The sequence below is a fragment of the Oryza sativa genome, chromosome 5 (assembly GCF_034140825.1).
Source record: "Oryza sativa Japonica Group chromosome 5, ASM3414082v1".
NCBI classification, from domain to species: domain Eukaryota; kingdom Viridiplantae; phylum Streptophyta; class Magnoliopsida; order Poales; family Poaceae; genus Oryza; species Oryza sativa.
Genome location: NC_089039.1, coordinates 20,787,309 through 20,841,547, shown reverse-complemented (window position 1 = coordinate 20,841,547; position 54,239 = coordinate 20,787,309). Strand labels below are relative to the sequence as shown.

The 54,239-nt window shown below is 42.6% G+C and overlaps 3 protein-coding genes and 1 pseudogene across 6 annotated transcripts; 3 read left to right on the top strand and 1 right to left on the bottom strand.

The window, feature by feature from the left end:
* Positions 1–1,724: 1,724 nt before the first annotated feature.
* Positions 1,725–9,355, top strand: LOC4338838 (ubinuclein-1). Its single transcript, XM_015785202.3, has 13 exons — positions 1,725–2,386; positions 3,535–3,612; positions 3,716–3,808; positions 4,392–4,468; positions 4,708–5,092; positions 5,366–5,465; positions 5,567–5,679; positions 6,057–6,143; positions 6,872–6,994; positions 7,123–7,263; positions 7,604–7,651; positions 8,410–8,511; positions 8,681–9,355. The coding sequence occupies exons 1-13, from the start codon at positions 2,063–2,065 to the stop codon at positions 9,095–9,097; spliced, it is 2,088 nt and encodes a 695-aa protein (XP_015640688.1). The 5' UTR covers positions 1,725–2,062; the 3' UTR covers positions 9,098–9,355.
* A 2,233-nt stretch (positions 9,356–11,588) lies between these two features.
* On the top strand, positions 11,589–22,432 carry LOC9267502 (uncharacterized). 4 transcript variants are annotated; one of them, XR_001546278.3, is made up of 7 exons: positions 11,589–13,303; positions 13,879–13,934; positions 14,051–14,326; positions 14,568–14,718; positions 14,938–15,057; positions 15,180–15,308; positions 15,757–16,091. XR_001546278.3 is itself a non-coding variant. In XM_015785079.3 (7 exons), the coding sequence occupies exons 1-7, from the start codon at positions 11,677–11,679 to the stop codon at positions 21,361–21,363; spliced, it is 2,661 nt and encodes an 886-aa protein (XP_015640565.1). In that variant the 5' UTR covers positions 11,589–11,676; the 3' UTR covers positions 21,364–22,432. The 4 variants fall into 4 exon arrangements, 2 of the variants coding, with proteins under 2 accessions (XP_015640565.1, XP_015640567.1); XR_010741430.1 differs by having other exon boundaries at positions 14,568–14,842; XM_015785079.3 differs by lacking the exon at positions 15,757–16,091 and adding an exon at positions 21,148–22,432 and having other exon boundaries at positions 14,568–14,804.
* A 1,901-nt stretch (positions 22,433–24,333) lies between these two features.
* LOC4338835 (uncharacterized) lies at positions 24,334–42,282 on the bottom strand (annotated as a pseudogene).
* Positions 42,283–45,476: 3,194 nt separating this feature from the next.
* On the top strand, positions 45,477–52,405 carry LOC9269090 (gibberellin 20 oxidase 2). The gene is made up of 3 exons (XM_015781921.2): positions 45,477–46,286; positions 46,751–47,075; positions 51,946–52,405. The coding sequence occupies exons 1-3, from the start codon at positions 45,592–45,594 to the stop codon at positions 52,261–52,263; spliced, it is 1,338 nt and encodes a 445-aa protein (XP_015637407.1). The 5' UTR covers positions 45,477–45,591; the 3' UTR covers positions 52,264–52,405.
* Positions 52,406–54,239: the final 1,834 nt, after the last annotated feature.

The following is a 54,239-nucleotide window of genomic DNA, read 5'->3' as shown; positions in this document are numbered from 1 at the left end:
CGATTTTGATCGACTTAGCAGCTGACTCAGCGTGGGACCCACGTAGACCCCACATGTCAGTATGTCCACGTCATCACCCATCTCTTTTCCTTCTTCTCTTCGTTCCTTCTCTCTCTTCTCTCCCTGCGACAATGACGGGCGCAGCCTTGCGGCGGCGGCATGACCCTGTGGTGGGCCGGCGAGGGATAGGCGGCGGCGGCGGTGCTGCTCTGCGATGGCCGGCGGGCTGCAGCGCCATCGACGCTGTCTCTCCCTGTTCCCCTTTTTTTTCTTTTATTTTTTGCTTGTTTCTCTCCCCCGATGCCGCCGCTTTCCATGGCAGCTTGCGTGGAGGTTCGTGCAGGCGCGGCCTGGCTTATGGCGCGGCGGCTGGATGTGGCCGGATGCGACCGGAGGCCAGGACGACACCGCCCGCAGCCATCAAGCCCCTACCCGCCGCACATCTCTCCCACCGGTCGAGCTCGCCGCCGCCGTCTGCGCCCTGCATGTCGAGCTGCTCATCGTCACTGTCTCAATGCCGCGCGAACGACGACTACCAGGGGCTCCGCGGCCGCGCGCACGATGATGATGTGGGTCTCCTGCTCTAGGACCGCCGCGGCCGTGTGGCGGGTGGTCCTGACGAGTAAGAACATCCGCGCCGGCGAGCGGCCGCTGTTCCCATTCCAGTCGCCCAAGTACCTGACCAGCCTGACCAGGCGGTGGTGGCACGGCGCAGCGGTCGGCGTTCCACACTATCTGCCGCGTGCTTCACTACTTGAAGCGCTTCCTGGTAATGAACCCGGAGCAGCCGGACTCGGCTAGACCGGCGGTGGACTACCTCGACATGGATGCGCAGCTGCTGGGGAGGTTCCCAGAGTGGGAGGGGAACGGTGTCGCCGACGTGCCATTCGAGATGTACGCGTACAGGGTGATGGAGAGGGACAAGAGCAACGCGTGTAGGGACAGGAGCTCTGACTCCGGCAGCGACGACAACTCATTGTGTGGAGATGACAGCGTCAGCGGCGGGTCCAGCACGACGACGACGGTGACGAACGCGTCGGCGTCGGCGTCGAGCCGGCCAATACTTGACCGGAGAGGTAGCACGAGGTCGTCAGCGCCGCGGCGCAAGGTGGCCATCGCCGCCACCAAGGCAGGCAAGTGTCGCAGCGGTATTGTTACTCGTCTAAAGCCTTCCAAGATTACAGCTAGCGCTCCATGTCCATGACGTGTGCATGGCCACCGCAGAAGTCGAGATCGATAGGCACTGTGAGGCCGCCGTCGCCACGCACTCGACCGCCTTTGCTCCGCTTCGCCGGCCGCCCCGCACTCGACGTCTTGCTCCGTTCCGCTGGCCGCAGCCGCCGCCTTGCTTCCCTGCCCAGAGAGCCCTAGAGAGAAGAGTAAGAGAGAGATGAGGAAGGGAGAGAGAGGAGGATGACGTGGATACGCTGACATGTGGGGTCCACGTGGGTCCCATGCTGACTCAGTCGCCATGTAGGCTAAAACCGGGGTCAAAACCGCCGAGGGATATTTTATGACCGGTTTTGATTAGTTAAGGGATGCGGGATATATGGTTTTACGGTTTGAGGACGATTCTGTATCTCGATGACAAGTTGAGAGACCTTGGGTGTACTTTTTCCAACACTAAATTATGGTGTCACACTGGGCTGTCGTGTGGGCTAGATTTGGGAAAGCATATCGTATCCACCAAGAAGAGGAAACAAACGGCGGCGACGGCGAGATCCGAGCTGGAGTAACAGAAAGGAAAAAGAAAAAAAAATCCACGGCCGTCACGGCGCGTATCCCGAAGCGGCGTATCCCCTCACCTCACCCGTCGCCTCGTCGTCCTCCTCCTACCTCACCTGCCTTCCTTGCCACTACCCACTACTATCCCCACCCGTGTCCCGCGCGCCACGCCACGCCACGCGCCCACGCCTCGCCTCGCCTCCTCCCCCCACCCCCCGACCAACCACCACCGCCTGAGCCGCCGCCGCCGCCGCCCGAGGCGCGACGGAATTCCCCCCCGTTCAATTGGACGCGTCGCGGTCGCGATCCGCCGATCGATCCTGCAGCCACTGCTGCCATGGGCGAGCCCGTGGTCCCCCCGCGCGCCCCCGCGGCCCACGCCGCGGTCGCGGCGCCGAAGCCGCCGGGAGATGCGGTGGCGGCGGAGGGCGAGGCTAGGGCGCCGCCGCGGCCGCCGCCTGCAGTGGCGGCGGGTGCGGGGGCGGGGGCGAGCGGGGGAGGGAGGCGGGTGTTCTCCGTGGAGCTACGGCCCGGGGAGACCACCATTGTGTCGTGGAGGAAGATGCTCAAGGAGGCTGACCTCGGAGCTGCCTTGCCGCCCCCGCCGCCGGCGGCGGCGGCACAGCCGGCGGTCGCCCCCCTCCCTGGACCATCTGGTGCGGTAGGGTTTCGTGCTCTCGTTACATGTTTTTTTGCCGATTTCTGTCTTCCGTGCCTATTCTGCGTGCAATTTTTCACCTGATCAAGCCTGAAAACCGCGGGGGATTTTGTGTGGGAGTTGGGAGGTCTGATTATGATTCTTCAATTAGCTAAATACGATTTTCAATTATCTATCATGGTGAGGCCAAATGCAGAGCCGAGCATAAGTTCGCAACAGAGAAACCGAGAAGTGACAGCAAAAGTTATTGAGATTTAACTTAAAGGAAAGCATCCATTAGCTGTTGCCGCCGCGAGCACCTTTGCAAATTGGAGGGTGAAAAGAATATGCTCCTCTGCTTCTTTTCTATAGCATCAAAATATATCATTTCTCAATGCCAGATTGCCCCTCACCATGTCTGCGGTCACCAGCTTTACCTTGATGTTGGGATTTCCCACTAGGTAACTAGGCTGCACCGATTTTGCATCCGCATTTCTTCTAACATCTTAAACTGGTAGTCTGGTACATTGGACACTTTAATAGTGGGAATTGAACCCTCAATCCCACAGTTATGAGCCTTGTTGGCTACTGCTGCTGTATTGATTACTGATCAATGGGAAATAATCTATCAGTGGGGGAAGAAGGTCAAGTTATGAAGACTTGTTTCTCAAAAACGATAAGATCTCAAGACTTGCTACTTATGTGACCATATGTAAGAACTACAAATGCCATGCAAACTTTGTTAAGCTTTTATTCTGTTGGTAGAATCAATATAGCAGGTCCGTTTTGATGACAAACCAGAATTATGGAAGGGGTTTACGCATACACTAGAAGTATGTGCATTGTCTTGCAATGATGCAACAATGATATATTAATTCCTCGAAATTGTCTGGTAAGATGATTAATGTAAACTGGAATACTATACAAGCAAGATGTGTCATTTGTAGGCAATAATTCCTATATTTTGTTGGAACTTGTATCAGACATTCTGATAGGTGGTGGTTGTGCTTACTCATTTGCAGGTGGTCATTACCCTTACCCATTTGTTGAATTAAATCAGCCTAACTTGTGGTTGTCTTCACATATGATTGCACAGATCAACTAGTTTTTTTTATTGAAATTGAAATAATGTACTGTATTTGAAATAATGGCCATTCCATCTTTTGAATCAGACACATCCTACAGAAAATGACTGCGCACAATCAAATCGGTTCAATTCAGTTATTGAGAAAATTGAGCGCCTTTACATGGTAAGAAACATATGGTGTTACTATCAGAGAGGAAATTCATTTTTACTTTCCATTATGCACACGAAAAGTGCTTACCTCTGTCTACATCCTTTTACTATGCCAGGGCAAAAATAGTAGTGATGAGGAAGACTTGGATGATGCGCCTGATGATGATCAGTATGACACAGAAGATTCGTTTATTGATGATGATGAATTGGTTAGCTTTTCAATTTAATTGATATAATAATGCTCTAATGTATTGTTAATAAAATGTTCTTTTTCATTGGCTCATCTGACCTAAACAGTGTTAATACTGACATTGTAGTGCTTTGAGTTAAGCTTGTTACTATTTGTTTTGCCATGCATTCTGCATATGTGCTACTATCCTGTTATATGTATCATAAATAACAGCCTTGACTTCTTGGCTACCATTCCATATGCCAAATTTGAAGAACAGCTGAGAATGGCATGCTCTTATAATCTTTCTTTTTTCATTGAGCTATTTTTCTAGTGTTAGGAAGAATGAGGGTTTATTATCTTGAATTCAATATGGTACTTCACTCAAGTTGCAACAAGAAAAACTGCTACTTTGTGCAAAACCAGAATGATCTATATGGCTGGAAGAACTTAACTACCGACACTAATTTATATGCAAACCAAATGTGAGCTTACATGCTTCTTGCTGCATATATCTAGCCTTGTTTAGAACATCTCAATGATTCTTTTTCTGTATCATTACCATTTGACATGCTGAGAATGATAGCCAGTGTTCTGATCACTCTGTTGTTTTTTATCCACAGGATGAATATTTTGAAGTTGACAATTTTGCAACCAAGCACAATGGTTATTTTGTGAACAAAGGAAAATTGGAACAAATGTAATTTTCCTAAAAACTCTTTAATTTGCAGCTATGGTGTTGGGCAAGTTATGCATAAAATAATCCCACCAAATGATTCTAGAAGGCATTGTGCGGTGTCATGACTAGCTATTCAGAATGATATCATGTGGGATGTTATAACATAATAACAGTAATCTTTGCATCAGTGCCAACATGCATTACATATCTGCTGTTATAGGATGACATAAATCTTGACATGCTTCCACCCACTTTTGCAGTGACTTTGATTCAGTACAGACTGTTGAACCAAAGAAACGAAGACGAAAAGACTCATCAAGTTCTTATATTGAGAATAACAAGGAATTTTCTCCAGGCTCTTCCTCATACATGGGCACGCCTTTAAGAGACTCTAAAAGAAGCACTCTCCAAACGGGGAAGAGTACTAGTAATGGTCACAAATCTGGAGCTAATGGAACATTTGAGTACCCTTATTCAGCATACCGAGACAAGGATGCTCCAGGACATCTTGGCCTCCAACAGAAAATAACTTCTAATGGGGCGAACCAAGATTTGTCAAAGAACATGCACCACAAAGAGAAATATAATGCTGGTCAATTTTCTGGTTTGCATGCTTCCAGTAACATCTATTCAACAGAAACAATGGTAAGAATCAAGGAAACTGGTATTGTGACTTGTGAGCATGGTGCAAACCATAGTTATCTTTTCATCCCCAAAGTACATAGCACTAATTTATTCAGCACAAAAGCATTACAACATAAGACATGGAAGTAAACAGAGAAAAACTGCCACACGCATATGCAGCATGTTTAGTAAGTGTCATGAAATGTGTTGTCTGTCAACTGCTATAATTCTGTCGAGACAATTATGCCCTAATTTATGGGACAATTGCTCAATATTCTATATTTGCATTTTCAGCACTTGGCCACAAAAATCCATACAGAAGGTTCAGGTACCAAGACCAAGGGTACCAGACTTGAGCGAGCTATCCGTGACCTCCAAAACATTGTCACTGAATGTGTGTATCTTATTATTAAACCTTATATATCATGGTGGATATATTTCTAAGCCCCTTTTGGAATTAACTTTGGCTTTTGTTGCGTGGAATCATCCTCACAGACAAACCACAGATTCTTGATGTACATGAGGCTGAGGCAAATTGCCAGGTAGCAGTTAAAAGAAGATTGCCACAAGAAGTAAAACAAAAACTTGCTAAGGTCGCAAGGTTATCGGTATGTTGTAGCACACCCTATTTTACCTTGTAGTGAAGTGCCTTTGTTTACTTACGGCCCACTTAGCAATGTTTCTAAGGCTAGAGTGTAACTGTGTCCGTTCAATATTTGTTAGATTTGAAACTTGATATAGAATGCATGTGTCGAGTCATGGTAATCGCTATGTTTATTAGGAGGGATTACAGAGATGCATTCATGCATTAACTTCCTATGCTGCTGCAGTAGATTATGTGAATAGAGAAGCTTGAAGAAGTACAACCTTTTGTTTTCTGTATTCCAATGCAAATGTTTTGTTCTAACTTTTTAATACAAGTACTGGCAAGTGGCAACTTGAACTTCTTAGGCAACATATGACAGCAGAATATTGACAAATGCAGGCAAATCAAGGAAAAATACCAGAACATGAGCTGATCAATCGCCTCATGGGCATAGTTGGCCACCTTGTGCACCGTAGGACACTGAAGGTGAGTAGAGGTAGTGATTAAATTCATGTCCAGTGTGGTAGGGGCTTATTACAATTATTGGTTTGATGTATACCTTTTATGCATGCATTATGATTATTTTCTTGTCCAATTACTTCCATGCATTTCATTTTTTTTAAAAGGATAGTATCTTTTGTTGCTTTTCCAATTCTGGGTCGTCTATTATCTCTGTCTGGAAATGATCTTTATTTCTTGAACATTGAAAAAAAAATCATAGGATGTTGTGATCTAATCATCCATTGATAAAGGTAGCCTGTAGATTCATTGAGATATTTAAACGAGTGCTAGTTAGGTAACAAGAGATAGACACTCTTTTTGTCCAGTTCTTTATGCATCGTTTTCGTAGGCCTTGGGCACCAGTACAAATATTCCACTCTTTTTATGTGGTTTCTTGAACTATTCTTATATTCTACAACTAAGTGGATTCTAGATTCCTGTTGGCATGCTGAAATCTTTTTTTTTTTTTTTTTTGGAGGGGGGGGGGTGTTGCATCTAAGGATTTGTTCTTGCCTTTGTTTGTGTTGACAGGCATGGGCTTTGTTACTCTTTAGTAAGCGTGGTAGAATAAATATATGTTGCATAGTGATCCTGTCAAATGAACATATATTCAAAAGACATACCAAGAGGCACCGGCAAAAAGAATCTCCTTGTGTTGTATGGTGACTTGGTGAGTTTTAAAGATTTTACTTACCAAATGTTTTTTGGCACAGAGAAACATGAAAGAAATGGTGCAATCAGGTTTATGTGCTAAACAAGAGAAGGCTGGGAAATTGCAACAAGTGAAAATGGAAATCTATGAAATGGTCAAAGCACGTCTAGCCACCAAACCTAAGGTGAAATAATTACCTTGTCAGTAAAGTGGTGTAATCTGCTTTATTTTCAGACACATTGCGTTTTGTTCCAGTCTTCATTCTTATGAAAAGCTTTGGTAGTAGGAACTCTTATATCTGTATGCTTTCAGGGTGCTGAACATAAGGTTGAATCTATAGATGGCTTTCAGGATCCTGTTACTCATGATGACAGAATGGCCTTGAGAGGAAAATCTGTCATGGATGCTGTATTGGAGGACAGGATCTGCGACCTGTATGATCTGTATGTTGAGGTATAGTCGTATTATCATGTTTACTTCAATGATAATTGCAATGCATAGCCAATTGCCCAATTGCTGTGCTGAAAGAACGACATCAGCAATAGAGACATTTTCTCTATTTTATTTTACCTTTTGTCTATTTTTAAGTGTATGTTGGTGAAAGGATATTTTTTTATTTCCCCCTTCAATAAGGAGGCCGCTAGAGTTGGTTTAGAACAGGAGTGTCTTGGATAAAGTCTTATCGTTTTGCTTTTTTACTTATTTTATATGTAGTATCGCTTGGAAGTTCAAAACCATGTATTTTTACAAATTGTGATTATGCTTACTAGCATGAGTAATGCATGCTTTTCAGGGTATGGATGAAGATAAGGGCCCTCAGAGTCGTAAGTTGTATCTAGAGGTACCATCCTGCCTCTTTTACCACACCTTTTTATTTCTGTGATTGCTAAAAAACTCCTCTACATTTATATGTGCCTTTAGTCTGATTGAGTGTTTCAACTTGAATCAATGGATTAGAAAATTCCAGCCTTCCCTTTCTGATTCACTACGCAGTCACACTCCTTAGACAGACTGTTGATCATGAACTTTATTTTCCTTAACTCACTTTTATATTTGTAAATTTGTAATGCCGACTTGCTTATGTATGTTGGGATAAGGGGCTAATTTTTGACCAGCAAACGAATTGCACTGGTATATTGTGTCAAGGATAGCACTTTGTTACTTAGTTTAAAGTGCCTGTAAGCAAAGCAACATAATTTGAGTTTGTATGATCCCTTAGCTTGTTTATATATCCAACTATCCAAGTTTGCTAAACAGCCTTAAGTTCCTTAAATATTTATTTAGCTATTCATAATTATCAAAGTAAATGTATACCCTGTTAATTTCTATAATGGATTTGTTTTCTTTCAGAAACTTTAAATTTTATCACCCGAGCATATGAATTTGGTATTTTGGTTGTGATCGTTCTCTTTGTGTACCGTACTGTGCTTTCAGTAAAAGCTGGGTGAAAGCCTTTCCTCTAAAATTTTTTTTGGGTATTTTGGTGATGTTCTGTTTCAAAGTGCATTTTTTGTACAACTTCTCCAGTTTTCCTAGCGAATGTGATTATACTTGTCCATAACGCTCATACAAATTACAATATCTTTGTTTCTGCACCAGCTTGCTAACTTATGGCCACATGGCGACATGGATAAAGTTGGAATTCGAGATGCCATTTCTAGATCTAAGGAGCGAAGGAATTTATTATATAGGCAGAGGAAGGTGAAAGATCTTCTCTTAAGGCGTGAATGCCATTTTAGCTTAACCATGTCTTTATTTTTAACCGTCATAATCATATGGAGTGAAGGAAAACAAGTGTACAATTCAGTAATGTAAATTTCCAAATTATCCTATTTTATAGTACCTCATTCAAACCAATCATGCCATTCAGGTCCGCAATGACCAGAGGATGAAGAGGAGAAGGCTGGCTGCTGCTGCCAAGTTGCGTGACAGCGACCCTGCCGCCCCACAATCTGCACAGTCCCTGCAAAATATGACAAGCACCCATACCATGTATCCTGTGGTTAACAATGGAAATAGTCAGAGTAGCAGAAGTGTCGACAAAGTTAATGAAATGAGCGTCGGTGCAGGATCGGATGGCAACAGGAGTTCTACCAGCATGAAGAAACGAAAAATAGACTCTGAAGATAGGCAAGTTAACCCACCGAAGGCTACTGCTGAACTTCATCATCATGGTATTGAAATACAGAAGCCGGCAAAGCGTGCAGATGAGGCAACAAAGGTCAGTAACCTTCCCCAGACGCTGCTTGCCATTCCAAGCAGCGACAGTCGCCCCAGCAGCAGCTAACGTCCTGATCGTGCTGGCATAGCTTTGGAGAACAAAATAAATCATCGGCAAAGGTCGTTGATAACCAATATAGTAGAACACACTAGCTAGGTGATTGCTACTGGGATGCTCTCGGAGCCTATTTGTTGGCTTCTGAGCAACCACTAATTCTTGAAGATCTTGTTTGATACTAAAAATAAGGTGTATTTATAAGAACCCTCTGTAACACAATGTCTAGCCGGTTTCGTTTTTACTGTTGCTGTTATATTCTGCACTTCACTCTGATAGCCTGCAACGTAGATAATTTCATCTTTAGATTGCCATTTTTCTTCCCCTCTTAGACTATAAATTGAGAAAAACCTAGCTCTGTACAATCTAGATCGTCAATATATCTCGGAAGCACTTTTTAGGTATGGATATATTCACAGAATAAAGTGTTGTGTGAATCATTCTGCTGTCAAATCTGGTCTCTTGATTTTTCTAGAGGCAAGTTATGCAATTTATGTACTACTTCCGTTTTTTAATAGACACCGTTGACTTTTTATCACATATTTAGACAATTTATGTAATTATATTTTCTTTTTTTAGTTGTTTTAAATAAGACGAATGATCAAACATGTGTTTAGAAAATCAACGGCGTCGTCTATTAAAAAACGAAGCGAGTAGTAACTTTTTTGTTAGTGATATAGCAATTTTTTTCCGTTTTATACCCCGTCCTTTCTATAAAAAACAACTAAGTACGAAGTACCAATTCGTAGTTGGAATGTCCTCCATCCGTCTCATTTTTTTATCCAATTTTGGTCGTTTGTGTTATTTGAAATTCTTTTATGATTAATATTTTTATTGTTATTAGATGATAAAACATAAATAATACTTTATGCGTGGCTTATGTTTTTATTTTTTAAAAAAAAATTAAATAAAACGGACGATTAAAGTTGGAAACAGAAACTCATGGCTGCGCTTAAAATGAGATAGATTGAGTACGTAATTCGCACGGGGCCTTTTTCTTGGAATAAGTTCATCTGCGGTCCCTTAACTTTACGTCGAGTTTTGTTGACGTCCCTTATCTCCAATATTAGAAATCTCCACCCTAAACTATACAAAACCGTACAATTTCGATCCCATGGCAGTATGGATCCTTGATTTCGCTGATGTGGCATCATAGTCAGAAAAAAAGAAAGTGCGTGGGGCCCACATGTCGAAGCCCTCTCCTCTTTTCTTCCCAAGCCGGCGTTGGCACAGCCTCTGGCGCTCCCTCGGTGTAGAGCGCCGCGGCCACTGGCGACTTGCAATGGAGCATCAGCTTTCGGGGAAATTGGGGAGGAGGACAGCCATCGCCGAAGCGTTCGTGGCCATACTTCTTCTGGGGCCATTCCCAACCCAACCACAACGCGGCAAAGAGGCAGCCTGTGGGGGAGGCGAAGGCATGAGAGGGAGGGAGAGGAGGCCAGCAAGTTCGGGAGGGAGGGGGAGGCAATTGTTGAGCCCGTCCGAGCTCACCCAGCCTGCGTGCGCCGGAGGTAGACGGCGACCAAGAAACCATCTCCTCCTTTGCCAATTCCCCTTCTCTCGCTGGTGATGCCATTCCTAGCATCGTCGACCACCTGCGGGGCACAGCGGTGGTGGCGGCCGAGAACGGGGGAGCTCCCTGTCCATCCACTGTCTTCCACTTTGCCTAGCTCGCGTCCCGCCTCGAGCCTTCATAGAGGCTGAGACGGACCTCGACTTCAGGAGGCTCGTTGATGAAGGGGAGGACCACGATGAGGACGTGCTCCAGAAGCTCGTCCCGGACATCCGCTGTGATAGCTCCCCACGCCCGTCATGGCGGTGCAAGTGACAGAGTTCTTCGGTCATCGGTGGAAGCTCCGGTGGTGGGGACGTTGCGGTTGGGGTGGCCGTGCACCACGCCGCACCTACAGCAGACAGCCGCGGCTTGTGGCGATTCTTGGAGATGTGGTCTGCCGCCATGCTCGCCCCCGCTACTAGGCCCGCCGCTGCGCTCGCTTGCCGCTGCTCCACCAGCTGTTCGCTCTGCCCGCAGCCCACCGCCGCTCCGCCCGCCACCCACTGACCGCTGGCGTGCTCGCCTGCCACTGGCCTCCCAGTCCCGCCGACTGCCCGCCGGCTTCCCTCTTTGAACTCTGAAGAAGAGAAGAGATGAAAGAGAAGAAAAGAGAAGAAAAAGAGATGCGTGGATCCCACTCTTTTCTTATCACTTATATGGGTCTCATATATATTTTTTATTTTTTATTTTGCTGACTTGGATGCCACGTCAGCGAAACCAGAGATCTATACTGCTATGGACCTAAATTACACGATTTTGTATAATTTAGGGGTGAAGATTTATGGACCTAGTTAGAGATTAGGGACCTCAAAGAGACTCGACGTAGAGTCGAGGGACAGCTTGTGAACTTATTTTTTTTTTTGCTGCGCTTGGTGTTCTCTCCTCTCGCTACCATGTTGGCCCACACATCACAAGTCAACCTCCCTTCCTCGGCCCACTTGGCGAGTTGCTCCTTCCCGTGCTCCGCCGGCCGTATAGTCAAAACCAACGAGTCCCCGACGCCGGCGAGCTCCCCGGCCGAGCATAAGAGGCGGCCATGGCGGCGGGCACCGCATCGCCACCGCCGGACGCGGAGCCTCCCGAGTGCCCGGTGTGCCTCTCCCCCTTCGACGCCGCCTCCGCCGCGCCGCGGGTCCTCCCGTGCGGCCACTCCCTCTGCGGCCCCTGCATCGCCTCCCTCCCGCCGGCCTCCGCCTCCGCCTCCGCCTCCGCCGCCTCGCTCCGCTGCCCTCTCTGCTCCCAGTGCGTCCCTTTCTCCCGCGCTCTCGGGCCCTCCTCCCTCCCCAAAAACCTCGCCCTCATCTCCCTCCTCCCCTCGCCCCCAAACCCCTCTCGTTCTCGCACCGCCGCCGCGGCGCCGCCGCCTCCTCATGTCCCGCTCCACGCGGACCACTCGCGTCTCCTCTCCCGCTTCCGCCACGCCGTCCTCCCGGAGTCCGCTTCGCCGCTCCACTCGCCCGCTCCCGCCGCGGGCCTCGCCATCGGGTCCTTCGCTTCCGACCTCGGCGCCCCGTGGTTCTGCCCGCGTGGCCACCCCGTAAGCCTCCTCCCGATCGAAACCCCCGCCGCCGCCGCCAAGCAGGAGTCCCCGTTGTACTACCGGCCCAGCCACGCGGCGCGGGTGGCCGCCGCGATCGATGCGCTGAGCGCCGCGGCGAGGGATGAAGTGATCGATTTGGTGGCCGTCTCGTCGCGGTTGGCGCGGCGGGTTTGCAGGGTTTACGGCTTCTGGATGGGCCCCGAGGCGGCTCCGCTGTGGCTGCTCTCCGAGCGGCATTCCCGCGGAGTCTCCTGCTTGTTGGAGGAGAGGAGCCGACGAGAGGAGACGGTGGCTCTGATCAGAAATGTCGGAATGGAGGTCTGTGAAGCGTTCATGGGATTGCACGGAGAGGGGCTGGTACTGGGGTGCATAGGGCTAGGATGCTTCTGCCTCGATCGCTTTGGACACTGCCTGCTCGACCTGAATCAGGTTTTGGCCTTGTGCCACGGGGTTCGGGTAGGGGTTTGCTCATCCAAGTCTAAGGCCTTCATGGCTCCTGAGGTGGCAGAGGTGGTGCATGACAAGTTGCAGATAAAGGATCATGATTTCAGTGGCTTGTTAGGGCCTAGTTCAGATGCTTGGTTGCTTGGTTGTTTATTGGTGGCACTTGTAACTGGGGATGAGCAGCTTGCAGCAGGATGGAGTACTGAGGGGTCATACGATGATTGGAAGAATGAAGTGCTTACGAAGGTTGATGCTTCATTGGTTGGCACACATATGGAACCATGGTCTGCAACCATAGTGTCATGTTTGAACTATGATCCAGAAGGCCGTCCAGAAATTGCTGATGTCTGGAAATGTATTAACGGCTCATTGATGAATTCCGACATTGAAGCTTTGATTCCTAATGTTGATCTTGCAGCTCGAAAGAGTTTTATGTGTTTGCTCCTTGGGGAGTTGTCCTCAATGTGCTCTAACCTTGGTGCTGTTGAGTCAGATGATACAATGCATCTTTCTCAGGATTTGGATGACAAACATTCAACTCCAGATGATGCAAGCAGTGGTGGTATTATAAACAACGAAGAAGTTGGTGCAGCTGGAATGGATGGGCCAAAATGTGGACTGTACAATTCTTCAACTCTGCTTGCTCACCGTGACTGTATTACGGGATTAGCCATTGGAGGTATAACATATTGGAGTATTTACAACTTTAATTATTTAAGGCATATATAGTGCAAACCAGCAACTAAGTTCTACATTGAAACTATTGATTTGGACACCATTGCTATCTGGATAGTTTTAAAACGAAATATTAATGTCATCTACCTAGTGTTTAGATCCTTTGACAATTTCATGTTCAACATTAATGTGTGTTATGAGATACATATGAACATGCAAAAAGGAGAAGATTTTGAATAACTCTGTTTTCGTTTTGTTTCATTTCATTCTAGTTTATCATTTATCATAGGTTTCTCATGTCAAACTTGTCAATGAAGGTAACATAAATTATAACTTGGAGGTTTTTATGTTAATTTGATGTTAAGTAAATGTTTTGAAATCTTGCAGGTAACCGTTAGTTTGCACTAGATTTTTGATTTCATTGTTGGCGTCCTTGCTAGAGTATCCGATTCTTTCATCTGTGGTGTTATTCTATGGTCATGACACATCTTATTATGCTAGTGGATATTTTTAATGTTATGCACTTAACAAGAACTGCCACTCAAGGACTTCCCAATAATAGATCTTCATTGACTGCAGGAGGCTTTTTGTTTAGCTCTTCTTACGACAAGACAATCAATGTATGGTCACTGCAGGTATCTTCTCTCCTCTTCTCTTTCTTGTCAGTTCTGTTAGTATCATTTCTATCTCCTCTTTAGTTTTCCGTGGCTCATTTTTCTGACTTCTATTGGTCCTTGGGTTCTTTCTACAGGACTTCTCTCATAAACAAAGTTTGAAGGGCCATGAACACAAAATCACAGCAATTGTTGTTGTTGACAATGATAATCAGTCACTTTGTATAAGTGGAGACAGTGGTAGTGGAATATTTGTCTGGTGTGTTGATCCTTCACTCAGTAATGAACCATTGAATAAGTGGTATGAAAGTAATGATTGGATTTATCGAGGTGTTCACTGTTTGGCTGTTTCTGGAACTGGTTATCTTTACACTGGTAGTAGAGACAAATCTATTAAGGCTTGGTCTCTAGAGGTAAAGATGCTAATCCAATTTGCTTTATTAATTAGCATACAGGGATTATAATAATGTTGGTGTTTGGACTAAAATTTAACATTAGAGTACAGTTTGCCCTGGAAGTTGATTCCAGAATGTTTCCCTCCTATTATCTTGATAACAAGTCTGATTTGGTCATTCATATGGTTAAGGGGTTCATATCCATTTATCTTAATTTTAGCATGTTATGTGAAGTTAATTCTCTATCCCCCTTTTTCAGGATTATTCACTACGCTGCACAATGACAGGTCACAAATCAACTGTTTCTTGCCTTGCGGTTGCCTGTGGTATTCTTTACAGTGGAAGTTGGGATGGTTCTATTAGATCATGGTGGCTCACTGATCACAGCCCGCTGTCTGTACTGGAAGATGGTACACCAGGAAGCATTACTCCTGTGCTGTCAATTTCAACAGAACTCGATTTTGTTGTTGCATCATATGAAAATGGCTGTTTGAAGGTTTCCCTATACCTCAATCATGACTTATAATGTGAAATGTGTATATTCTGGTCACGTTGTGTTATAATTTTAATTGCAGTCAATGTGGTTTGTGCGTAAGCTAAATCATGGCATTTTTATTTTTGTCAATCAGATCTGGAAGGATGATGTCCTAGTAAAGTCAGAGAAACTTCAAAACGGTGCTATATATGCTGCTAAATTGAATGACAAGTGGCTCTATGCTGGTGGATGGGATAAAGTTGTAAATATTCAGGTCTGTTTAGTTGCTTTGTTCATATGAACTATAAAACATAAGCATGCATTTTCTAAAACATAAGTGCTCTATATCTAACATGTATTGATTACCTTGCATTTTTCTTGGGTTAATTATGTTAGGAGTTATTGGAAGATGATTCAGAGGTGGAAATCAGAGATGTTGCTACCTTTACTTGTGATTCAATTATAACTTCAATACTGTACTGGGATGGAAGGCTGATAGTTGGACTTTCTAACAGGGAGATTAAGGTATGTATACCTCTTTTTGTTTGTTGTCTACTTTATTAGTAAGCTTGTAGACAACTTCTGAGTTCCGTTTATGTGATGATGTTTGGGATTATAGTTCTACCTTAATTTATCTTTGGTTAAATAACTTATTGTCTTGCAATACCTTTTGTTGCTAGAATCGCCACCCGCCAATTACCCACAATTATTACCCCTGTACCATGCTAGCTAGTATAATTTGTCCTCTGGGGAAACAGCTCTTTTTATTTCTCATCCAACCTGTCAAAATAACCCAAGGGGTTGGTTCCTAGAAAAGAAATGCTCAGTGATAATATTGACACATCTCCCCCTCACAATTCATGTTTCTACGTGGAAGACTTCATCCTTTATCTGATTCTATTACACAAGAATTAAATAAACATAGTACTGTACTTAAACCACTAAAAGCTAATGCAGGTTCATATTTTACCAGGTTTTCTACAAGGCATCTTAACTCTAAATCAGGATTATTAATCATTTGTCACTCCATCTTGTATATATTGTGAATAGCACACTGTATAGTCGAATTGATAACGAAAGACTGATAGGACCATGTAATTAGAATTTGAATGCTGCTTTTGGTGAATGATGATAAACCTGTATGGTAAAGTTTGAGTGCAACTGCACAATAGGGTAAGGTTTTTTGTAACAGTAGTATCATATAGAAACCATCGAAGTCGTAGCTCATATCAATTTGTTTCTTCTACTAGAAAAATCATGGAATTTGTTCTTCAATCCCATTTTACTTCAAGAAAATTGATAACCTCATAGTGATTCTTGATCACTTGCCACTCTAGTAAATTGAACATTTCTCGCTTTTGCCTATGTTATTTTTTTATTTATTTTTGCTGAATATGACACTTCTAGGGCCCCTTTAAATCAAAGGATTTATATAGGAATTTCATAGGATTCAAATATTATAGAAAATTTTCCTATTTGGCCATTTGATTAAAAAGGATTGAAGCTTTTCAAATCCTATGAAATTTCTATGGAATGATACATTGTATGTAGATTTTGAAGGAAACTTATCAAGAGCTCCAACCTCGTGGAAAATTTCCTTTAAGTCTATCTCTCTCATTCGATTCATGCGTTTTTCCTGCTGTACAATCAAACGATCCTTCTTGTGTTTTTACTGTGTTTTGCAATCCTCTGTTTTACACTCCAATTTCTATCAGAATCATGTGTTTTTCTAATTTCTCTGTTTTTTCAACCCTGCGAATCAAAGGGGCCCTTATTCCCATATTGCCCTACTATTCTTCTCCCCTGGGGGTGGAAAGAAAAGCTTCAAGCTTATGGCTTGGATAAGCTCAAACTTGTAGTACAATGAGCCGAGCCGAGCTAGGTTTTTAGCTTGTTAGCTCATGAGCTATTCATTTAGCTTGATAGTATAGAAGGTCATGATATCTTTTTATACTTGGTGCTTATTGACTAGTATTTAGTCATTTAATTACATCCAAACTAGTATTTAGTGAGTTCTTTACGATTTAGTGTTTTTTTTTATGTTAACGTATGATAATTTGGTAGACTTTTTAAAAGAAGAGATAATAGCTCATTAATGAGCCGAGTTAGGCTTTTAGCTTGGTAAAGTTAACAAGCCGAGGCGAACCGAGCTGGTCGACCCTCTTTCTCCCCTCCCTTCCATATCCCTTCCCCACAGCTGCGGCAAGGCCAGGCGAGTTCGTCGGTGAGCCGCCGACGCTGCAGGCTGCAGCCACTGTCCTTTCCTAGCCAACCTCCACGGTGAGGACCCCGCCGGCCGCCGGCATCCACCTGAGCTAACCTCCAACATCTGATACCATCACTCCCCAGCCCCCACCATCGCCAACTCCATATGCTTCTGGCACTAGCCTGCATGGATGGGTAGATGGTAACGTCACCGTTGTCTCTGTCCTCTATTGCCTCGGGTGATGCAACCTACGACATGTACAGCTCGAAAAATCCTCATTAGAAGTTCATCACTAGAGTCCACGCCTTTCTGCATCAACGTAGCCTGCTGCTACTTCATCTTTGCCACGATGATGGCCCCCGTCGGCGGTACCAGTGGCCGACGCTGATCGATGCTGAGAGGGATTTGCGGGAGACATGGACGGTCGGTCATGCCAAAGCATCTATCCTTCGTCTCAGTCGCGCGCCCATTGGTAGTTAGTAAGTTGCAGGATAGAATTTAATGGTCAATAATTCAGAGTAAAAGTGCCAATTAGCTTGCGGGAGTAGCACTGGCGAAAGCTTCTTGGCAAGTGGGAAATGATCGAGAGCCACTGTGAATTTTCCATATATTCCCTTAAGCAGTGCTGCTTTGTGATAACCGTAGTAAGCGGTGCGCTGCTTTCTGATCTGTGTTGTATTGTTGGAGCTCGATTATTATACTTCAGCATAATGCCTTTTTGTAGGACGTAATGATGCTCGGATCACTTAGAGCATCACCAACTCATGCCCAAAAACAATATCTCCAAAATTCTGCCTTTATGATTCTTAAAAAAAGTTTTAGGTGTAAATAAATTTCTCTCTAAGAAATATCTAAAAATTAAACTACTAACATAAATAAAAGGGTAATTTTGGCTACATGACACTCAAAATTTGTGTAATTTATCAGTAGACATCGCAAAAACATATTACGACTGAAAGGTGCTAAAAAAATGTAATTTGCTTTGATGACACTTTTGGCTCAATTTTTTTAGAGATGAATTCTTAAGAAACATGAAAACACCTTAGGACCACGTGCTTCAAACATGACGTTAGGTGAAAATTTATGTAGCTCTAAATTTGTAATTGCCCTAAGTACATCGTTAGCATGCATCATATTTCATATTCACTCTAACCTCAGTTCAGAAGCTTTTGGCTCCAGGGGCATTCTCGTCTTTTTAAGAATTTCTCTCTTCAATTGAGTCGAAAGTGTTATCCAACAAATTATCAGTTTTTTATGGTGTCTTTCAGCCGTAACACGTTTTTGCGATGTCTACTAGCAAATTACACAAAATTTGGATGTCCAGTAGCAGAATTTGTCAAATAGAAATCGCTCCCCACCTCTCATGTGCGATCCCTCCCTCTCCTGTAGAGTGATCCTCAACGCGTTGGGAAACTAACTAGGGGATTGTTGGAGGCAATTTTATTTTCTAAAAAAAACTAAAATTTCAAGATTGGAAGGCACTTAAAGAATCACCAACATATGCCCAACATGACTTCTAATCCCAAAACTTAGGGTTTTTTTTTTTACTATTTAGCTTCCTAAATATTGGAACCTCATTCCCTGTTCTTGTCACTCTCCACTAGTAAGGGGGCGTGTCGGCAGACATGCAGAGAGAGCTACTTGTGGAGAGGGATCGCCCTGGCAGGTGAGCGATTAGCAGGAGGAGGTGGAGAGGCGAGGGATTGCCCTGGCAGGTGAGTGATCAGCAGGAGGAGGTGGAGAGGCGATATCCGTTTATTTTTCTGTTGGTAGGTAGACCCACTTTTTACTATAGGGAGTTAAATTTTAGATCTTTTTCGAGGGAGGAATCTATTCACACCCAAAAATTTTATTAGGAATCATAAAAGCAAAATTTTAAGGATATATTTTAGCTATTTGTTGGTCATGCTCTTATATCCAAAAACTCACTCCCTATGTCCTTATTCCAAAGATTCTCTCCGTGTAGCTTCACTATCTGATGGGCTCCCTATATCTCACTCTCTATCCTATTTCACTGATAGATGAACCCTAATCATCGTCTCTTTTTTGAACCAAGGGCACTCCCTATAATTAGGGAAGATGGATGCTTTTGGTGTTTGATAAATATAGGGAGTAGTTTTGGCATCCTGTTGGAGGTGGTTTGGCACCTTAGGCCCTTTTTGTTTTGGCTTATATGCCAGCTTATGAGCCGAAAAGTCTAAGCCTAAACAAAGATAACTTTTTTGTTTGACTTTTTTAAAGTCATAAGCCACTCTTACACTATTAAGCCAAAAGCTAGGTTGGAGAAAATTTTTTTTGGCTTATGTGTGGTAGAGGTATGACTCCACCATTAAACTTAAAACTTTAAATCCATTGACTTATAAATCAAGCCAAAAAGCTGACTTAAAAGCACAAGACAAAAAGCCTAAGCCTAAACAAAGAGGCCCTTAAAATCCTTAAGCTGACTTAAAAGCACAAGACAAAAAGCCTAAGCCTAAACAAAGAGGCCCTTAAAATCCTTAAGGTTGACTGTTAGGAGTTATATATAGGGCTTCTTCGGGAGATGCTCTACTAAATGACACTCCAGGTGCTGTTGTGGGATATTTGTGTGTATAGTGCAGTGTAAAATTGCAATATATTGATCTAATAAGACTAATCCCATAGAAAAGAATGCTTATGCTAGCTAGAAAGATCATGTGCTAATTTGAATTGTTTAAGCATCATCAAATTGTTTCAACCGTAAGTGGTGATGTGGTCTTTTTTGGTGGCTTCTTTATAGCAATAACTACACTAAGTGAGTTCTAATAATATAGATATACATATTATATAACCTTCATGCTTCTTAAAGCATTGCCTTTGTCATCGCTTTAGCATCTAAGTACCGCGATGGGCTAGAGCGTCACAACCGTCTAGACTTTTACGTCCCATGTGTGTGTCTTTTGTTCAAAACCATATAAAATCGAGGGGTGGGCCACGAATGTTGAGGTTGCCCAAATGGGTCACCTTGCTTCGCTTTTTCGTCTTAAGAACTAGTTGATATCCCGCGCTTTACTGTGGGATATGTGAATGAATATATGTTATACACTATAGAAATGGTAGATGTATATGTTTAAATAATGTGAAATGATGCGGAGATAATGATTTTACATTGCTTGCATATTGAGTTCTAAAAATATAACAAAATTGTAAATGATATGTTATGTTTGCATGATATTTAAAATATTTTAAATAATAATTATTAGTGGGTGATGATGATGTGGCACACTTGTATGTTGAAGTTTAGGAGGTAATGTTCATCAACTTTATAGTAAAATAAGATACTGGTAATGGTAGAGATGAACAAGGTAGCAAATCATCTTAACTGATATTTTGGATACAAGAGTGATCGCTACTGTGTCTTCACATTGCAATGATAGAGCAAACGAATCCGGTTCATCATCATTACACAAAAGAAAGCAACCGGTTCATATATGTTTCTGTGAAGATCTGAAATAGCTTTACAGGATATCTATGCTTAGGCAAATAAGGTAAGCCGCGGGCCACGATCCTTAGAGTGGTTTCAACTGGACCAGTATAAATAGCAACATTTGCAACTTGCAAGCGAGACAAGTCTGCTCGGCCTAACCTGGGCCATCCGTAGCCGGAATCAGATCCTGGTGTCTACTCGTCTTTTTCTGCGTTCTCAATTAGAGATAGGGGTAAAAATGGTCACGGAAATTTCAGACTGATCGACGCTTGTTTCTGATATTTTTACCAGCTGAGCAATGTGAAAATGGTTATTTGTTTCCGAATTTTATCGTATTCTTACGGTAATTGTCATTTTTATACTACAGTAATTATCTTATTTTTGAATACAGTAATATTTATGATCTATTTCTTTATTTGACCCATAGTTTACAGACCCATCAACTCATCAACCAAAGCCTAACTTGAGGACAAGGTTAAAATGGAAAAAAAACTTGTAATTTACATGGTGTAACCTTGAATTTATTTCATCATATTATTTATGCAAAGTTAAATGTGAGATTCTGTAGTTCAATGTTTCCGACATTTATTACTAGTTTTTGATCGATACACATGTATAAGTCTAGTTTCCGGTTTTTCGATACCGTTTTCATTTCTAGCTTTATTGTTTTCAATTTCGTTTCCTAGAAAAAATGATTATGAAAATGGTTGAAGGTCCCTATATATGGTTGCAACATCTGCGAGCAAAGGCTAGAGGGGTTGCTGCAGAGATGGCAAGCACTAAGGGGGAGATGGTGGCAACCAATGTTCAAGCAATGTAGATGGAGAATGGCCTTGGCAGCAATGACACGCTTGTCGACAATAAGGGTTGTCTTCATCGGTCATCTGCTACACTTTCTGCTCCACCTCCATATCGTACACATCTTCTGATTGTTATCACTGGTCTTGATGAAGAAATGAGGGGACCTCGGCGGAAGAAAAGAAGGGTCATGATGATTGATTTCCTTCCTTGTTTTTCGTATTGGTTAACTATCACGACCATCTAGGGTTGGTAGTCATTGCTCGCCACCGGGAGAGAGAGAGAGAGCCACCACGCACCACTAGAGAAAAATTTGGACGTGAGAGAGAGAGAGAGATGGGCTATATATGTGTTGCTCTTGTTGGACCCAACCAATCTAATTCCACAAGGGATTGGGGAGGGGTAGGTTGATCATTTCACGTATCCTAGTTGTGGAAAAGGTGAAAATATATTAAAATGGACTTAAAAACCTCAACAAATAATATGAAGTCAATGTTGAGAGTGACATTTTAAAGTGCATAATATTGGGAGAGTGGCATTATATCGAAGCCTATCGAATGAGTTGGCATCTATTAGTTTTCTGTTCGCTCCCCTCCCCTTTTGAGCCCAATAGTTTATGCAACGGTTTTTAGTGCTGCTACGTTCCCTCCAATGGCCCTCGACAATGTGCTACTCCAAATTGTTTGATGTAGCTTGCCCCTTCAAGGACCTTACCGCCTCCTTCGGTCGTAGTACAAAGAGGCTTAGGTGCATAAGTGAACCACTTTATCTAGGCCATCAGCATAAGTGCTAGACTTGGATCAACAGCACACAAGAAATTGAGATGGAGTCAAATGGAGGTATGCGTGGTTGGGGTCAAGAAGAAAGAAAAATGACCTCACTATCATGTTTGTATCCTTTTTTTTTTCTTTTGGGGTCCAAACTTTTGTATCCTTGTGAGCATCTTTGGATGTCTATCATCATGTTAAGGGTAGGGGTAGAGCTTCCATGCTACCGAACTCCTCAAAAGTCCTTAGATAATCGTAGAGATTAGACTACAACTGCTTCTAAAGGAAAATTGGCACCTGATCCAACCCTTCTAGTTCTGTGGTCAAGCTCGCTACTAATTGAGATTGGTGATCATTATGTAAAAAAAATTGTTATCACAGTTTGTACGTGACCATAAGCTTTTACGTCAGAATATCTTTGTTTATTTTCAAATGAGACAGGAGGGATATCTCTTTTCATTAGAGTAAAGAGACAAATTATAAAGGCCGCTGCCACAAGCACTAGCAGGGTTTGCGTTAGTAAGAAATCTCTAAGCTTTCCTTGCCTCAAGCAGAAACCATGGTCTGGCCTTCTCCTTTATTTTCGCTACTGAGACAAGGGGTGTGGTGGCGATGTGCTGGAAGACGTGAGCATTCCTCTCCTTCCATATTTCCAAGCGACCAAGATGATTAGCGAGTTTATCAGCTTCTTCGGGCCAGAGTTCCCGGGGTTTATGCAACCATCGTCCACATTAATTTCTCCGGTCAGAATATTTTCCTGGCCGCGACAAAAATATGGTCTTTCAAAAACACTGATTCTAGTCCCAGTTTATAATATATTAGCCGCTAAACATCATTTTCAGTCTTTCGAGTACAGCAAAAACATCCAGCGTGCTCCAAAACACAAATTATGCGCAATTGGTTTCTAACCCGATGACAAATGTACCTGCGCAACATGGAGGCCCAGGGGATTCGAATCCCCACAGCTAGCCGCCCCAAAGATAATCATAGCTCCCCCCTTGTCTCGTTTGTGTTGGCTCCCGTCCAAAAAGAATTCCTAAACGCTGTTCATCGTAGGACGGGAACTGGATCGGAGAAGAGGGTTTAACAACGGGCGGCGCGCGACCAACGTACGACATCGTAGGATGGCGGCACAGTGTCCTCAACAGTTAACCGGTGCCGCACCGGCCGGGGCCCTTCCAAAAGGGCAGCAGCAGGGTGCAGTAGCAGTAGCCTCGATGGCTGGGAGCGCGACGCGCGTGCGTCTACTGCTCGAGAGAACTGTGGCCGTATCGCCATGTCCCGGGCTGGGTTCGTGCACCCACCAGACAGATTTTGCGTCCATGTGACGCTGCCATAATTAATTAGTACATATCCACAGTAAATACTAGTACTCACATTTTATAAAAATGTGCATATAAAATTATATAAGTAAAGTATTTTTTGTATTTTAGGACGAGGACAATATATATATATATATATATATATATATATATATATATATATATATATATATATATATATATATATATATAGTATCCGATTATCCAGCTACCAAGGCTGTTCATTCCTGGTTTGGCCATTGAAAATCGTTGAGGTAAAGCGTCAGGGTTCAATCTTTTGTTTTTGGCGTTTGTATCAGAAGAGTGCTAATATACCAAAATTTCCAAAATTTTAAATAAAATATTGCCAAAATAATATCATGGGGTCCGATAAGACCGAAATTTCGTTTCAGAATTTTGAACCTGGTAAGCGCTGCCTAAACTTGATGATGCTTGGTTTTGAATCCGTGATGATCCAGTAGTTTTACCTAATGGAATCACTTTGTACTCCCTAAGTTTGTAGTAATTTGGCACTATTATATTTCAAAATATAAGGCACAACCACCCTTAATTTAAAGACTAAGAAATAATTATTATCACGTCATAGTTTGGATTAATCTAATAAATTATCACCCAATAAAATTAGAGATCTTAATGGTGGAGAATTTAAATAATAATATTTTAGTGGAGAAGATGTGTTAGTTAATGGCATATATGTATGTATGCCTTATATTATGGAACAACCCTGAAAAGTAGTTGTGTCTTATATTATGGCAAAATTTACTGTGGGACATCCAAAAAACGTGTAATTAGCTGGGAGACACCGCAAAAACGCTTATTTGCTACAGGACACCAAAAAAAACTGGTAATTAGCTGTTGGACACCTGCTGGATTATTTTATTATATCCGAAGAAATTGGAGAGAGAAACAGCTTTGTAAGTACGATTCTACCCTTTGAATTTTTTTCTTTTTATTTTTTCTCCATCCTTCTCTACTCCTACTTCCTTATTATTCTCTCTCTCATTCTTTCTCTCTTTAGCCCGAGGGAGCGCCGGTGACCGGCGCAGCGAGGCGCGCGCCAGTGCGGGCACCTCGGTTGGGGCGGCGTTGCGCAGGCACCTTGGTCCACCGGAACGTCGCCGAGTTGTAGATGAAGACGGTGGAGCACTTCGTGTACGACAGCCCGAAACGCGACCGCGTGCTGCGGAGGTCGCCGACGCCGGTGCTGGAGTCGGGCCCCGTGAACACCCCCATCACGGCGATCAGCGGCGGCCCGATGAGCAGCCCGTCGACGCCGAACTGCGGCCCGCGCGTAGTCGAACAGCGCCGCCCCGCTCCCGCCCACCTTTGGCAGCACCACCGCCGCCGTCGCTGCGGCGTCCGTGTCCGTGTCCGGCCAGTAGAAGAGGAAGGCGTCGAGCGTGTCGTAGTAGTCGTCCGTGCTTCGGTACCCCTGTGGGCTGAACCTGCCGAACATGACGGCATGACCCCGCCGGCGGCAGCGGCGGTGGTCGTGCAACCAATGATGGTGGAAGTCCGTTGCGCTGAAGCCGTCCACGTTGGCCTTGTAACAGCATCTCAGCTCGCGACCTGCACACGGAAATTAATAATTAACCAAGAATTACTTACTGATCAGTAATTGAGCAGGAATTAAATCATCATCAAGAACAAGATGATTTTGGTTTTGCCTCTGAGGTGGGTGTTGGCGACGAGGGACATGGGGAACGGCGGTGCGACGTCGTGGAACTAGAACTCCGGTGGCGGCGGCGCGCTTCTGCCGCAGTTGAAGAGGCTGCGCAGGGTGACGAATCTCGCCGCCGGCCAGTAGCTGCAGGTTGGACTCGAACTCAGAGAAGCCACCAGCGATGTGGGGCCCACGTTTGGATTCCTTTGAGCCAAGGGCAAACTTGTCTTTAATAATTTTTTCTCTCTCCAATTTCTCCGGATATAGTAAAATAATCTCGCGGGTGTCCAGCAGCTAATTACCAGTTTTTTGTGGTGTCCTATAGCAAATAAGCATTTTTGCGGTGTCTCCCAGCTAATTACACGTTTTTTTGGATGTCCCGTAGTAAATTTTGCCTTATATTATAGAATGGAGGGAGTATCCCAGTACAACTCTTTAGAAACAACTTACCATAAAGGCTTGGCCACCTCAAAAAGCTTACCCAAAGGGAGCGCACACGCCAATCCTTCTCACTGTATATATGGAAAATCTGAAATGAAAGAAATCAATGAGTTTTTCAGCACAAGGAACTATCAGCGATAGCTTTGATTGCAAGGATCAAAGAAGAGGCAAAAATCTGGACCCTAGCAGGAGCAAAAATATCTTGTTGAGCTTTTACGTTAATTTTCTTGTGTAAATTTTAGTTTTACTTGTACATTGTTTTTGTTCTTTTCTATTCAATCAAATTAGCATTCTCTCAGTGCCGGTTCGTTAAGAAAAACTATTTACATTACAAACGAAAGAAACTGGGCCGTGTTTAGTTGTAAAATTTTTCTTTAAACTTCCAATTTTTTCATCACATCAAGACTTTTCTACACATAACTTTCAACTTTTCTGTCATATCGTTCCAATTTCAACCAAATTTCTAATTTTAATGTGAACTAAACGCATCCCATGTTCTTATAAATCCCTGTGTGGAAACTAGCATCACTAGGGTCTTGGGGGTTGTTTGATTCCTAGCTAGCCTCAACATGCATGCATTACTTTATTTGATTGGTCATATTGCATTAATGATGACTCACCATACTTTTCAGCTATATGATCCTGCTTGTCAGTAGCCCAACGTACTTTTTAATCAAAGCTAAGATGCGCTGACGTTTAATTTGTTAGGCAATCCACAACTTTGTCTGTGGATTGATAAGGTAATTAAGTCACTTGCCAAACAACACCTGCTGTTAAAGTCATGTGTGGCATGAGTGTAAATGGTTTATGTACGTCTCTCATGTAATAAGAAGTTGAATCTGAACACTTAAAGTTGGAAGTTCCAAATTTCAAATTTAGTCCAGAATAGAGAACGGCGGTTGTGTATCAGCCAAAAATCAAGTGGGCAGTCGTTTGCATCGATCTTGTAGCAAAATATATCGGTGATTGTAATTGTACGAGTAATTTTACAGAAGAGCTACATCTAAATCAATCCACACATCTACAACATTCATCCAATAAAAAGCAACTTAATTACGTGTTGATTTGACATAACCTATAACCTATAACAATAAATCTGGACATAAGGTTGTCCAGATTTATTACACTAGGTGATGTCACTTAAGTCAGAGGGAGTACATTTTAGCGGCTATTGTTGTAGCAGTATTAAAGAGAATCTTTACAAGTATGGCTATATATTGATCCATAAACCCACATGTTTGTGGCTATTGTTATAGCAGTATTAAAGAGAATCTTCACTAGTATTAGGGAAAATAAGCTAGCTAGCTAGGGCTGTTTACGTTAATTAGTTGTAATCAATTTAGCCCTGTTAGTCGGTCTTAATTAATATTCACCTCAATTGACCTAATAAATGGCCCGCACGAGAAAAGCATAAAATGTGTGGTAGTGGATTTATAGGGCCCGTTAGGTAGAGCTTTAACTTCTAAATTTAACTTTAGGAGTTGAGTTTGGAGTGGAGTTATGGAGATGCCTAAATGGGGGGTGGATCCAGCATAGGGACGACGATGTGAAAGACCATGAGAGCCCCCACGAAGTTTCAGCTAATTTTTTTTTACCATACATAGATGGGAGGGAGGATTGTAGCTTTATCTAGTTTATTTAGACCCCTCTGCTATTTTTTTCTGGATCCGCTAAACCTAGCTCTACCTATCTAGTTCATTTTAGGAGTGCGCTCGACACAGCTCCGCTCCTATTTTAGGTGGAGCTGAAACTGTTTGGCTAGGCTCCAGCTCTAAGAGAGTTGAATCTGGAGCTGGAGCAGTGCCAAACATATCCATAGCACCTCTATGATTCAATAAATCACATCTAAATTATGTAGTGTTTATAATATATATTACATACATGTGGACATTTCTAATAGAAATTTAATGACTTCAGGGATTTTCATTAGCTTTTATCTGTTTGAGTAGTGTTAAGAGGATCTCCTGTGAATGTGTTTTGTGATGTGCGTGCACAATGACGTGTGCACGCTTGCGTCTTCTATGTAATGAAAATAAGTGGCCGCCCTGGTTTTAAAACGGACTCATGCGCACCACATAAATCCAACGGTTGACAGTAGTAATAGCATTGGACATATTTTTATGACAGAAGAAAATGATAGATTAGGACTAGGGAAGTCTGAAAAAGAAAATTCAGAAACCACAGATACGGCTCAAAATCAACAAACAAAAAACGACAAAGCCTTAGCCACTTGCTATATTATTGATATGCTACACCATATACTCCAAATTTTAGATGTATGAGCACGACAAACCTTACATGTACTCCCCATTGTTCGTAAAAGCCTCACCTAATACATTAATTTGTTCAGATTCGTCGTAGTAAAATATATCATATTTATATTTGTTATATTGTAATATGTCACATCTAATTTATTTTTTATGGAGAAGTATACGCGTATGTAGGAAGAAACAATTTTTTTTTCCTTTTCTTTTTGCAGTGGGCGCCCGCTGTATGTGTGTGTGTTCGAGCTCAGAAATCAGAATGTGATCCATCTTTCAGTACCTGTCCATTTCACGAGGTTCGCATGACATGTGACACTATGATTTTATCTGGGCTGCTACTGGAAACCACGTCGTACCATGAAAGAGCCCAGGCCAGGCCATGTTGTGTACCATGGAGTGCTCTACGTACATTGTACGCTGGGTTGTCGTCTTGCTCAGTCTGCGTCCAAATTAAATGAGTTGAAAAGCTAGTCGCAGATTGCTATTGGCCAGCTCAATGTTCACCTATTTGCCGGTAACCTAATACTCGCCCCGTATAAAATTATAAAGTGTTATAGTATGTTGTAAAGTCAGCATTGATAATATTTGACTTGTTATTAAACTAGCAACATATGGTATCGATCATTAGATTTATGTTGGAAAATATTTTCATACATGCCAGTGTTAACGATAAGACATACATCCTATACATAGGCTCACTATATATATACAAAATAACTGCATACTCCCTCTCCATCACAGAATATAGTAACCTAGAATTGGATGATACTTATCCTAACTAGTAGGATATTCGTAGTACTAGCATATATATATATATACACACACATAAACTAGAATTGGATGAGACTTATTCTAATTAGTAGGATAATTTATATATATAGGAGTTGGATTTTTTGCACGTGAGTTCACGTGTGCCCACAATCTACACCCTATATGTGGCTTGAACGAATATTAGGACAAGTATATTAGGTGCTAATAAAATGTACCATGCATGATGTTTACGTTATACTATATTTTTTACAAGTGTAAAATACCTTGTTTATGTAATTTTTGTATTTCCTGTATGCAAAACTTGTTTATATAGTTTACCTTGTTTAGCTTGTTTATATAAATTATCTTGTTTATGTAGTTTTTGATGGTAGGATATATATCATTTTTGCAAGATGACAATTTGGTGATATAGTAGATATATTGTTTTGTCATTTTGACTAAATATCATGTTATAAACAAAATAAGGGTTAGAGAAATACAATGCACTAGATATATAAATGCCATATATGATTGTTATTGAAAAAATTTATTTGGTAAAATATGCAACATACATGTTAGACATATTGTGAACCAACCTAATCCTAATCTTTTCTCCCTATAGTAAGTATTCATTTGGTTAAGGTTAGGTACATTTTGCAGCACGAATCTTGGAACACATCAACAGTGTAGATTGTAGGTACATGTGAACCCGAGTGCAAATATGCATTTTCATATATATATATATATATATATATATATATATATATATATATATATATATATATATATATATATATATATATATATATATATATATATATATATATATATATATATATATATATATATATATATATATATATATATATATATATATATATATATATATATATATATATCAGGGTTATGGATACCACATACCTAATAGTAGTTGACTAAATCTCGGCAGGACCCACCACATACCATGTCCTATACGGAAACAACCTGCGGATATAGGAGGAGTTCCGGATAAGGAAAGACAACCAGAGTTCTACATGGAAACGACAAGGACTACTCGGATTGTATCCATATTGGTTTCTCTAGTTCTACTTGGATAAGGGGACACCTATGGGTATAAATACAAGGCCCCCTAGGAGGAGATGGGACACACCCACCACTATCAACATACATGGACAACATACATGGAACAACAGAAGCCACAACATACAAGCCAACATACGCCAAAACAAGACGCCGGATATCGACTTCAGGGATAAGCACGACTAGTCCCCTACGGTGTCTCCGGATACTGTCAGGAGAGACGAAAGCGCTATCTCTGATCTCGCCGGGCACGGATTCGAGGAGGAAGACTACCCTGTTGTCGACTACGAGTCAGACCTTCAGACTGCCATGTCGACAAAAGTTAGATAGGCTACCCCAAATATTGTACTGGTGTGATTATAGTGAATAAGAGCAATACCAGCTTCGGCCAACAGGATGTAGGGTTATTACCTGACAATTCAGAGGCCCGAACCTGTATAAAAATCCTCGCCTCCGTCTCTTTTACCTCAATTTCGCGTATATGCTAGTACTAACGATCCTCATACTATGCAAATACCGGAATCGCGACATCAAACATCGACAATGGCGCGCCAGGTAGGGGTATTTTTGGTGCTTTAGGATTTCGACGAGATGGGTTTAAGAGATGGATTCTCCAAAGCTACTCGACGACTTTGGCTTTAGGGAGATCCAACCCAACCGAGGTGTGTTTTCCGGCGGAGCGGGATCCTCAATCTCCGTCAAAGACATCGTCGCCGCGGAGGACGTCTAGCCGATATTGCCGGCCACACGACTTCAGCACTGACCGACCACTTCAATCCGACAACTGCCGCCAAAGAGCGTACGCCCTCCAGATTGGATACGTGGGGCTCTTTACCGAGAACAAGATTGTATCGGTCAGATGCTCTCTCGTCAATGGCTGCCATACCTTCTATCTTTGAGTCAGAAAGGTGACCGCCCACCGAGTTGGAGTACAGGTGCCCTAACAGAGGGTCCCACTCTGCATATGCAATGGAGATAGCCACGTATCCATGGCAAACAGATACGTGCAGCTTTAATAAAGGTATTCAGTCATTTAATTATTTGTTTAATCGACTGATTCCATAGATATATCTGGTATATATCTATACAGTAACAATTAAGCATTTGAGTAGGCTGTGGTCGAGTACACCCCATTATCGAGAACATTCTCGACATATGCGGAGTTATCACACCTAACCTGCCAACGAAGACCGACGACCTATCTCATAGCACCGGTCATGGCTGGACTATTCGAGAAAAGGTTGTTAACGGATAATTTCTCGTGAACGTTGTCGGCTTGATCACCCGACATGATTGCGAACGGACATCCGGATATGCTATAAGTTGTGTATATGAGTCATGCTGGCCACATGAGATGCACATGTAATAAACCAACTTTAGCACCCCTATAGTTGATTAAGAGACTCCTACTCCTGGTTCTTGAACCAGTAGAATGTAGTGATCTCTCTCGCCTTACTTCAAGTGGTCGAGTTACGACTACTACCTGGTCCTCGACCAGTGGTGTAGTGATTCTCCCACTACTTCCACTTCTAGTGGTCGAGTTAAGACTACTACCTGGTCCTCGACCAGCGGTGTAGCATTTCTCCCACTACTTCCACTTTAAGTGGTCGAGTTATGATTACTACCTGGTCCTCGACCAGAGGTGTAGCGATTTCTCCCACTACCTCTACCTCAACAAAGTTGATATCATGTACACAATAATGCCAAGTGTTTTACCCAGAGATCCCTTACCACAATGACACCTAGCGTTGAAACCTATCCTACTGTCCCTTTACGCCGTCTTGACAAGGCCTCCGAGGAACCTAAGGGAACTTCGGCTGAGGACGCCCAAAGCCGATAAGGCCTTGTCCGATCCTGTAGAGACAAAAGACCATGTAAGATTTGGTCGTGTAAGAGTTCTCGCCGTACGTATTAACCAAGCCGTATAATCGGAAATTGGGTTTTCCAATTTCATGGCTGAGGGCTAGGATCAGTGCTTGTTCAACCGAGGCAGGTCAAAGGTCCAAGAACCTTATCTCCCGAGAACGATTCTCCGATGATAAGGTTGGGGGCTAGAGAGAGTGTATGACTCAACAAACTGACTGATCGAAGTCAGTAAGAGAGAAGACGCTCATATACAAAACATTGGTCTGTAAATTTAATTCATTTTCAGTTTTCCATACATATTATAACATGTCACCCTTTGAGCATTCGCTCGGGGGCTATTTCTATTTAATATTCTTTTCTGAGTGTTGATTTCAGGAAAATTCTATTCGACATTGACGAAGACTCCATGTCTCTATGGTTCTACACCAAGATCGACTAAGGCGAGTACGACAAATGTTGACAAGGCTTCGTCGCAGGCTCTGCGCCTTCTCGTTCACTCGAGAACGGTTGGTGGATCCCGACAAGGAATACGGAATAAAAAGATGGTGTACCCGCCGAGATAAAATTTCTTGACTTCAATCCAAATTCTCGATTACAGCAAGACGGGAGACTTAGTCGTATGCTCTGTACTTTCTTGGTCGACGTCGGAGATTGACTCAGACAAACCCTTTAGGTTCCCGCACGAGGCTGATAAAGGAAGTCTAACGTTATCTCTGAACTCACCGAGAACGATTACATGAGCTCGATAATAGTTACTCCAGGGTCTGCGGTTGAGAATATGAATTTGTTTATTTGCATTGAAGTCGGGGGCTACTGTCAGGGTTATGGATACCACATACCTAATAGTAGTTGACTAAATCTCGGCAGGACCCACCACATACCATGTCCTATACGGAAACAACCTGCGGATATAGGAGGAGTTCCAGATAAGGAAAGACAACCAGAGTTTTACATGGAAACAACGAGGACTACTCGGATTGTATCCATATTGGTTTCCCTAGTTCTACTTGGACAAGGAGACACCTATGGGTATAAATACAAGGCCCCCTAGGAGGAGAGGGACACACCCACCACTATCAACATACACGGACAACATACATGGAACAACAGAAGCCACAACATACAAACTAACATACGCCAAGACAAGACGCCAGATATCGACTTCAGGGATAAGCACGGCTAGTCCCCTACGGTGTCTCCGGATACTGTCAGGAGAGACGAAAGCGCTATCTCTGATCTCGCCGGGCACGGATTCGAGGAGGAAGACTACCTTGTTATCGACTACGAGTCAGACCTTCAGACCACCATGTCGACAACAGTTAGATAGGCTACCCCAAATATTGTACTGGTGTGATTATGGTGAATAAGAGCAATACCGGCTTCAGCCAACAGGATGTAGGGTTATTACCTGACAATTCAGGGGCCCGAACATGTATAAAAATCTCTGTCTCCATCTCTTTTACCTCAGTCTCGTGTATATCTTAGTACCAACGATCCCCATACTATGCAAATACCGGAATCGCGATATCAAACGTCGACAATATATATATATATATATATATATATATATATATATATATATATATATATATATATATATATATATATATATATATATATATATATATATATATATATATATATATATATATATATATATATATATTGGAGTAGGGTTATTACTCGTATTGAGGGATTGAATCGGTATAAATCCTTGTTCCTTTTCTCCTAGATCAAATCTTGCGTATACCCTGGTTCTAACAATCCTCATACTCTACAAATACCATCCGCGGGTATAGCCCATCGACAAAATGATGCTAATTTCATAATTGTTATTGTCAGAGAAGTGGATACCCGAGTTCCTACCCATGGCTGTGAAAGGCGTCAAAGGCCATGTGTCACCATATCCTGCCAATGACAAGTGGGACTGAGAGTTCACTCGGTCTAACGTGCTGCCCCTCCCCCTCCCTGAGCTCGGGGCATAGCCTAAAGCAAGCCCCGAGCATAACCTTCTGCAGACTGATTGAGGTCCCTGACATGTCATAACTGCGATTCGACCCAAGCCGTCATTTCCCCACATCCCATGGCCAATCTCGCATTAATGTGAAGGATTTCAAATCCAACTATTGTGCGTCGGAAACGACAGGCAACAAGACAACATGCTGACCGTGGAACAACCTATCATCACTCCTAAAATGCCGAGGGCGTGGGGTGTCAGGTGACGTGGTTGACTGTTACATCGCCTAGCTTGGCCCACCATGAGCCAGCGCGTCCAACTCACTACGGCTGGCAAGTGGGCCCATTAGGCATCACTAGTGTCCTGGTCATCTACTCCAGGCCACGCGTCAACGCGAGGAGGAGGTGCCCTAGCAACCTTGTCATGCACAATGCTAGCTCGGCTGAGGGAGCTCCTAGGAAGGCCCACAGTGGGCCCCATTTGTCAGCTTGTGATGAAATCCGTCATACCCAGTTCCTTCATGTGGGCTTCATTTGTTAGTGACAGCCACTGTGGTATCCCCTAGGCAAAGTCAGCTATAAGGGGAGGGCCAAGGCCATAGAGAGATGATCCAAAATCAGACACTTGTAGTTCTAGCCAGAGAAAGTTTCACACCATGTAAGATTTGTAAAAAGAGATTGAGAGAAGAACACAACAGAAATAGAGTATTACGCTTCTAAGCAGCCCAAACATGTATAAACCTTTTTCCTCCCTTTGTCTCATGCGACCACAACCTTGTGTGCCGTCACATGTTGCGACCATCGTCGTCTTGCTTTCTTTTACATGTTGCTGCCATCTCGCTTTCTTCCTAAACTCCGGTGAGCTTGCTTGTCGTGCCTCTTATCCCTTGTCTTCGATGATTGCGCTACTAAATCCACTATTACCACTATCTACCATCTAATCCTCTCCGATGAGCTGTTCTCAACATCGATGCCAGTGTGGTTAGTAAGCTGGCATTGGCCGTCCTTTTGGCACTTTGTCGTGCCAACTGTCCACTATATATGGGGCCTGTATCAGCATGACCTCTCTAAGGGCTTCTTTGGAATGTAGCAATTTTACAAAATTTTCACTGGAAATTCTTCAATTCCTACAAAATGCCTGCAAAACTCCTCCAAACAGAATAGGCACCCTAAAGCTGCCCCTTCCCCCATCTCACTCTCCTCCCGAAACAAAAACTCAGTGAAATCCACATGCTTGCCATGGTTTGGGTTACCATCGTCGCTCTAGAAACCCAACCACTAATTAATGAGTTCTTTTATCCCTTTTAACTCCCTCACCGCCAACTAGAGACTGAAGACAATTCCATGCATAGATTGCATGGATTTTGAATCTAAATATAAACAATTAATTAAGGGGTAGGTGATTAGGAAAGTTGCAACTTAAAGATTGGCCTCTTTTTCAATCATATGAAAAGTGAACTATTTACACATAAGATCCCCAAAAATTACACAAGTACTTGTTTGGAACATGATAGTGCTTTATGATCTCGGGTATAAGTACAAGTACATGTATGGAACAAAAGAACAAGGGAAACAAAGGATTAATTTGTGTAGTATTGCTACAGGTCCCCGTGGGTAGTTGGATTTCTCTAAGAGACATATCAATATACATTCAAAGAAGTCTTAATCATGTTTGCATGAATGGTTTATGCATATGTCCTTGTTTTGTCTTGTCCTATCTATCTATGAGACTCTTCGATTTATTTCATTCTATTCCCCGACAAGCATATATAGGTATATACATATAAAAGCAACTTGTTTGATCCATTCAAACAATAGCATAGTACTTGGCCTTTTGTAATTAAAATTAATCGAGTTTCCCTTGGCACCTGGTAAAATGTAGCTAGTCTAGCATATACTCCCTCCGTCTCATATTATAAGGGATTTTGAGTGGATGTGACACATACTAGTAATACGAATCTGGAAGGTGTCACATCCACCTAAACTTATAATATGGAACGGAGGGAGTATATAGGTAGTATCTCATACGCGGACAAACGAATGCCTCATCCAGTTTTCTCCAAGTGTGACTCGATTTTTTTTTCCAATGTTGGTTTTTCTTGCACATGTGTCGAGCAAAGGATGGTTTCTAGCTATATGAAACTAGATGGTTTCTAGCTATATGAAACTATCTTATAAAACTTTCATATATAAAAGACACCAAGAAATTTAAAACCTTAATTACATTTGCAAATTAGAAAACTTTCACCAAGAGAAAAAAAAGTTGTAACAAAAGAGAAAAAAAACATTCATTGACATGTATCAACAAATTAGATATTTCATATGGAGAATAAAAATTTCTACTGCAAAATTTCATTCAGGGAATACTAAAAAAAAGAGAGAATCTATTCTATACCACTGAGTTTGTCATAGTTCAACAATTTACCACTGACTTTGTCTCTTTCTACAATATACCAGTGACTTTATCAATTGTTCTACAATATGTCATTGGGTTGGGCTTATTTTTCAATAATAACTAAAATACCCTTATGGACATAAAAGGTTAACAGTTGATTTATATCATTAGAAGTTTCAAAAATAATATGAAAACTTTTATGTGGCCTCCTTATATAGTATAAAAGTTTGTATATAAGTTTCATTTTTTTCATTTCTATTTTTTAAAACATAACTTATTTGTTATATGCTATATAAAATATATTTTGTGTTGCTGTTTTTAATGCAAATTATCTTTCATGTGCAACATAAGATATTTTTTGCTATTATCTTTTGTGTAAGCTATTTCTCTATGATATACTCCCTCCGTCCCAAAATATAAGCATTTTTAGCTATGAATCTGGACAACTGTGCGTCCAGATTCATAGCCAAAAGTTGTTATATTTTGGGACGGAGGTAGTACCAAACAAAAATATTTTTTTATAAAAAAATACCAAAAAAAATTGAAACTTATGTACATACTTCTTTGTTGTGTAAGGAGGCCATATAAAAAATTTCACATTATTTTGAAACTTTCTAATGAGATAAATTAACCATGTATGTCTCTAAGGGTATTTTGGGTATTTTTTTTAAAAGAGGCCCATCCAAATGACATACTGTAGAACAATTGGTAAAGTCATCGGTATATTATAGAAATAGACAATGTCAGTGGCAAATCGTTGAATTGGGATTAACTCAGTGGGATAGAATAGATTCTCTCTAAAAAAATTATAATCAATAATTCAAAATTCGTTTTTCTTTTCTAAAACTTCCCAATAAATGCCTATACAAGGCTTAAGTAAATGTAATGGCTGAGCTTTTCTTAGAAAAGGGTATTCATGTAAGAGAGTAAAAGGGAAAATGAAAGCGTTCATAGCATGTAACGGAGAAAATAACAAAAATATGAGAAATCGAACAACGTTGACCTATTTGTGCGGCTAAAACACTCACATATAGAATTTTCATACCATAAATGCCTTTAGAAGGTGTCGAAGGGTTGGACCTGGCAATAGTATTGTAGGAACGTAGGGTACGTTGATACTAGGGTATACACGGGATTGGGAATACAAAGCGGGAGACATTGATTTTCATATTGGTTCAAGACCCTAAGGTGGGTAATAGCCCTAATCTAGTTTACATATATAGCTATGGGATCTCTCACAGTGATAACAATGGGGAGTAAGCTAACTGTTCTAGCCTACCGACTAGTCTTCGGCAAGAACTAATCTAGTGACTTGGAGTCGACAACGAGCTTAGGGCTTTCTCCTGGCTGATCCTCGATGTGGCTCGTGGCTATGGATTATCATTTGATCCCCTCTTCTCCTAGGAGGTTTAATATTTATACGGGCAGACAAATGCCTTGTCCAAGTAGAATTCAAGGACTCTAAATAGGCCATGAGCAGATAAGTCCTCATAGTTCCTGGATCGGATTCCGACATCTTGCCTTACCAAGAAAGGAAGTCTGGTCTTATATGTAGAATTTACTAAAATTGGATATACTTCTCCATAGTACATGGTACTTCTGACGGATATGAATAAAAGTATATGAGGTATATCTTATCCATAACATTTATGAAAGGTATGTGAGATACCTCCCAAACATCGGGTCTCGTGGCACTACTCCCTCTATCATAAAATAAACCAACCACTTGCATCACAAGGCAATTTTAGAGTTGAGAGAAAAAAAAGACTTGAATGCCAATTGTTAATAAGGTAAGAGTGAATTGCATTCAATCTACCTTTTATTACCAAACTTTCAGTTAAGACCACCCTTTGCCTAACATTTTCACTTTGAACTACGTAATTTTACCTTTGTATCACTTTGGACCATCTCAACTCTTTTATATCTATCCAAGTCTAGTTTATCCTCGTCAAAGGTATGTTCTACATACATGTTTGAGAGTTCATCAGCGTGCAGGAGCCAATGTAATCAAGATTGTTTAATGTAGTTGAAAAGAAAGTTAGGATGGCAAAAGTGCTACAAAGGTCCTAGTCCAAAGTAAAAACATTTGGTAAAGAGGTGATCCACAGCGAAACTTTGACAATTTAAAGTAAATAATATAGAACTACTATTGGGAGCGTTGCGCGCTCCCATATTCCAAGCGCCAAACGTGTATTAGCCAGGCCCACCTCACCCCACGTTCCATCATCCCGCTCCCACCGTTATCGGAGTAAACGATTTACTTCGAGAAAAACAACTTCTCTAGTTACGATCCCACCCCACATCCCGTCATCCCACTCCTACCGTTATCAGAGTAAACGATTTACTTTGATAATAAAAACAACTTCCCTTTCGATCCCACCCCACGTTCCGCATCATGCTCCCACCATTATCGGAGTAAATGATTTACTCCGATAGAAACAACTTCTCTACTTCTGGTATATATTCTATTTTTCCTGTACCCAACCAACCACTCTCACCCCCACTTCATTTTTTTCCTTTTTTTCCGGATCTGAATCGATCCACCATCCCAGCCCACAGATCGGCGACGCACCATGGAGGAGGACGACGACATCGTGGCGGTGGCCGGCGGTGCTTGAGGTGAAGGCACTGCTTCAGGCCTCGCTGCCGCAGCATCCGCTTCAGATCAATGCCGAAGAGACGTCTAGCCATGGCGAACGAGGTGGACGTCGTGGGGACGGTGAGTTCTCTCAGCAATTCCTAATGAGATTCTTGATTTCTTGCAAGAATTGTATACAATCTATGATTAATTAAATTCTTTATCCTTCTTCATTCTATGCAGTCTGACTTCGATTGGGTTGAGCACTCATCTTGGTGTGCTTCTTTATTCTCCCTTACATGGCGGAGATCCTGTTTGTGATGGTCAATCGATTTGGTAACATCGGCAAGAAACTGTGATTTGTTTCATCACCTCTGTCGTTGCTCAGTTTATGACAATGAGGCGGTGACAAAAACAACGGCGACCTCCATCTTTGGCTTCGTCGCCAGATCCAACTCCTACCGAGGTCGCAGCGGCCAGACTTGGTGCTGCCTCGGCTCCAGCCTGCATCTCCGCCGCTTTGTCTTCTTGCTCTCTCTAGCAGGACAGAAACTCCAATAAGCCATCACGAGGAACTGGGGATGGCGTGTATTGCTGTGTGTGTGTGTGTGTGTGAAATTTTTATTCTTGTGCTTTTACTATGATGTGCATGTAAAATCTTTATTTTTTGTCCCGTGATTTAGGATGCAGTGATTCAATGTATAAGTAAAAAATTTATTCACGTATTATTTGGGGTAAACTAATTAGGCCCCAGTAACTCCCTCCTTATTTATTTTTCCTTTTTTTTCTTGCTTGATGCACTCACTATAAGAAATCATCAACCAAGGCTAGCAATAATGCAATTACTACAAGTTAATGCACCATCAATTTTCATTTATATCGACAATAATACGAATACTACCAGATTTGATCAACCAATGTTGTTCATAATCCAACTACTACAAGCACATGCACCATCAATTTTCATTTATGTCGACAGTAACTCGATTACTACAAGGTTTCACCAAGCATGGTTGTCGTTAATCCAATTACTACAGACACATGCACCATCAATTTTTATTTACATCAACAGTAATTCAATTACTACAAGATTTGGTCTCAGTTTATTGCACACCATATCATAACTACCTCGATTGGAAACAGAGATAAACCAATTACAACGATTATTTTCAACTGACCACCGATTTTACGGATCTGTAATTGATTTACCCCGAATTCAAATAGAACTAATCTACACAGATCGAACGTGGGCAACCGAACACCAGTTTTTGCGGACTCTAGATGCGATGTGTGGTGCTCGGAACAATATTCCGCGCTCTAGCGCTCGGAACAGCGCTACCGGTAAATAATATTGACTCATGTAAATAATATTGGTGGGTGGATAGGCGGTTGGTATTGAACGGATGATACTTTTTGATTCGTGGACTGAAAGTAAGTAAACAGGTAACGGTTGATTTATGTTGAGACAAGGTTTGAAGTTTATTTATTTTGGGACGGATGGAATATATTTTAATTAGTCAAGCTCGTCGCTAATTAACAACATATGTTACTCTTGTTGTTTCTAAAGGAATACTGATAGTGGGTCACATGTCTGATTGGAAATTATAGATCGACACATCTATCTCCTTATCTCACATATATTCACTTATCCCCTCCCAAAACTTTTCTCAACGAAGGTAGAATGCATAAGATCAATTTTTTTCACCGAAATTCCCGTGATCCATCTTTATGAAAGAAAGCCCAAGGTTCATACAGGAACAAAAAAAAAAAATATAACATCTATTGCAGTAGTTGGCTAGAACAGAGAAATACAATAATTGCCGTAGCACTCCCTGCAGCTAGCCCCCTCAGAATTAACTTTTCAACAAGAGTGATCTGTTCTCAAAAAACAAGAGTTATCAGATTTTAATTTTATTTTTCTAAATATGCATTGAATATTCCAACCTATATATCTTTGCCAATGAAAGATCATGTAGAAAACTAGTTGGCCATTGGGCAGTGTCCCCTAGTTGTGTAGCAAGGGTGGAGGCACCTTATGTCGACAATGACAATGGTGATTGTGAAGTGGTATGGAGGATGACGAGAATCAAGGATAGAGCTAGCTACGACCTAGGAAGAAGTTGTGGATCGGATAAGGAAAAAAACCTGTCAACAACACCCCATATCCATTGGTCATCGATTGGTATTCCTTTGACAGCAAGTATATATGTGTTCTCAGGCCCCATTTGGTAAAGCTACAAACTCCAACTCCCAACTCTAGAGCCTGTTTAGTAGAGCTCCAACTCTTAAATTTAGCTCCAGGATATGGGTCTAGAGTGGAGTTGTGGAGCTGCCTAAATCCAGCTCCACCTATCTAGTTTATTTTGTGAGAGAGCTTCACCCAGCTCCACTCCTATTTTAGGTGGAGTTGAAACTGTTTGGCTGAGCTCCAGCTCCAGAAGAGGTGGAGGTGGAGCTGGAGCTGGAGCTGTGCCAAACAGGCCCTAAACTCCAACTCCAGTGGGAGCTGGCTCCTATAAAAGCTGAGCTGGGAAAAAAAATATTTGGCTAGATTTATCAGCTCCACGCCACCACGTGCCTTGTAGCCATTTCGTCGAACACCTGGATGGCGTCGCCTTGCCGTTGCCGCAGCCGGTCAGCCCGCGAGCCGCCGCCACTCGTGCGTTGCCCTGCTGTTGCCGCCGCAGCCGCCGTAGCCGCCGCCTGGGTCATGCCTGTCGATGCCACCACCTGCCGAGGCTGTCGTTCTGCTGCCCTAGCCACCGCCCACCGCTGCCGACACGACCCGCCCACCGCCATCACCTGCCATCGCCGATGCAAACACCGCTGCTCTGCCCGTGTGGCGCCGCAAACTCGCCGCCGCCGCCTGTCGACACCGCCACCCGCGCGCCGCTTGTCAACGCCACCACCGTCACAGCCCGCTGTCGTCGGGAGGAGGATGGGGAGGAAGATGAGAAGGAGAGAGAACGGGAGGAGAGGGGATAGGAAGGGGTAGCTCAATGGCATATCACGTAATTAAATGAAAAATATAAAAATTGAAGATGTTTTTGCTGGTACTTTTGGTACGTCATCCGTATTTGAGTCGGTTTTTAAGGTCGTTCGCTTTTGAAAATACATATCCGTATTTGAATCGGGTTTTAAGTTCCTTTGCTTTTGGAAATACATAACGTATAAGAAATCTATTTAAAAAAACTCGCATGCTAACTTGACATGATTTTCTAGACAAATATATATCCAAGCGAATTCTCACAATGAATTTCACAGTGAACAATAATAAGATTAAAATAGCTTCACCCGTTGCAACGCACGGGTATTTTTTCTAGTCTTAACTAATTAAAAGATTCGTATTTTTTCCAATCGTCACCTCGTCCGTGCGCTATTTTTTCGTCCGTGCCCCCCCCCAATCGTCCGCCCCCAAAATCCCATCATACAAATTGAATCGGACAGGGAAAACTGAAACATATACACACAACCAAAATCCCATCCGGAATTCCATCATACAAATTGAATAGGAGAGGGAAAACTGAAACATATACACACAAATTTTATCCAAATCCTAGAGAAAACACTACTACAAGAACACAAATAAAAAAACCAAACCGGAAGGGGAGGGTGCCGCCGCCGCTGCTGAACCACAACCGCCTCCCGCTGGATCCGGTGGAGGGCGGCGGCCGCCTCCCGCTGGATCCGGCGGAGGGGAGGGCGTCGCCGCCGCTGGGACACCGGGCTGCCACCGCCTCCCCTCCCCTCCCGCTGGATCTAGACGCCGGGCCACCACCATCTCACCGCCACCTCCCCTCCCACTGGATCCAGCGGAGGGGAGGGCGCCGCCCCACCACCACCGTCTCCCCTCCCGTCCCTCCAGGAAACCGGGCCGCCGCCGCCTCCCCTCCCACTGGATCCGGCGGAGGGGAGGGCACCGCTACCACCACACAGGAGACGGAGAGGAAGAGGGTGCTGCTGGCCATGGGGAAGGAGCCATGGAGGGGGAGGGGACGGAGGAAGAGGGTGCTGGGAAGGAGCCATGGGAGGGGAAGGGGGACGGCATGCGTAGAGGGTGAGGGGAGGGGGAAGGAGTCGCCGGATGAGAAGGAGATAGGGGCGGGCGGAGAAGAGAAAAAAGAGGCGGGCAGAAGTAACGAGATAAGGGCGGGCGGAAGTAACGAGGCGCGCCGCTCTCTCGCTCTCCGCTTGTGTCCACCATCACGCTCGTATGGGCAATTTTTTTTTAAAAAAAAGTCAGAGCAAGCAATTAATACATGATTAATTAATTATTAATTATTATAAATTTGAAAAATGGGTTCCTTTGAATTTTTTAAAAAACTTTTATATATTATTTTTCAAAAAATACACCGTTTGGTAGTTTGGAAACGTGTTAACGAAAAAGAAAAAAGTTGAAGTTTAGAGTTGGAGTTTAGAAGGGGGCCTTAAACGTAACAATCAGATTTCATCCATCGTGGTGCGTCATCACCATTTCAGCCTGAGAGGATCGGGAGTTAGGAGAGGAAAAACTGAAATAGGGTTAGGGTTTTGGTACCGGCCGTTTTAATGGATTCTAAACCGATCCGAACCGTCCATCAAAACGAGTGGCTCGGATCAATCCCGCATCGAGCTGGCCTCCATCTCTGCGCTGCAGCACTACTGGGCCGCACGCAGCACATGAAGCACTAACAGCGTGCGATTGAGTTGTTGGGCTACATTTGGTATGGTTAGTCTTTTTTTTTTAAAGCAACAAGTCCACTTTGTCTCTCTCAAATATATCTCCAATCTAATTTTCATAGAAAAACTAAAAATAAAAATTACCTGACAAAATACAATTACTCAACAAGAGGAAGTTAGTCTTTTTTTAATTGCGATAAAACCTTAGTTGATGTTGAAATATATTGTTTTCAACATGTTGTTTATTGGCAAATTTATATCAAGAATGCCTTACTCTAAAAGGACTCATATCACAAATTAAATCCTAAAAATATTTATTGTGATTTTGATTGAAATTACTCCGTAGCAATGCACTATTGAACAATAATTTATTATGAGCTATATTTCCCTCTATCATTTGAGACTTTTTCTAGCGAGCAAAAGTACCAAAGCAGTGTAAAAAAATTCGGTTAAAAACAAATATTTTTAGTTTTAATACACCATAGCGAAGCACGGGTATTTTGCTAGTTAAATGAAAAATTTAAAGATAGTGGGCCTTTTGGGATAGAGTGGAGCTGTGAGGATCCAGTATGACATCATTGGAATATGCATGCAAATCTGGGTTTGTCACAAGGGAGTTTTTTTTTCTTTTGGATTGCTTGTTTTAAAAACTCTCTAGCTATAGCTATCCTCTCCGTTTCATATTATAAGTCGTTTGACTTTTTTACTAATAAAACTTCTTTAAGTTTGACCAAATCTATAGAAAAATATCGTAATATTTTTAACACAAAACAAATATATTATCAAAATATATTTAATTTTAAATTTAATTAAACTAATTTAATATTTTATATGTTGCTAAATTTAGTTTGACATAAAAAAGGTCAACGACTTGTAATGTGAAACAAACAGAGTAGTAAATACTCTCTCAATATACTAGAAAAATCACTTGTTATAGTTAGGAAAATTTTACGGTCCTTAAGTACCTGGGTGCCCGTATTTTCTAGCGTACTAGTAAATCTGATACCTCTTTGTTACATGTTGGTACCTTTCGAAGGCCCTGAAATCATTCTCATGATTAACTATTGAATTGTTTACTTAACTTTGAGGCGTCCTGAGGAACCTAGATAACATAAGTGCGTTATAATTTCAACCTGATAAACTTAGGTTTAGTTCTGAACACAGGTTCGGCTAGGATTTTCAATGGCACGCGAAACCAAAAAGGCTATTAATTAGCATATGATTAGTCACGTTTTAATTATTAAAAACTTGGAAAATAAATATATTTAAGTTTATTTAGAAACTTCTATATATTTACTATTATAAAAATTAAATATGTTTTTGCCAACAAATTTAGTACGTCATCCCTTTTGGTTTGCATCGCGAGTCCGTATCATCACGTTTAAGTCGGTTTTTAACTTCATTCGCTTTTGTAAATACATATCCATGTTTGAGTCGGATTTTAAGTTCGTTTGATTTTGAAAATATAAAAGGAGTCATATAAAAAATCTCTTTCAAAACACTTGCATGATAATTTATGAATTTTGGACTCCTAATTGCAGCTCAATATTTTCTAGAAAAAAATATCCAAGCAAATTCCACGGTGAATTTCACCCTAACCAAACCGTATAACAATAATAAGATTAAAATAGTATTCACCTATTGCAACGCATGGGCATCTTTTCTAGTAGAAAAAAATTACAAAAAAAAACATTGTTTTAGCCTTTTTGTATTTTTTATTAAATCGAATCGGGAAACATTCTCATGGAAAACAAGCAAGTAGCCGATTCGAATTCGAGTAGGTGTTTAGAATGCACCCATAATACATATATTATAACTGATACCATATTAAGTGTTGTATATATTGACGCGAGTTCTCCAAAAGCTAGTTAATTCATTTGGAAAGGGGGTTTTCACTTTCAATTTTACCGAAAATATATTTTATTCATTTCGGTAGAACCAAAATTTCAGGATTTTTTGTTACATTTTGGATAGGTTTTTTCAAAATTTTTAACACAATTGTACTACATTTTAATCAATTTTTTTAAAAACTGAGAAAAACTGTAAAATTTTGGACAAGATAGCGACTTGCGCGGCGGGGGTTGGGGGGGTGGGGGTGGCGAAATTTCAATCACTGATAGGAACTATATACTAGCAGTTCACTTATTCTCCCTATTTAGGCCTTGTTTAGTCAGAAAAAAGTTTTAGATTTATTTGTCACATCGGATATACGAACACATATTTGAAGTATTAAATGTAGTCTAATAACAAAACAAATTACATATTCCGCCAGGAAATTAAGATACGAATTTATTAATCCTAATTAATCCGTCATTAGTAAATGTTTACTATAGCACCACATTATCAAATCATGGCGTAATTAGGCTTAAAAGATTCGTCAGGCAATTTACCCGTAAACTGTGTAATTGGTTTTTTTTTCACATTTAATATTTCATACATGTGTCCAAATATTTAATGGGATGGGTGAAAAGTTATTGTTTTTGGTAGGCCTTAGCAAGAGTTGAAAAGTATATTGTCGTTGTTGTCCTTCTTGACAGTGAAAACCAGGCATATATACAAGCTTGGCGTGTGCGTCACTCGCACCCAGCTTGCTCGCTCGCTTGATCGACACATCACACATGCATGCATCTCCTCACCCATTACAAATAGCACACGACACTCTGCTCCTTTCTCTCACACACACACTCTGCACTGCAGAAACCGGCTCGACCATACGTACAGGTACAGCCATGGTGTACATCTCGAACGCGCAGGATGCCAGTAAGCTGATCGTGACGGCGAAGGGAGGAGGAGGAGAAGCCGACGACGCCGCCGCCTCCTCCGCTGCCGTCGTCCTTGACCTCTGGCGGCAGCCGGCCAAGATCCCGGCGCCGTTCGTCTGGCCGCGCGCCGACGTCGCGCTGCCGCCGTCGTCGCCGCCGACGGGGGAGCTGGACGTGCCCGTGGTCGACCTCGCCGCGGCGCTACGCGACGCCGCCGGGATGCGCCGCGCCGTCGCGCAGGTGGCCGCCGCGTGCGCGAGCCACGGGTTCTTCCAGGTGAGCGGGCACGGCGTGCCCCCGTCGCTGGCGCGCGCCGCGCTCGACGGCGCCGCGGGCTTCTTCCGCCTCCCGCCCGCCGCGAAGCAGCGCGCCCGCCGCGCCCCAGGCACGGTCACCGGCTACACCGCCGCCCACGCCGACCGCTTCGTCGACAACCTCCCCTGGAAGGAGACGCTCTCCTTCGGCCACCGCCACGCCAACGCCGCCGGCAACAACTCCTCCACCGTCGCCGATTACTTCTCCACCCTAGGCGACGACTTCAAACACCTAGGGTAAATTCACAGAAATCACTAGTTAGAAGAATATTTTTTCATGACGACACCTTTTTTTTTTAAGCTAGATGTGCACTCCGCCTACGAAAATGTAACGAGAAATGGCCCTTACAACCCAAAAGTATTGATAAATGTCGCTTTCACTATCAACTATCATAAAGCAGCCGCCAGTCTGGCGGCTGCGTTATGACAGTCGTCAGCGAAAAGGCATCTTCGCTCGCCAGCGAAAAGGGTGTATTTTCACTGGTCTGTAACGGAGTGGTTGGCCGTCCGTGAAAACCTAACAGAGTGGTTGGCCGTCCGTAAAAACCTATTTTAACAGGTTTTTTTTTAGTAGTGCATGCACACATGACACCACCTAGCTACATTTGCATGAGAGATCGATCGATCGATGACATGGAGTATTTTTTATAGATAATGGATTATATTAAACCGGGCGATGACATGGAGCATAAATGATGCAGGGAGGTGTACCAGGAGTACTGCGAGGCGATGGAGGAGGTGACGAAGGCGATAATGGCGGTGCTAGGGGAGAGCCTGGGGGTGGGGGGCGGATACTACAGGGAGTTCTTCGAGGACAGCAGCTCGATCATGCGGTGCAACTACTACCCGCCGTGCCCGGAGCCGGAGAGGACGCTGGGGACGGGGCCGCACTGCGACCCGTCGGCGCTCACCGTGCTCCTCCAGGACGGCGACGTCGACGGCCTCCAGGTGCTCGTCGCCGGCGCGTGGCGCCCCGTGCGGCCGCTGCCCGGCGCGTTCGTCGTCAACATCGGCGACACCTTCATGGTATGTACTCTAGTACTCGGCCGGGATATGGATCTCGGATCGATCGATCGCCGTGTCGTGTCGTCGTGTCCGGCCATGATGGTGTCTCATCGCGACCTCGACGTACGTCGTCGTCTAGCTCCATTGGCTCCACCCGTTTTGCTCGCGTCCGCCGTACGGCAAAGGACGAGTAGCTATAGCTTAGCATCCTGACCACACGTACCAAATGCTGAGATCTCACATCGATCTCGCTATAATCCGTTCGGTTAGTAAATTGGCATGTCTTTAATTTGGAAGTTAATCATCATATGGAATATTTGCGGTAAAAAACCGTCCAAGTATGAAAAGCACCAAGATTAATTAATCCGTTGTCCGACCGCCAAGTAAACACCGCAAAAAATATCATGAGATTCTTGTAGTGATGGTTTCGTAGAAAGAAATAAGGCATCTTATATTCATTTTTTGGGGTTTATAAAAGGAAGACGTACACACACATCATTATCAAATATCACATGCACAAACTAACAGTACCCAACAGCAGACAGATGTCCCTACTACTAGCATGCATGTCACTTACTACAAGTTCAGATCATCTTGAAAAAAAAAATTATATGGTTAGAAAAAAAAAAGCATCACACACTCATTTGGCTACACGCGCGTAGTGCATTTTTTTTGGAGTAAAGCAACCAATATATTTCAGCAAACTTAGATTCGGCAAGGCGATCACACATAGCATATCATACAGTAATATAATCACAACCATCCGAAAGGTCCTAGAAATGTAATCATAGTCATAATCATAATTATAATTAAAATAATATAGGCATGTAGTGATATTAGAGATTTATCATTGACCACCGTCTCTAAGCAGTGTTAGAGCCTCTCATTCACAAGTGTGTACGAGTGCGGTGTGCGTGCATGGTGGTGTGGTTGTGTCTTTTATGTGATCGTAAAAAAATTAAAAAGTCCTAAAAATATAATTTAGTCAGTGTAGCGGCTCCGCTCTAATGTCGGTTCGGTGTGGTTGTTGCCCAATCTATCGTCCCCTGCGATATATCTTTATCTATGTTAATCTATAAGATTGATCCATATATAGTTATTAGTAACAATAAATAATATTTCTAGGTAAAATCACATTGTCTATTTATTTTAGCCATTAATTAGATACTTGCTATAAATTACTGATAGGCTATTTTGGACGTGACGTTCGCATTTTGCTACCATAACAAAACATGGCGTCTACCCCTAGTATAAGCTAACAGTTTTGGTATTTTATCACTCACTTAAAAGTATCGGTGACCTAATAAGGTTGCATAATACATATAGTTATAGTATAACTGGCAGGCATATTGTAATAGTGTTTTGTACGTTGATCACCTAGGGTTTACGTTTCGATATATCTTTTTGCATGGTTGTGTAGATTAGTTTGTACATAGATATTTTCCAAAATTATAATTATGTTTAAGTTAGACTACTCTATATTTAATTATGTCGGTTCTTTAATACTGATCCATAGAAAATAATAGAGGAATGATAGGTATTGCTTAATACCTAGGTACCAGTCGATACCTATCAGGTATCAGCTGATACCTTAGACGTATCATTTCGACCGAACAGGGTACCAGCGGATACCTACCAGGTATCAGGTGATACCTCAGAGGTATTATCTTGTCCGAACGGGATATCGTTCTATAGCATTCTCCAAAAATAATTAACAATAGAATAAATCATCCAACGACCAGATAGTACACTGCTATACAGTAGTAAACCTATTCCTTCCAAAACCACTTCTGAAGGGGCATACAACTTACCGGGAATGGTTTATTGAAAACAACCGCGCGTCTTCAATACTGTTGACAATTACCGTTGCCATATACTGTACTCCGTACCAACCTTTGTCCGATCCGGCAAGGAATATGTGTTTGTAGCTGTTTTTTTCTCTCCAAACAATCGCTAACAGTACTGTTTTTGTCAGTCTTTTTTGTCAAATATTCTCAAATAATGTATCAACATTCCTACCGTGAACATTTGCTCCTCTCGTATTATTACGAGAGTAGGACATGTAGTTCATTACGCGAGATAAACTATTGTACAATATAAACCTAATATTCAAATAGTTTAAAACAAATCTAGGTAATGTTGATATATAAAGATTTTACTAATCATACTTTTAAAAGTGTGGATCTCCATCCCAAAATAACTTCATTTTTCATCTATCCATCCCAGACGTACTAATATAAAAGCAGAAAGAATAGAATGCTCTACACTTTATCAAATCCCAAAGTAATATCTGGTTCCAATATTGTGTCAGCCATTTTCATAAATTCTAATCCAATGATTATTTAAAAGCTAAAATTATTTTGCAATACATAAGATAGTGAAAAGTAGAGTTATTTTAGGACGGAGTCGGTAAAAGGACCGGCAATCTTAAGATTTTCAGCTACTCCTATACAACAGTGGCTCTGTCCTGTCCGAGGCTTGAACTTGTTAGGCCAACCTCAACCCTTCGTGTTATCTAGTGTCCATATCATTAAATATATTGCCACATAAGTAAAAATCTGATGTGGCAAAAGAGTTAACGAGAAGAGAGGTAAAAAGATGAAGAAATCATTTCTCATACAAGAAACCATCTCTACACAAGAACCAAGAATAAAAATGAGATGATAGGTCGATAAAAGGAGAGAGAAAAAAGATAATTGGATTAGAATTTAATTTGAAGACGACATCCATTGGATATATACTTTCTATACATAGTGTTTATATGGCATAGTAATTAAGTATAGAACCGGAGAGTTTCTGGCTTAGGATGGCCTTAAAGGGCGTGCTTATTGGGAATTTAACCTTTTGCATAGCCTAACAGTGGCTCTGTGTCCTGTCCATTGGCCTCATCAGTAAACCCTTCGTCTGCTACGAGATAGTAGTATTCACCTATCCATCATCTGTCCTGGCCTGCCTGACGGCAGAGAGGCAGGCATGGTACGTAGTGCGAGGCCTCTCTCGTCCGTCGTCTCTTTTGCACTGAGAGAAATTAAAGCTACAGAGGGCTGTTTCTCTTTTCCGCCGGTTTGGACGCTTGTCTATTTTGGCCGGAGCCGGAGACGAACCGGGCAGGCAGGCGGTGGTGGCCGGTGGGCCCCGGCCGCGCGCAACGCCGGTGGTACTATCTTTGTTCTAAATTGTTCTAAAGTGTAAAGCTACCTAGTATATAATGTGATGTGATATTATCTAGTATTATAAAACTGGATATAGATAATATCATATCCTGCTATACTGTCTCCATTCTAAATTAGTAGTCGCTTTAACTTTTTTTCTTAGAACGTTTGACAATTCGTCTTAATTAAAAAAATAGTGCAAATAAAAAAAATGATAAGTCATACTTAAAGTGCTTTTGATAATTAAGCAAGTCACAAACAAAATAAATAATAATTCTATAATTTTTAAAATAAGATGAATGGTCAAAAGTTATAAATAAAAACTCAAAACGATAAGTATTTTGGGAACCTTGTACAGGATAGGACACATCATAGTACAACGAATCTTGACACACTATAGTACAATAAATCTAGATATGATGTATCACATCCAATATAAATTGCTATATTTTAAGACTGAGGGTGAAGTATTTTTGAAACGGAGGAAGTGGGACGCACTAGGGGGTACGTACGCACACGACGCCGTCGTTTTCCCCGTTTCGGCGCCAGGCTTTGCGGCAGAACGGGGCGGGGAGGACCGGAGGAGTCGCCCTCCGACTCGACTTCGCACGTCCGCGTGCTGCGCCCCGTACACACACACCACATAGTACTGTACTGTGTGTGTCCCAAGAGTCCATCCGTCCATATCTCGCAATTGATCGCATATATCACAGATGTCTGGATCCGGTCAAGTCAAGACAAACAGCAATACGGTGGTAGTAGGGTAAATTTTGTAAAACTACAGGAATTTTAATTAAGGCTATGTTTAGATCAGGGTGAAAAGTTATGACATGTCACATCAGATATACGGACATATATTTAAAGTATTAAATGTAGACTAATAATAAAACAAATTACATATTCCGCCTGTAAACTGCGAGACGAATTTATTAAGTCTAATTAATCTGTCATTAGCAAATATTATTGTAGCACCACATTGTCAAATCATGTAGCAATTAGGCTTAAAAGATTCGTCTCACAATTTTCAAGCAATCTGTATAATTAGTTATTTTTTCGTTTATATTTAATACTCCATGCATCTACCTAAACATTCGATGCCCCTAAACTATCGTAAAACTTTGAGAATGCATTATAAAACTATAGATTTGATATAAAATTTATTATAAAAATACATATTTTAAGACTAAGTATGGTAAAACTACATTTATTATTTAATCGTTAAGTTATCTTAAAATGAATATTTTTAGTTTAAATCTCCATCAATAATGTTACATTTGAACTATAATTATTCATCTTTTGTGATTAAATTTATGTTAAATCTACAGTTTTATGATACATTTATTATTAAATCTGCAATTTACGATACTTTATTTTAAGTATGTACTTCTATTGTAAAATAACTACAATATAAATTTATAGGTTTATAATAGTTTAGTTAATATATTCGTTGTTACGTGAAATTTACTCGATAATGTAATTTTGAGTTTAGGACAAAAGATTGGAAGATTTATAGTGTAGCATATATTACAACATTCCACAAACATACAAATTAAAAACTATTCATAATTACACAACTTAAATTTAATTAACATACTACTTTTTTTCCCAAATCCAACTCGGACACTAGTACTGTAGTTGGCTAGTTGTATTCACTTTGCTGTGCAGCTAGCTAGTTTGTGTAATTGTGTCTAGTGAAAATTGATGCAACTGTTTAATTATTATTGATGGTGATTTTGCAGGCGCTGACGAACGGCCGGTACAAGAGCTGCCTGCACCGGGCGGTGGTGCACCGGGAGCAGGAGCGGCGGTCGCTGGCCTTCTTCCTCTGCCCGCGCGAGGACCGCGTGGTGCGGCCGCCCGCCGGCGCCGGCGCCGGCGAGCGGCGGCTCTACCCGGACTTCACCTGGGCCGACTTCATGCGCTTCACGCAGCGCCACTACCGCGCCGACACCCGCACGCTCGACGCCTTCGCCCGCTGGCTCCGCCCGCCGGCCTGCTCCGGCGCCGCGCCGGTCGTCGGCCCACCGACGACGGCGACCCAGGCGGCCACCGTCTAGGGCGTCCAGCTAGCTAGCTCACTGTCCATGTATACTAGTACGTATATAGTATACGTACATTTATGTTGGCCTAATTAATCGAACTAGTATGCATGTGTATATGACTATTGCACCTGTAATTTTTATTGTGGGAAGGCAGGAAGCCACGCGTGTGTGCTTTTATATATATATATATATATATATATATATATATATATATATATATATATATATATATATATATATATATATATATATATATATATATATATATATATATAGAGAGAGAGAGAGAGAGAGAGATAGAGAGAGAGAGAGGTATCAGGGCTTGAAATTTCGCGAGTAGATTATCGAAATTCTGCTACGAGATTTTGGTTTTGCCAGATCGTCATCCTCTACCTCCCCGATGGCTCGCCGGAGCTCGGCCTGAACCGCTGGCTTGTGGCCCGAGTGTTGTCAAACTGTGTGAAGAAGAGAACTAAAGAAGGGTGAGTTACTGGGCCATGGCCAATGGGTGAGGCCAAGTCTTGTGTTTTTGGGCCTGTTGGTCCGATTTTATCTCGAAGAAATAAGTCCACTTTGAGTTCCTCACTATAGGTACAAACTAATGTGTATCTCTTAACCGCAATACCAGATATCTCAAACCCCAACTATTAAACTAGTATAATTTGACAAAAAAAAATGTCTGAATTGCCCCCTCAAACTAGTTTTAGTTCTACGTGGCGTGGCGCATGTATGGCAGTCCAGCCGGATACATTTTTTTTAAAAAAAAAATGTAATTGAAGCCCACATGTCATCTAGCCCTTCGTCCACAACCCTCAACCCTCTCTCTCTCTCTTCTCTCTCTTATCTCACTGCTAGATCCACCGGTGTCCTCCCAAATGAGTTTGCACACCGTCGTCCACCACAAGTTCACTACCGGCGGTGAGCTACCAGCATCGCCTCCCCGCAGATGAGCTCCTTGATCCTGTCCCTGGCTGTGGGATCCAACTTCACGGATCTGGGCCACCCACCACCACGCGCGGCCAGTCGGCACCGCGCAAGCCGCCCCCAGCCTATAATTTGGGAGTCAATGTGGACTTATTCATATATATCTCGAATTTTGAAAGGAAAAAGTACACCGAAGGTCCCTCAACTTGTCACCGAATTACAAAATCGTCCCCCAACCGCAAAACCAGATACCGGATATCCCTCAACTAACAAAACTGTTCACTTTAGATCCTCCGGTGGTTTTGACCCTGGTTTTGTCCTACGTGGTGGCTGAGTCAGCGTGGGACCCACGTGGGCCCCACATGTCAGCATTGCCACATCAGTCTTCTCTCTCTTTTCCTCTCTTCTCTCCCATCCTCATATCTCTCTCTCCGTTCTCTCCAACTGCGAGTCTGCGAGGCGGGAGAGGAGGAGGGCGTCGGTGACCGGCGGCCGGCGACCGACCACGTGGCGGCGGGGGAAGGTGCGGTGTGCGGGCGGCCGGGGGCGGAGCGGCGACCGCTGGTGGCGTTCTCGCTCAAGGACAGGAGCCTGCACGACGAGTTCGAGATCGACATGCTGCGGCGCTTTGGCTGGATAGTGCCGGCGTACACCATGCCGCCCGACGCGATGGTGCTCCGCTTCGTCATCCGGGAGGAGTTCAGCCGCACCCTCGCCGAGCGCCTCGTCCTCGACATCGAGAAGGTGATGTGCCAGCTCGACGCGCTCCCCTCCAGGCTCATGCCCCCCGTGCCGCCGGCGCCACCTTCGGTTTCAATGGGAGCACATCGTGCTCCTCCTCGCCGACGCGCTCCGCATGGACCTCCTCTACACAGCATGGACCTCGCGCTCCGCGTGGACCTCCTCTCCGCGGGTGGCCGCCATGCTTCCCCATCACCGCCGCCGCTGGCGGGCGCCATCGAGGCGCCGCCCTCCTCCTCTCCCGCCTCGCATTGCTGGCCTCAGCAGACTCACTCTCGCAGAGAACAGAGAGAGAGAAATGAGATGGGAGATAAGAGAGGAAAAGA

Bases quoted from the DNA above. Each gene is read 5' to 3' on its own strand.
- LOC4338838 (XM_015785202.3), top strand. From the start codon at position 2,063: ATGGGCGAGCCCGTGGTCCCCCCGCGCGCCCCCGCGGCCCACGCCGCG. The intron at 5,466-5,566 runs GTGTGTATCTTA...TCATCCTCACAG, and splicing joins CCAAAACATTGTCACTGAAT to ACAAACCACAGATTCTTGAT. The intron at 6,144-6,871 runs GTGAGTAGAGGT...TTTTTGGCACAG, and splicing joins TGCACCGTAGGACACTGAAG to AGAAACATGAAAGAAATGGT.
- LOC9267502 (XM_015785079.3), top strand. From the start codon at position 11,677: ATGGCGGCGGGCACCGCATCGCCACCGCCGGACGCGGAGCCTCCCGAG. The intron at 14,327-14,567 runs GTAAAGATGCTA...CCCCTTTTTCAG, and splicing joins TTAAGGCTTGGTCTCTAGAG to GATTATTCACTACGCTGCAC. The intron at 15,058-15,179 runs GTCTGTTTAGTT...TAATTATGTTAG, and splicing joins ATAAAGTTGTAAATATTCAG to GAGTTATTGGAAGATGATTC.
- LOC9269090 (XM_015781921.2), top strand. From the start codon at position 45,592: ATGCATGCATCTCCTCACCCATTACAAATAGCACACGACACTCTGCTC. The intron at 46,287-46,750 runs GTAAATTCACAG...TAAATGATGCAG, and splicing joins GACGACTTCAAACACCTAGG to GGAGGTGTACCAGGAGTACT. The intron at 47,076-51,945 runs GTATGTACTCTA...GTGATTTTGCAG, and splicing joins ACATCGGCGACACCTTCATG to GCGCTGACGAACGGCCGGTA.